Here is a 72089-nt window from a genome sequence, read left to right as displayed (position 1 = left end):
TTACAGCTTCCAGACATTAGATGGCGATGTTATTATTGTTATGTGCTGAATACATGTAATGATAAACTATGGAGACTTGTCTATATCTCAAATAGCTGCATCTTTCTATGGTAGTCTTTTCCAGTGTATTCCTTGTATATTGCTGTATATAGACATGCTGATGTATGTTACCTCATGTTCTGACAAGTAAACTGAAGATTAACCCATATAATCTACTCTGAAGCTTTCTTCTGCGACTGCACTCTGCAACAATTTATGACACTGGTGTACCCAGGATAATATGATATCTGGGTAGAAACTGCTATTTGAGTACAGCTGGGCACATAAGGGAGGAAGTGCCATTTGTTTTTTGGAGCACAGATTTAGACGGTTTGGTTTTTGGATACCATGACATTTTTGCAGAGCTCCTGAAATGCCAGTAAAGTGGATTCCCTTAAGACATGACCCCATTTTAGAAACTACACCACTGAAGGAATTTATCCTGGGGTACAAAGAGCAAATGTATTTTTAAACTGTAATTTTTATAATACAATATAAAATATCAAACAAACGAGAGATAAACAAAAGGAGAAATTCAAGAACATGAATAGCAAACTAGATAATGGCTCTGCAAATGCGACATGGCACCTGAAAACTATTCCAGCAAAATCTTTTCTCCAAAAGCCAAATAGCGCTCTTTCCGTTCCGAGCCTCACCATGTACCCATACAGCAGATTACAACTAAATATGGGGAATTCCCATGTCCAGGAGAAATTGTGTAACTAACTTTAAGGAACTTTTTCTCTTTCATACTTTTGTGAAAATGAAAAACTTGGGGCTAAATTGGCAGTTACTTGGGAAAAAATTTTTAAATGTTAAAATGTTAATAAAACCTGTAAAACAGCTGTGGGGTCATAATGCCGTACTAGTACATGCAAAATCTGCCATCCAAAAGCCAAATAGCACTCTTTCTATTCGAGCCCCTCCATGTACCCATACAGCTGATTAAAACCATGTATGGGGTATTCCCATGTTCAGGAGCAATTGTTTAACAAACTGTGTGATTCTTTTTTCCTTTAAACTCTTGTGAAAATTAAAACTTTGAGGGTAAATGATGTTTTAATAATTTTTCATTTTCACATCACAATATTAATAAAATCTGTATAACAGCCCTGGGGTCAAAATGCTCACTATACCCATTGATAAATTTCAAAAATGGGGTCACTTTTGGAGGGTTTCCATTGTATTGGTACTCTAAGGACTTTACAAATGAGAGATGGCACCTGAAAACTATCCCAGCTTTTCAAACACCCAGTATCACTCTTTCCCTTCCTCATGCTGCTGTGTGCCCAAATATCAGTTTAAACGCACAAACCTGTGCCTGAGAGAAATTGTTTTACAACTGTGAGATGTATTTTCTCTTTTAGCCCCTTGTGAATATGTTAACTTTAGGGCTAAATGAATTATATATTCTGAAAAATACTGAAAAAAATTGTCTACATTTCACCTCCATATTTTTTAATCCCAGTGAAATGCTTAAAGCGGCAACAAACTTCCCAAATACTGTTTTCAATTATTTTTGAGGGGTAAAAATGGGGTGATTTACGGGAAGTTTCTATTATATAGGCCCTTTTAAATCCCGTTCAGAGCTCAAGTGGTCTCTAAAAAATTAGTTTGGGAAATTTTCTTGTAAATCTGGAAAATCACTGATACACTTGTAAGCCTTGTAACGTCCAAAATAAATTAATGGATGATTACAAGATGATGCCGATATATAGCAGAGAAATGGGAGATAATATTTATTAATGTGTTTGGGTGTTATGATTATCTGTCTGAAAACAGATCATTTCACATTTTAAAAATTGCAAATTTCCTATTTTATTTTTTTTTTAATATATAAATACAAAAATATTGATCAATGTTTACCACTAACATGGAGTGCAATATGTAATGAAAAAACTACCGGTATCTCAAAATCACTCATGTAAATTATAGCGTCTCAAAGTTATTGCCATATAAAGTGACACATGTCAGTTTTGAAAAATGATGCTCGATCCTTAACCCCTTAGCGACCCTTGACGTAACTGTACGTCATGGGTCGCATGGGGATGTATGGAGCGAGCTCACACGCTGAGCTCGCTCCATACACGGCAGATGCCGGCTGTATAATACAGCCAGGACCTGCCACTAACAGCAGCGGTCGGTGCCCGAGCCGATCGCTGCTGTTAACCCTTTACACACTGCGGTCAAACGCGACCGCAGCGTGTAAACAGCGCAGGCGGCATGGGCGCCGCCATGTTTCGCCGATCGCCGCCCTCCTGAACGTCACAAGAGGGCGGTGATCGGTTGCTATGACAGCCGGAAGCCTATTGAAGGCTTCCAGGCTTGTCTCTGCACTAGATCTATTAGACGATGCCAGAGGCATCGTCTAATAGAAGTGCTGCGATTTTCCTATTCACTGCAATACTGTAGTATTGCAGTGAATAGTATGAGCGATCAGACTCCCTAGGTTTCAAGGTACCTAAGGGGTCTGATCATAAATGTAACAGAAGAAAAAAAAAAGTTTTTAAAAGTATTAAAAAAATAAAAAAAATATAAAAGTTCAAATCACCCCCCTTTCCCTAGATTAGCCATAAAAGTAATTAAAGAACATTAAACATAAACATATTAGGTATCCCTGCACTCCAAAATGCCTGAACTATTAGAATATTAAAACATTTATCCCGTACTGCGAACGGCGTAGCGGCAAAAAAAATAAAAACAGCCAAAAAGCGTTTTTTTCAACACTTTGCCTCCTATAAAAAATTGAATAAAAAGTGATCAAACCATCGGATCTTTCCCCAAATGGTATCAATAGAAACGTCATCTTGTCCCGCATAAAAAGACACCACAACCAGCTCCATACATGGAAATATGAAAAAGTTACAGGTGTTAGAACATGATGACACAAATTTTTTTCTCTATTTTGCAAAGTTTATCATTTTTTTAAAAGTATCAAAAAATTTCAAATACTATATAAATTTGGTATCACCGCGTTTGTACTGACACGTAGAACACAGGTAACATGTCATTTGTACCAAACAGTGAATGCTGTAAAAATTAAACCCATAAGAAAATGGCGCAAATGCATTTTTTCTCCAATTGCGCCTCATTCTGAATTTTTTTCCAGCTTCCCAGTACATTGCACAGCATATTGAATGGTGCCATTACAAAGTACAATTTGTCCCGCAAACAATAAGCTATCATGTGACTCTGTGAACTGAAAAATGAAAAAGTTATGGCTCTTGAAATGTGAGGAGGGAAAAACGAAAATGCGAAACCAAAAAATGGCCTGGTCCTTAAGGGGTTAAAGGGGCTGTCCCATCACAAGGATCCTATCTATACTGCTTGTTAATGTGGATGTAAGACTTTTCCTAAATACATTGCTTCAGCAAAACTGCTTTGTTTGTCAAGTATCTTACTTTATTCAATTTTTTGTGGCCACAGCCCTGACCTAGCTGCTCCTGAGTCAAATGATGTATCTGCTGCTCTCAGGGGGGGAGGGAGGAGGGGCTAAGTGCAGGGAGCGAGCCTGTGTTTCTAGCTATTCCTGTGTCTACACCATGTGACCTAGGTCCTGCACTCAGATAGAGGAGAGGAGCTGCTTTCATTTCTTCTGTTCTCCCAGTTATCAGTCTAGCTAATTCAATTGTGTTCATTATGGCAGAGACAGGCAGTCTCTGTATGTAACACAGAATGGAGTTGCTGCTGCCTGTACTTCATAGTCCAATATGGGTGGGCGGAGCTACACGAGAATTTGGGGGCGGAGCTAAACGGCAGGTTGCCTGTGAAACCCCGCCCACCAAATGATGCAAGAAACCAGGAAGAAAGAAGATTTTATAAGAGTGAAGACTGCTGAGTATGTGAGGTGGGAATACCCCTTTAAAGGGGCTGGCCACTTTCAGACCAATATTGACAAAGAAATGTACAATAAAAAGATATACAATTTTCCAATATACTTTCTGTATCAATTCCTTACGGTTTTCTAGATCTCGGCTTGTCATTCATTCTGTTACTTCTAGGAGATAAGTCTGACATTGGTCATGTGATTTACGGTCCATGGTCATGTGATGTGCACACAGGTGCTGCTCGTTACAGTAACAGCACAATAATCAGAGATCTGCCTGGTAATCAGCTCTACACCTGTGAGCTCATCACATGACCATGGTCAGACATTATCCAATACAAGTAACAGAAGAATTGATACAGAAAGTATATTGGAAAATTGTATTTCTTTTTATTGTACATTTGTTTGTCAATATTGGTCTGAAAGTGGCCAACCCCTTTAAGGTACTTTTGGGCTGTGTTCCCAAAGGGTTAATGTATATTTACTATTGAAATTTGCTAGTCACAATTTTTTTTATTGTAACTACTAAAATGAAAATATGCCATGGTTTGCAGCTAGTATAAAACATAGTAAAGACATTTCAAGATTGTAAGCTCTTGTGTGCAGGGCTCTCACTTCTAATGCTTTGAAGTGCTGCAGAACAGATTTTGTGCTGAATAAGTAACATTTTTAGTGGTATAGGTGTTGTTTTGGCAATAGTTTTATCCACATTGTACTTTCTTGAACAGCCATATGGTGGCACTATACCATCTCTCACAAAACCACTACTAAAATAAAATTGCCTTCCTTAACAGATTCTTTTAATCATAGTGAAGATATTATGTAAGGTTTTTTTAAAACATGCTTATGCAGACAATGGTAAGATAGATAGATAGATAGATAGATAGATAGATAGATAGATAGATAGATAGATAGATAGATAGATAGATAGATAGATAATTTTAATATAGAGGATTATATAGCGAAATATGTTGTAACAAAATCCTCTGTACCATTAATGAATACATTTTTCTTCTTTAATATGGGATTATTTCCATGCATATTTCAGCATAGCAAAGCCTATAGAATGAGTACAGATATAGCCGGTGGGTGGGAGTAATATTAGAAATAATGAGTGTTATTAGCAGTGATCATAGACTCAAATATATTCTCCATCTCACCTCCCGGGCTGGTGCAGAACTGATGCTGCCTTTAGGGTAAAGTCTTCAGCCTCTTTGACACAGGTGGAAGCAAGGACAGACTAGCCCACCATGGACAGGGGTAAACCAAGGCTTTCTGCCGCCTGAAGCGGACGTCAGAAAGCCGCCCCCCCCCCAGGAGGGGGCGGAGCGGGCGGGGCGGAGCGGAAGGGGGCTGGGCTGAGCGGAAGGGGGTGGGGCCGAGCGGAGGGGGCGGGGTCATGCGGAGGGGGCGGGGACGAGCGGAGCTTTAGCAGGCAGAGAGCAGGCAGGGAGATGACCTGCTCTCTGCCTGAGCGTGAGGGTCGGCCGCTGGAGCAGCGCTGCTCCAGTGGCCTCCCCAATCCACCGCTCAGTGACGGTGACCCTAAGCCAGTCCAAGACAGCTTGTCCTGGACTGGATTAGGTCAGCAAAAATGCCGCCCTCCCCTTGGCCCTGGCATAGCGCCGCCTGAAGCGGTCGCTTCAGGTCGCTCATGGGAGGTGCGGCACTGACCGTGGAACATGGTGAATCCACTGATGGGCCCCGTGCCTTTAGTGGACACTACTAGACGTCCACTGATTTTTTTTAATAGGAAGAGGAGTAAGTGCAAGTAGGACTTTTCTCTCCGCATTTTTCTGTTGGAAATCGTGCAGAAACCCGGCAGACCCATTATAGTCAATAGCGGGTAACCGCCTTTCTAAGCAGATTAAGTATCCATTCATGGGGTCTGTTTGGGGAAAACCTGAACGCAGCTGTGAACCTAGCACCAGATTAACTAGAGCTGTAAGCCATGGGGGAGTTAAAGAGGACCTTTCACCATATCTGGGCACAGGCAGTGTTATATACTGCCAGAAAGCTGACAGTGCGCTGAATTCAGCGCACTGTCGGCTTTCCTGATCCGTGCCCGGTGTAAAGCGCTATCGGTCCCGGTACCGTAGCGCTTTACAGTCAGAAGGGCGTTTCTGACCATTAGCCAGGAACGTCCTTCTGCCTCGCGGCGCCAATCGCGCTGTACTGTGGAGCCGGGAGGAACTCCCCCTCCCTCTCCTGATAATACTTGTCTACGGACAAGCTGTGTGAGCAGAGGGAGGGGGCGTTCCTCCCCGCTCCACAGTACAGCGCGATTGGCGCCGCGAGGCAGAAGGACGTTCCTGGCTAATGGTCAGAAACGCCCTTCTGACCATAGAAGAGCTACGGTACCGGGCCGTAAGCTCTTCACACCGGGCACAGATCGGGAAAGCCGACAGTGCGCTGAATTCAGCGCACTGTCAGCTTTCCGGCAGTATATAGAACTGCCTGTGCCCAAAAGTGGTGAAAGGTCCTCTTTAATTTAAGACATTTATACTTGTTCCCTATGAGTATACATTTTGCTATATACTTGCTCAATGTACGTTTAAATGTCTCTCACTTAACCTCTGTGTCACTGACAATAGCTGCTCCCAGTCTTTATCCTGAAGTGCAGCATTTAAACTGAGAAAATTGGCCTTTTTAAAGTTAAAGGGGTATTCCCATCTACATAATTATTTTTTAATTTGTAGATGATTAAAAGTTAAATATTTTTGCAAATGTAAGTAATTTAAAATTCTGCAGAGTTTTAAAGATTTTCTCTAACTTTCTTAGTGGTCACAGTCTGTTATCTTGATCGGTTGACATGGATACGACCACCAATGCAGAAACTTTCTAAGACCAGAAAATCAGCCATGACTTCTTTATTGTGGTCGGGATATCTTCTGATACATGTAGTGTCCCTGCCTGATAACCCGGCTACAATAAGAGAATCATAGCTGGGTTCCTGACAAGTCCCAGACCATAGAAAGTTTCTGCATTAGTGGTCGTATCCATGGCAACCGATCAAGATAAAAGACTGTCACCGCTAAGAAAGTTAGAGAAAATCTTTAAAATGCAGAAGTTTTAATTACTTATATTTGCAAAAATGTTTAACTTTTAATTATCTACAAATATACAGTAGATATAATTATGTTCATGGGAATACCCCTTTAAGAGATTTTGCCCTCCCAATCTTTGTTCGTTTTTTTACAATTTAAGTGGAATCTGATTAGATTATGGTCACTCAATTTCCTTATACAAATGACCCTCTAACTCCTTGGTTATGTTGGGGGGAGTCTATTGATCATATCAAAAAGTATTTTATCAGTGGTCACATCCTTATGCAATTCTACCCACAAGGATTTCACCTAATCACAATCTTTATCCACATTTGTCTCTTTCACACTCACTTTCATGCCACTTCTGACATACACACATACTCCATCTCCCTTCCTTTTAGCCCTGTCTTTGTGATACAGTATAAAACCTGGAATGTTAACAGCCCAATTATATGAGGACACTAGCCACGTCTCAGCCACACCAACTATATCAATGTTTTCCTCCTGGACCAAGGCCTTAAGTTCCTCCAGTTTACTTGCTAGGTTTCTAGCATTTGTGAAAACAAACTTTAAATTGCCATCCAAGTTTATACATTCATTACCAGAAATGTGGATTCTTGAAGTTTTATGACCAGATTTGTCTGTACGGTTCGGTTATAATAAATGGATATCCCTATCAGTCATTTTAATCGCCCCACCACAATCCACTTCTCCACCCATCATGGTAGTCTGTCCCCATACTAACCTATCCTAATCTGCCTGGCCCTCCCCCCGCATTCCAAGTTTAAATGCTCCCCTACACCCACTAGAATTCTCTCCCATAGCACAGCAGACCCCCTTCCACTCAGGAGGAAGTTATCTGTGGAAAACACTTTACCCCAATGAAAAATCACCCCAGTGCACTAGGAACCCAAAAATGCATTTTCCTCCCAAAACTCCCACTGCCTTTCCTGCGCAGGCAATAAGTATTGGAGAATAGAACCTTGGAGGTCCTTCACTTCAGCTTAGAGCCTAATTCTCTAAAATTATTCTTAAGGAATCTCCACCTAGTATTTATTCTGTCATTGGAACCCACATGGACCACAACAGCTGGATCCTGCCCAGACCCTCCCAGCAATTTGTCCACCTATTCCACCACATGCCGAACCCTGGCAGGGAAAAAGCAAACCATTTGGTTGAGGCAGTCCTGGCGACAAATTATTCTATCCGTCTTCCTGATTATAGAATCCCCTATAACCACTAACTGCCATGCCCTACCTACACTACGGTCCCCCCTCACACACACTACTTGCTGAACTGTCCTCCTGGGTGTTAGGGAGAGCAGTATATGCTAGGGGTGCCATTTATGACACTGATATCCTTACATCATCACTCAATTTGGGAATTTTGCTTAAATTAATTTATCCCTTTCCCGCCGATGGCATTTTTTGATTTTCGTTTTTGACTCCCCTCCTTCTAAACCCCATAACTTTTTTATTTCTCCGCTCCCAGAGCCATATGAGGTCTTAATTTTTGCGGGACAAATTTTTCTTCATGATGCCACCATTATTTATTCTATATAATGTATTGGGAAGCAGGGAAAAAATTCAGAATGGGGTGGATTTGAAGAAAAAATGCATTTCTGCGACTTTCTTACGGGCTTTAGTTTTACGGCGTTCACTGTGCAGTCAAAATGACATGTCACCTATATTCTGTGTTTCGGTACGGTTCCAGGGATATCAAATTTATATGGTTTTATTTACATTTTGACCCCTTAAAAAAATCCAAAACTGTGTTAAAAAAAATTTTTTCTAAAAGTTGCCATATTCCGACGGCCGTAACTTTTTTATACGTAAGTGTACGGGGATGCATAGGGCGTCTTTTTTTGCGGGGCCGGGTGTACTTTTTAGTTCTACCATTTTCGGGAAATGTTATTGCCTTGATCACTTTTTATTCAAATTTTTATCAGAATCAAAACAGTGAAAAAACAGCGGTTCGGCGTTTACCGAAAAACAGGAAAAATATTTTAATAGAGTGGGCGATTTCGGACGCGGGGATACCTAATATGTATATGTTTCACAGTTTTTAACTACTTTTATATGTGTTCTAGGGAAGGGGGGCGATTTGAACTTTTAATACTTTTTAGTTTTTTTTATATTTTTTTTTACTTTTTTTTTTTTTTAATTTTTTTGCATTTATTAGACCCCCTAGGGGTGTTGAACCCCAGGGGGTCTGATCACTAATGCAATGCATTACAATGCTAATGCATTGCAAAAAATCATACTTTCTTTTGCAGGCTGCATAGACCAGCCTGCAAAAGAGAGAATTTACAGACAAGCCTGGGAGCCTTGTAAAGGCTCCCAGTTGTCATGCCAACGTGACGTCGGCCCTGAAGCATGCTCCAGGAGCCGGCGATCACCGGCAAAATGGCAGCGCCCATGCGCCGCCGGGAAAATGGCACCTCCAGCGCCTTTGACCGTGGCGCCGGAGGGGTTAATGCCTCCGATCGGTCCGGGGACCGATCGGAGGCATCAGAGCCGGTTGTCTACTGCTTAAAGCAGTAGACACCCGGTGGCTATGGCGGCCACCCGGCTCCCAGGCGGTCGCCATAGTTACAGACTTGATGTGCGCCGTACTATTACGGCGCATGTCAGGAAGGGGTTAAAGAGGAGTGACCAGTCGTGTGTATGGGGCTTTACAGAGGTTTCAATGATACAAGCAACTTTGTACTGAAAGGCAAAGGTATTTGGCATTTGCAGAGGTATTTAGTACTTTTGAACAATTAATATTTACTATTTACATCACACAGGATCAGTTTTATAGTGACCGTGCAATGTTATTACAGCCTGGACTAATATCACATCTGCTATAAAACAGATACTATGTGATATAACTAGTGAGGGGACCCAAGACAGTATTATATGCTCCACAGTGGCTCCCAGACTGTGTTATATGCTCCACTTTAGGCCCCCAGACAGTATTATATGCTCCACAGTAGCCTCCCCCCCACAGTATTATACGATCCACAGTAGGCTCCCACACACAGTATTATACACTCCGCAGTACACCCCCGCCACAAAGTATTATACACTCCTCAGTACATCCCCTCACACTGTATTATATGCGCCTCAGTATGCCCCCCTCCACACAGTATTGTATGCTCCTCATTATGCCCATCTACACAGTATTATATGCTCCTCAATATGCTCCTCCCCCCATACAAGCACAGTATTATACTTACCCATGAAGAGCGGCGGGGTGTCCTCTTTCTTCTGAATACAAGCGCTGATGACTTACGTCATCACACCTATGTCAGGTCAGAAGTCACACTCTGCAGGCAGTGTAGGCTGTGGTATAGCCAAATCCTTGGAACACATGGAGATGTTTTCTAATTCTTTATTAAACAACACATCATCCAAGCAATTCTGTCTGGCTTGCAACCTTTCTCCAGCTGGGTTACCTTTTACAACATGTTTTGGGTGACATGATTTATTATATAGTTTCATATTGCCAGCACTGGACTTGCAATACGTACATGTGTGAATCACTCTCAGAGTTAGGTTTCCCCTTCACGATTAATCTAAAAATTCACATGCAGGTTATTAAGCAAAAGAAAGAACTTAACTCCCATCGCTGCTCCTGTACGTTGCATGTAGAAATTAACATTAACCATATACTAATTAGACCTCAACAACAATTCCATAACCATTGGAATGAACTTTTTCAGATTTGTAGACTATTGTGAGCATGTATCAAGATGGTACAGAACAGCCACCTTTGCTAGGTAATGTGGATTCGAGCTACTAAAAATTTCTGATATGTCCCATGCTATGATGTTTCCTGCACGGTTAAAATTGATTATGGAGGATTTGTCTTATTTTTCAGATTCTCCTCAAGAGATTTCAGCATGGTTGGGCAGAAAAAGCACTCTCTAGAGAAGAGATGGGATTTTAGTGTGATAAGTTACAGGGTTTGCCAAATGGGTGTGTGAGGGAGAGGTGGTTCATACATGTATATGTGGCAATTGGTGGTTATGCAGAAGGTTATAGGTGCTAATATTATAGTTATGTAGGTGGGGGCAGGGTTGAGTGTTTTTTTATTGTTTGTTTGATTACTTCTTTCCCTGCCTCCTGATCCCTTATCTACTCTTATAGCATACTAAATTTAATATCCTGCAAACTGTACTTTCCTGAAATGTATACATGAGTCCCCCCGCGAACTTCCGGTTGACGCATGCGCAATGGAAGGGCGGCAAGAGAACTTCCGGTCCTGATGTTAGACGGACGTGTAAGCTTGACTTGCAAGCATTATGCCGTCTGGTTGTTGTGCTTTTGGTTGTTCCATGAGAAGTGGAACGAATTTAATGTCCTCCATCAAATTTTACAAGTTTCCATGGAATCCAGATCGACGAAAAGCCTGGGAAATCGCTGTAAAAAGAGAAGGTTGGACACCTAACAACAGCTCTCGACTATGCAGTCTTCATTCCATATCAGGTAAGTTTAAGTTTTCACATATGGTGTTCTGTTTTGGTCACTGTAAGCATAACTATAAACAAACAAATCGACAATTTGCAAACTAAGAATAGAAATGTTATTTCCTGGTTTCAGGGGGCCCTTCCAAAGATCCTCTGCATCCTGACTGGATACCCAGTGTGTTTCCTCATTGTGAAGCAAGTGGAGACAAAGGCAAAAATGCATTGAGACGATACAACAGGAGCAATCAACGTGCAACTTCGCTGCAAGCTAAGACAGCTTTTACAGATATGAGCACAATGGCAAATGAAATGGAAAATGAAGTGGCAGGTGAAGAAAGTTGTGCAGACATTTCTACACAAACAGAGAAACTTGTACATTGTACAGTAGGAACACAGACTGAACTAACATTACATGATATTAATAAATTGGTAGCTGAGAATGAAGCCATGCGCAAACAGATTGCAAGTTTGGAGCAGATAGTTGACTATGAGAAAGATGATGAAAAAATAAAATTGTACACAGGATTGCCAAACTGTAAAGTTTTTCAGATGCTCCTTCAGTATGTATTACTCTATTGGAGACCAGATATTACAACCACCCTTAGCTATGCTGATCAACTGTTATTAGTGTTGATGAAAATGCGCCTGAATCTGACCAACAAAGATTTAGGTTTCAGATTTAGAATTAGATGTAAAAAAGTTTCCACTATTTTTCATTGCTGGCTAAATATTTTGGCTGTAGAACTTAAAAGTCTAATTGTCTGGCCAGCCCGTGATGTAATTCAGAAGCGGACGTCGAAACAATTAGTAAAGGGTAGGTTTCAAAACCTTCGCTGCATAATTGATTGTTCTGAAATTTTCATTGAACGACCTGTTAATTTTAAGGCCAGATCACAAACATTCTCAAATTACAAGAATCACAACACTATTAAATTTCTAATTGCCATTAGTCATACAGGTGGAATTTCGTTTGTGTCATCTTGTTGGGGTGGTAGGGTTAGCGATTTGGAGCTCACCAAAAGATCTGGAATATTGAGTCTCCTAGAATTTGGGGACTTAGTCATGGCAGACAGAGGTTTTGAAATTCAGAACATACTGTCTGCAAGAGGTGTTTCTCTTGCTATTCCCTCCTTCACAAGAGGTAAATTTCAACTATCAAGAAAGGATGTAGAACTGTCAAGGCAGATTTCTCGTGTACGAATACATGTGGAACGAATAATCGGTCAACTGAAGAAGTATAGCATACTACAGGGAATCATACCTATTACTCTGTTAAAACGCCCTTCTGACACAGAGCTGTCTACTATTGATAAAATGATAATCGTATGTTCAGCTCTAGTAAACATGCAAGGACAGATTTTTTAAATAGGTATACATGGTGTTGCAAAATTACATAAGGGTTAGTCAATGTAAAAGAAAGCAATAAAAAACAAATGTTTACCCAGAAATATCATTGTTTATTGTTATAAATGTTTTGATTTCACAATTTATTCAAAATACAATAGACATTTCAACTTCAGTAACTTTATCTACAGTTTCTCTTACGTTAAATCTTCTGATGTTGGATATACACCCAAGTTTGTTGTATGATTCTGTTGTGTTCACACATCAGTATGCCATCAGTCTGTTTGAATTCAGTTTGACACTTCAAAACAGACTGATGCACATACTGATTGTATACTGACACCTTTTTCTGCTGATAGCAGAGGACAGATAAGGGGATTAAAAGTAGCAATTGGAAACAGAGTAGAGATAAGGACATTTATTATATCTCCTTATCTCTACTCTGTTTCCAATTGCTACTTTTAATCCCCTTATCTGTCCTCTAGGGAACAGAGAACGTTTGCTATCAGCAGAAAAAGGTGTCAGTATACAATCAGTATGTGCATCAGTCTGTTTTGAAGTGTCAAACTGAATTCAAACTGAATTCAAACAGGTAAAGGAGAGAACTTTTTATATGTACGTCCTCTAGTTGGCTTGCAGAAATTAATGTCAATTACTCTCATACTTTGCACCACTTTCTTGCCTGTAGTCTTCCACGTACAAGGGTTACAAGTCACAGATGTACTTGTGGCTCCATCAGTCACAGCTGTTTCTATAGCGAAGAGAACTGCAGCTATATGGCTACAAACTTCTCCAATTCTGTTAGTAAAATAAGAAAATATAATTGTTGAGTGCACATTCTACAGTTATCTATCATAAAACATTTTATTAAATGGACCATTACTTACCTAGCTATACATTGGCAGTGGGCTGAAAAAACTTCACCATTTTCGTGGCAAACAATCCAACATTCGTATGGGTTTCCATTTCGTTGTCCTGGTGCAACTGTAGCTAAAACAATACGATATAGTATAGAGCTTTCAGGTTTATGTATTAGAACCTTATATATTTTGCCACTTTGGAAATAATTAAAAGCTTCCAAAGACTTGAAAGCCTTCAAACTCTCTCCGGTATAAGGTCCTGGAGACTTCACCAAATAATCATATAGATGGGGCCATTGCACAGTCGGCCATAATGTACAATCATTGACAAACTTGTCCTTGTTTCGATTATCGTAAGGATCCGGACCTTCTTTTCCTTCTATTGTCAATTTTTCCTTGTATCGGGCTTGATCACCGATATCCAAACTTTTAAAATAAGCACTTGTCATTACGAGAAATCATCACTTCATCACTAACACTGTCTAAACCGGAAAGCGCTGTTCGCCCGGAAGTAGGAAGGGCGGGACATAATGCTTTATTATTGTTGTCAAAAGGGGACTCATGTATAGGGTTTACAGTGGTGAATTTGGTTAAAAAAACATTTACCATTCATAAACTGCTTGCAAGAAAAATACATGACACTGGACAACATGCATTATTTGCTAAGATCAGGGGTATAAGAAAATAGAATGTAAAATTTTGAGGAAGAGCATAGATCAACATGGCTGGTTTATTTTGGAGCGCTCCAACCCTCCTCTTCCTGTGATTAGGGGCTTTAGTCAAATGGGTATGTGAGATATACACAGAGAATGATCCACCCCACAAAAATCTGATATTACCTAGTGTCAGGATAGCAGTATACAGGTCCTGTAATATGACTCTAGAGTGGGACCATCTATCTCTGAGGTGTGTTTCTGGTGGGACACTTATTGGAGCGCACCTCAGATAGCAAGAAGAAGGGAGGTCCTACTCTCCATTTTGATGCATGTCCCTTATGATTACAGGTACAGTGATTATTACTGCAGTCATGTTCTATTCTCATATTGTATTGCTAAGTATATGTTGATGCAGTCACTGTTGTTAGGAATGACTGAGGACTTGATGCTAATGTATAACTACTAGATAGTATGTAAGGACACTTATTGTAGTGCACCCCAGATAGCAAAAAGAAGGGAGGTCCTAATCTCCATGTTTGATGCATGTCCCTTATGATTACAGATAAAAGTGAATAAAGAATATAAATCCCCCAACCACACCAGTGCAACTCATTAGGTGTGCAACAGGTAGACAACTCAGATAGGAAAAGAATGGGAGTTAATAATGGAAATATAGTTTGTATAAATTTACATTTTGGCAAAACTGTTCCCAGAATGGGGTTGGATTGACGTTTAAAGATTACAGAATCCTGGGCTCCAGAGAGTTTCTTGCCTAGCTCGGAACAGACAAAATATTATTAACACTGAAAACCATATTGATTCTTAGGCTAAGATCCCACATTCCTATTGCAGCTTTTGCTGCAGTTTTTTGAGACAAAACCAGGACTGAGCAAAAGGGAGAATTATAAGGGTGAGTTCACACGGAGTAAAGTGCCGCGTGATGTGACACGTATACGCCACGTGAAATTTTGCGGGCCGTATACGCTCCCATTGAAATCAATGGGACCGTATACGGCCCACAAAATCTCATGCGGCGTATACGTGCCACATCACGCGGCACTTTACTCCATGTGAACTCACCCTAAATGCTTCCTAGATATTTCCCATTCCTTCTATTGCAGCTACTAGGTTTGGCTAAAAAAAAGAAAAAAAGCAGCAAAATCTGCAACAAAAAAAAGCTGAATCTCCACAACGTGGGGCTTCAGCCTTTGACTAAGGCCATACATAGTAGGCCACAGCAAAAAAAAAAAAAAAAAAGTGCTTTTTCACAATTTTTCCTGAAGCGCTTTTCACAGAAAGTGGACTTTATTTTCCATTTTATCTATTGGGAAACCACCGGAATGGTTTTGGAAATCGCAGCATTTCCACTGCGTGTAATTTTCTGCATTGTGTAGATGTGATTAATTTTTTTCCACACCCTTTACGCCATGTGGATCCCCGACCTTATGTGTAACTTGGAGATTGAGTTTTTACTGCTGGTCAAAGACAGTTTTATTGAAACTAAGTCAATAGGCCAGATTTGGAATTCTGCAAATTGTTTAGTTATCTAGTAAAGCTGTTTTGAGAGATAATTTATTTAACAAAAAACAACCTCTGGGTAAAACAATCCAATATTACATACATCAACTAAGCTTTATGAACAGGACTATAGTTATAAGCCTAGTCCTAAAACGTTGGAGAATTTGGTAAGGGACCTGTTTTTGAAGTTAAAAGGAATTATTGGGGAAATCAGGAAAGTGGCTGGCATCAGTTATAAAATAGCAAAATCCTAAACTATATATAAGGTTAAGGACAAAAAATTGGCAACTTAAAAAAAAATTGAAAAAAGTCACCGAGGTATTCCTTGAGTATTCTAAAAAATATCTATTATTCTAAGATAGATTGTACTACTGATGAACTTAGTGCTTATTTAAGCTCATTGAATCTACCACAATGGGGAAGCAAGAGAGGGAGTTTTTGGAGTCTTGCATTGCGGCGCCAATAAGCCACCTATACTGCGCAGGCATGGGAGTAGCATAAGAGACCTGCACAGTAGAGGATCATCGGCTAGAGAGTGGCACTGGGTCTATAGCAGTCAGAAAAGAAGGTTGGGTGTCCTGCAGGAGGAAGACTGTAAAGAAGAGGGGTAAGTATATAATGGGGTCGGGGTTGAACTATATGTGTATGGAAGGGCTAGTAGTTGTGAGTGGGATAGGTAGAGAGACAGTCAGGTGGTGTATGGGAGAAAGTGAGAGAGGAGGGAGGGAGAAATGAAGGGGGGAGTAAGGCGAGAGGTAGCTAGTGTGGAAGTTACATAGCAGGAAGCTGAACCAGGTAAACAAATGGAGATACCAGGAGCTCCCAGAGACACCAGGAAGTCACTCAATACACTGCTAAAGTTATATGGGTGCATTTATTAACCCATTAATAGCACTAACAGACCTTTTTTTAGAAAAAAAAAACAACAAAAAACATTTTTTGTTCGGAAAATCCCTTTAAACCCTTCCTGACATCCACCGTACTAGTACAGCAAAGGCTGGGCGCTTAAAGGTGGCCATCCAGCTGTTTTATATAGCAGACACCTGGCGCTAATGTCCGCAATCAGTGCGGGCAGTGATTTCGACCATTAACCCCTCTGGGACCTCAGTCAAAGCTGATCAAGGCACTATTTTACAGGCGGTGTGTGGGTGTCGTCATTTTGACTGGGATCGCTGGCACCTGGAGCAAGCTCCGGGGTCGATGTCCCATTTCCTAGACAACCGGGAGCCTTGTGAAGGCTTCCAGGCCTGTCTGTAATTTATTTCTATTGCAGGCGTTCACCATAGGGGATAAATAGTGCAATTTTTGGACAGTAGGGACTAATACACACATGGCGATACATAACATGTTTGCTTATTTTTTGTTTACATTATGTTTTTTTAAATGTAAATGTGGGGTTTTTAACTTTATATTATTTGTTTATTTTTTAATGTTCATTTTGTTTTTAACTTTTGCCCTATCCTACAAGGGAACTTGAACCTGGGATCTGATCCCCAGTGCAATGTAGTACAATCATACATAGGCTCCCTTAAATGTGCGCGGGCTGTTAGGAGGCTGTTTCTCAGCCTCCTGTCTGCCATAGCAACCACTTAAACTTCACAATCATAGTTATCTTGCCCTAGGACCCCGTGGATGCCATGATCACTATTGATTACGGCATCCAGGGGGTTAATCCATCAGAGTCAGAGGGCCAGAAGTAATGCTGTGGGCACAGTACCTGTGCAGGCTGCATTACAGTGCTTCAATATTACTGCGTTGAGCAGTAACTACATGTTCAGCGCAAAGTAATAGTACGGTACAGAGCGGGAAGGGGTTAATTAGTTGTGACACACAAAGTACAAGGAGTAAAAAATAAATATGAGGCATAAATAAGTGCATGAAAAGATCAATAGTCAAAAGATAGGAGGATTGGAAAACAGTAATAATACTGACTGCAGGCATGGGCCCCAATCAGTGGCGTGACTACGAATGGCGGGGCCCCATGGCGAACTTTTGACATGGCCCCCCCTCCCCGACCAACACCGATGCCGTAGACCTCGACCGACCCCTCCTCCGCATTCCTGCGCACTCTATTATGTCCCTTAGTGGCCCCTGCACACAGTATTATCCCCCTTAGTGGCCCCTACACACAGTATTATGTCCCTTAGTGGCCCCTGCACACAGTATTATGCCCCATACTGGCCCCTGCACACACTATTATGTCCCTTAGTGACCCCTGCACACAGTATTATGTCCCTCAGTGGCCGCTGCACACAGTATTATGTCCCTCAGTGGCCCCTGCACACAGTATTATGTCCCTTAGTGGCCCCTGTACACAATATTATGTCCCTCAGTGGCCCCTGCACACAGTATTATGTCCCACTGTGGACACCCATAAGCAATTATTATACTCTGGGGTCTTTTCAGACCCCAGAGTATAATAATCGGAGACCTGGGGGAATAAAAACATAAAAAAACCACTGTTGCTTATCTGTTCCCCGGCTCCGACGCTGTCGGCCTTTTTCAATGATGGGTCGCAGGCCAGGTTCATGTGACGTCAGACCACTAGGCCTGAGGCCTACCTGGATCGTGGAGAGGTAAGTAACAGTGTTTTTTATGTTTCTTATCTCTGCCGGGCCTCTGATCATTATACTTAGGGGTCTGAAAAGACCTCCGAGTATAATAATAGTCTTTGTGGGGCCCGCGGTGTCACTTACCGATCCTGGCCCAGCCAGGATCGGTAAGTAAATAGGGCCCATTACCGGCTGGAGCAACTTCAGCCGGTAACGCCCTATTAAAAAAATAATAAAACCCCGCAGCGATAGCGGGTGTCACTGGGCCCCCTAATGTCCCGGGCCCTGTGGCAGCTGCCTCTGCTGCTATGGCGGTAGTTACGCCCCTGGCCCCAATGTATGTTTCGCCACCAAACTTCATCTGGGAGTCCCTAAGACTGAATATTTATATGGCAACAACATCCCTCAAGGTTCTGGCTCAATTGGGAAAGGAGGAGCGGGATTGAGACACGCACAAACCAAATAATCCTCACGGTTAACCCTCCTGCATCAGATAGAGTTTGGCTACAAGCTGGCTACAATTGCACTTGAGAAAGGGCCCAGGACCCGAAACACGTTGTGCCTAGAATTCAATAAAGGTGTTGGAAATTCCATGAGGATTATTTGGTTTGTGCGCGCCTGAATACCGTTCTTCTTTTCCCAATTGGGCCAGAACCTTGAGGGATCTTGTTGCTGTTCATATATGCGCTACTTTGGGTAGCGTAAGGAGAGAAGCTGCTGTCACCACCCTTCAAAGTCTTTTTCGCATATATGGTGTTGTGATTCATCACAACGCCAGGAGGTAAGAGGCTAATCAGCTTTACTCAGCCTACAGTTTGGCTGTTATTACTACACTATACAGGCGATTTTATATTTTTGAATATTTATATGGTCTGTGACCAATAATCTACAAACTACAATCTGTGAGTAATCACTATATACTTTATATATTAATAAGTCACCAGCAGCAACATGAAGAAAGCATTAAAGCATGGCCGGTATTACAAAAGATGAGGAGTAAAGAAAGAGGGGATGCCACATCCCCAGGACTAACATCTGCTCCAGATTTGCTGCTAATGTTACTGTGCACACAGGGCTGAAATCTTGCTCAGGTCACATGATAGGCTTTAGATATGGCAATAGCGGGAAATTCTAAAAGGCAAGTGTAATAACAACTTATACAATAAGATTTTCTAGTACCCTATTAAAATTTTGGATTTTGGCCCTAAAATCCCTTTAAACAGACTGTGCTCAAAGCACTTTTCACTTTGCAGGTTTACTTTTAGTCCCAAAACAAAATGAAGGCACATTCACATACAGCAAGCAGTATTCACACGTTGGCCACAGACAAAGGCAGGAGTAACGTGCTCTTCTCTTTCTCCTCTACCCTTTCCACTGTGGTGATCTGCGGCAAGTCCTGGGATCTAGTCCTCTCTTTCCAACCACTACGGAGAAATGCAAGTCATCTTTCGGTTATGAACACCAATGTGTTTTCACTGGTACAGCAGTTACAAGGCCTGTTGAAAGCCAAGGTGGCAAGTGAAATGAAGCTTCCTGTTGTAGCCCTAGTCACCACTGACTAACTGCGAATGCTGAAGGTGCTTTCCCACAAACATATCACTAATATCAGAGAGTATATAATTCCTCCTGGTGCTCCAGGTAGTCATACTGGAGTCACTTTTCCTTACTCCAGTATCATAGTTACATAGCAGATGAGGTTGGATGAAGACATCATTCCATCAAGTCTAACCTATAACCCTACAGTCCCCTACAGTGTTGATCCAGAGGAAGGCAAAAAAAACCATGAGGCTTATGCCAATTGCCCCATTTCAGGGAAAAAATTCCTTCCTGACTCCAATCTGGTTGTCAGTATAAAAACCCAGGATTAACATGTCTGGATCCATCTTTAAGACGTTGATGCTGTGGTATTGTTACAGTGATGATGCTATAAAGTGGGAAACAAGATGAGTCTGAAGCACAAAGGGTGGTCACACAGGTGGAAACTCCTCCCCATGGTTTGCTTACCTTGATTGGAGCTCTTTGCAACTCTAAAGATGGTGGCGCCCAGCAGTTTCCTGCTTCCCATCTCAGATTTACAATCCTCTATTTCTATACAGCTTCCATTTGGTACTCTTAGGGTGAAGTTTCATTCAAGCTGCTGTAACTTTGGTTCCAGCTGTGGCGCACTAACCTTTTTTGTTGTCAATGAATTCTGGCTGTTATAGCTTGGGACAGTTTACTTAGCAGGGTTTCTTCCAGTCACAAAGCAGCATGGAGACTCAATCACATACAGTAAGCACTGTCCACATGTTGAGCACTTTACAAACACAGACCATAGTAATGTCTGCTCTCCACTCCCTTCTGTAGTGCCACGAAGACAAGCTAGCGAGAGCCCTCAACAGTGCAAAACAAAATAAAACTGTTTACCACTTAGCTTTGGCCTTTCTGGTGCGCACTGCAGAAGATAGATTTTTAAGTATGCATAATAAGGTGTTAATAAATAGTAGATTTGTTAAAGGATTGATATCCTAGAAGTTGAAAGTTACAGGTGACACCCTGATCACCCCATGTATGTGTGCCAGGGACATAGCTAGCAAAGAGTAGGCCCCATGACTGCCCCCCCCACACACACACACACACAACACCACCACATGGTATAGTGCCTCCTTTCCTGACTCCCACATGGTATAACACTTCTTTTCCTGGTCCCGCATGGTATAACGCCCCTTTACCAGCACCCACATGGTATAATGCCCCATTTATTGGCTTTACATGGTATATCACTCCCTTTACTGGCCCCCACATTATTTAACATCCTCTTTTCTAGCCCCACATAGTATTAAGCCCCCCTTATTCTTCTTATTGGCCCCATACAGTTTTCTGCCTCCTTTACTGGCCTCTACACAGTAAATGTCCCCTTTTCTTCCCTACCCACTGTATACTGCCCCTTTATTGGTCCCCATGCAGTAAGCTCCCCATTTATAGTCCCCTATATAGTAAGCGCTAGTGACTTTAGGCTGCCACCGACCCTAGGTCCCTCTGAAGTTTACCTAATTCCATGACAACCCCTTTAAGTTTAACATCCCATAGTGCACGTTATAATGTTCTTTTGTGGACCCTCCACACAGTATAATGTCTGAAATGAGCGCTTCACATAGCATAATGTCCCACAGTAGCCCCTCCATTCAGGATAATGTGCTATAGCGGCCCCTTCACTCAATATAATGTCCCATATTGGCCCCTTATAGTAGCTCCTTCACCCATTTTAATTTCTCATACAGTATAATCTCCCATAGTGGCCTCTATACAGTATAATGTCCCATAGTGGCCCCAACGAATTTTAGGGGTGCGCCACCCACTATTATTATACTCTTTGGTCTGAAGAGATATAGTTAGCAATGTTTCAGACGAGGTGCTTATACATAAATAACAACAGTTTTACTCACCTCTCCTGGGTTCCAATGCAGGTTCTTCAGGACTCCTGAATGAATCATGTGGGTTCCACCAGCATTAGTATACATTATCACACCATTGTGACCCATGTGACCACTAAGGCCCATTCAGAGGCTTCAGTGGACTTTATTCAGGAGGCCCAAAGATCCGAACTGGAGCCCAAGAGAGGTCAGTAAAACTGCTTGTTATTTTTACTCACTTCCCATGGGCCTCCGCTTAATATACTTTGGGGTTTGAAAAGGCCCCATAGTATATGAATCAATTGAGTATCAGACCTAATAGGCCTGAATGAAAACCAGTGGGTAAACCTCATGAGACTAAACTTGGGAGGGTTGCCCAACAAATACTATCAGTGCTCTGCTTACTGATCCCTTATCATGCCCATGGTCTTCTCTGCCTCTCTCTTCAGCTTTGAGGTCTTGTGCTCCACGCTGAATAGATTCAGTGCTGTCCTGATGCTGTTCAGGATCAGCAATGTGATGCAGGGGCATGGGGTCCCCCTTGAGGGCAGTGGGCAGCCATGGTTAAGATCAAGGATTGGTAAATAAATAGCATCTGTTAACTGCTAGTGTAATTCAGCAGGAAGAGCCTACTTAAAAAAAAAAAAAAAAAAAAAGCAGCTGGGGGCCGAGTGGGCCCTCAAAGTTGCGAGCCCCTTGCAACTGCTATGATGGTAGTTCCACCAACGATGTGTGTTATACATAACAGTTGTTCAGCACCTTATTCCCACCACTGGAAATCTTCAGCAATACAGAATTATAATAATTCCTGATTTTTTTTTCCATTTTATTAGGGGTGGATGATGAGATTGAAATTTTTAACGGATTCAAAACATTTAGCAGATTGGATGATGAGCATTAGCAGCCAATACACTTTACATTTGTTCCTCTTCATGCACTATGTGAAAATGTGTAGTCCTTTCATGTTAATGCCGGTGTTAAGTGTCACTGTAACATGCAGCTTCATGGCATTGACTGACTGTGTGTATCAGGTTTGTCTAATAATCTACAGCTTGGATGTGCTTGAGCAAATCTACATGACTGTGTGCAGGGACCATTGCAGAGATGTCTCTGCTCCTTGTTAAAGGACTAATATGCTTTTGTGAAATTACTACAAATAGAAATGTGTTCTTCTTTTACAGCTACACTCAGTCTAATGAAATAGTTGTACTCAATCTGAGGTCAAAGATGCCTGCTGCTGGAAATACGATTTTTGATGGAACCACTTTTGGTAGAATATTGACTGAATGTGAACGATGCAGCAACGAAATGCAGCTTGTCTCCTGTCTTTCCCAGATGCCTCAGGAGTCTGTAAAGAACTTTCCTCACACTAAACGGGTGGGAAACTACTTGGTTGGAAGAATGATCAATAAAGGTTCATTTGCAAAAGTGATGGAAGGCTTACATGTTCCCACAGGGCAAAAGGTACAGTTTGTCTATGTATTATTACTAATGATGATGAAATTATTGTCAGTATTGTGTACTGTAGTGTCGGGATCAAGCATATGGCTTTATACTGATCAGATGTCCCAACTAGCTGTTTACCACTATGATTTACTTAGAAGTAGGAGCATTCCTAGAAGTTATCATCTATTTACAGGTTAAGTAATAAATGTCTATTTCATGTTAGTCTGAACAATGAGAACCCTGCAATAATGAGAATAAGAGTCCTCTGTCCCCTGCTTGAATACAACGCCAATTGTTACTTCAATCAAAGTCTATGGGACTGACAGAGTTTAGGTACAGAGATTGACAACCTCCATCAGTCCCATAGACTACATTCAAACGGAGACATTGGACACACATTCTTGTGATCAATGGGGGTACCAGCTCTTAGGCCCATGGTAACCAGATACTTATCACCTATCCTGTGGCTTTAATGAGGGTCTACAATAAACATAAACATGTATGAAATAATAATCATTGCTGGCATAGTATACTTTAGTAATGACATCCGATATAATTGGATTGATGGTACAAAGGGATATGCATTGTTTATTTGTAGCATAGGAGCCTTTTTCTGTTTAGTTTCTTGTATATTTTAGGTGAATTACATGGCTGATATTTTCCTGTACACAATATAAAGAGTAACTTTAAAAACATCTAGCAGCTTTATCTCAAATAACATAATAAGGCAATGCACAGTGGTCCTACAGTAAGTGTGCATACAGTTCAGTACTTGGCTATTGCATTATAATGTTGACACCACCCTATGTGCAGCCTCTTTGTAAATACAACTTTATTCATTATTGTCATTTAACTTTAATGAATATATGAAAGAAGATTTAAGCACATAACAAACAAAAACAGTGACAGGAAAGAGGAATGTGAATCTGATGTCAACCGTATTACCCGGTAAACATGCATTAAATAAAAAGTTGCTTAGGAAGTCTGCTAACAGTGCCACAGAGACAGGTCATGCCCTTAAGACAGAGGATGGAAGTCTCAGAGAGGTGTGAAGGTGCACTACTGGAAGGGTCATCGGCTCATGTAACCGTGGCATCAATATTTAAGTATGGTCAAATGGGTAGTTATGTTGCTTGAGTGGGTAGACCCAGTATCTGGTATACTGTTGCCTGTTTATCATAGCGTAGATTGATAGGTTTCTGAAATGTATTAATAACAGATTCATTCGTTTCTTAATTGTTGCCAATGTTTATGGAACACATTTATTTATAATGATGGCTCTGTGTGCCAAGCTAAAATCTCCAACTGCGACCTAATACATTTATTTACTTTAGTAATTGTCATACATTAGTATGTGTGATTTGTTTTTAAAATGAATATGAAATCCGGCCACAGTTTTAGTTCTATATATATTATAGTATATTCAAATACACATTGTATGGGCTAAAACTTACCAATACATTTTGCAGATTAAAAACCCTCACAGCCTGGATCCTCTTTTCCTGTGTACCAGCCAGCTATACGCCAATTATCTATCTATCTATCTATCTATCTATCTATCTATCTATCTATTAATCTATTATCTATCTATCTATCATATATCTATCTTATCTATCTATCTATTATCTATCTATCTATCTATCTATCATATATCTATCTTATTTATCTATCTATTAATCTATTATCTATCTATCTATCTATCATATATCTATCTTATCTATCTATCTATCTATCTATCTATCATCTATCTATCATCTATCTATCAATCAATCTATTATCTATCTATCTATCTATCTATCTTATTGTAACTATTGTTTTTGTTCTTTGTATGAATAATTGTTTTCCTAAAATACTGATTCCAGCAATTATTTGGCTTTGCATTATATTTTCACACTATTTTATGTAATTATAAATGTCTTTTATATTCCTATTTGCACAAAATACAAAAATCTAAAACCTTACAGGTTGAGTCTCTTAGCAACTTACTTTGTATTGGAAGGTTTCGCATCTGAGATCACGGGTTTGTGGTTAACTGCATATTAAGTAGGCAATGAATATGGGTCAATGATTTTTATGCTGAGATACACCATCAGTGATCAATAAAGCATGTTAGAGAATTTGTTCTTAGTGTGCAACAAGAAGTAAGCAATAAATGCAAGGACAGATGAGAACTTGTTTGCTACTGTGCTAGTGTACCTACAGTATCTTGTTTGCATGCATATGGATGTACTCTATGTTTGGAGTTTGTAATAAATAAGTCACAGAAACTTATGAAGGCTTTTATACATGTTCTCAAGGCTAGCCCATTTTTTGCAATAGTCCACTCTTGGAACAACTTACTCTTTAAAACAACATGTGGCAAAAAAAAAAAGTAGGATGCTGATTTATTGCATCTCTAGAATATGCAAAAATGTTAACCTTGCCGTGTACTATTCCCCTGTTATTCCTCTTAGATATTTCTGAATAAATTGATAACTGGGAGCTACTGTTCCCATTGTTAGAGGGATGTCTCCTTGCACAGTCTGATACTGGCACATTGGACAGTGCAATACTCTGTAGTGGAATGGGTGAGAAAGCTGTCCAGCCGTGAGCGGCGGTGAGCGTTTTATGCTCTCCACCGCGAAACCAGGTTTTTTAATCCGACACAGAGTCTGACATACAGTACTCTGTGTCCGGATTTTAAAAAACGGTTTCGCGGCGGAAAGCATAAAACGCTCACCGCCGCTCACGGTCGGACCCGGTCTGTGGTTTCCGTCTTCTTGCATGCAGAAGACAGAAACCACAGAACGGAGACCAGAACGCAGGTGTGAACCTAGCGTAACCCTCCTGCTTCCTGCTGAGAGTGATGCGCAAACAGTGGCCATCTTAGCTCCATTAGTGAAGTTGGTGTTAGGGTTAGGTAGTGAAGCCAAAGCTCCCACCTGCAATAAATTTATTGCTGACTTGCACTCAAACAGCTGCGAACACTAGAACTGTGTCCCACAGTTGTCCTGTCATTGGCAGACGGTTGGACCAAGGTCCATTCCAGTGACTATAGGGGGATAGGAGAGTCATTTCAGGTGTGTTTGCTCCTTACACTCTGGCCATTATCTTAAAGCAGCTACCAGAATCTCACCCTGCTGCCAGTGTACCCATCACAGTTACGGCTTAGCAATACTGGGGGGAGAGAACACACCATCAGAGACAGTTAACTCTGCCAAGACCTGACTGGTCTTGAAATGTAGGAAATACCAACCTTCAATTGAAGATTTAGCAAATGAAATTCAGCAACAAAAAAGTCACTAAGCAGTAAAGTATTAATTGTATTTTTTTTTTATTAATAAATACAGTACATATATTAACATTTTTGTTATTAGAGCTACAAATATCATAAAATTACGGATTTTTGTAGAAGTGACACACCACCAATGAATTTTGACACACAAGCTCAAAAGATTGACCTAAAAGATTCAATAATTGTGTCATTGTACAACATAAAGGCAGTAGCAAGACCAGGCAAGGCCACAGCTATAGGGGGTGCAGCGGTAGCTGTTGCTACTGCTCCTGGACCCTAAGAGGGCCCCAGATGCCTCCGTATCTCTACGCCATAAAATATAGCACTGTTCTAAATAGCATAAGGTAGGTACAGAGTCTGCACTGGGACCAAGGAGCTTCAAGTAATCCCACTGAGGCAAGGAAACCTGAAATACTGGTGATGATTTACAGCAAAACAACATTCCCACTTCTCTTTTCCAGTTCATATATGACATTTATATATGCATCTTTACCTGAATGATAGATTACAATTGGGAAATTAGTTCAGAAATTATTTGAATACTTTACACTTCCATGGAATGAATGTTTTGTTTTTTTTAATTAAGACAAATGTGTATTTCCAGAACCGACAGATCTCATTTTCATGTTTCTGGATCTTCTGGAAATATGAGAAATTAAAAATAAAAACTCATCATTGATTCCCAAGATTTGCAAGTCTAAAAATATTAATGAGCTCCATCAAGATTTCAGGCCATTGCTGCATTATCTATTCTTTCAAGGCTAGCTAAAATGAGCAATTACTAATACTTTCCCGCATTCGATGACTTATTTATTCTGTATTAAAGGTTGCCATGAAAGTCATTGATAAAAAGAAAGCTAAGCAGGATTCATACGTTTTAAAGAACATGAAGAGAGAGCCACGTATTCATCAAATGATAAAACATCCAAATATTGTACAACTTTATGAAACTCTGGAGACCGAGAACTCATACTATATGGTCATGGAACTGTGTCCAGGTGGAGATCTCATGGACAAAATTTGTGACAGAAAGAAACTGGAAGAATATGATGTAAGGAAATATACAAGACAGATCATATCTGCCGTTGAACACCTACACCGACATGGAATAGTTCATAGGTATAATTTTTTGTAATGCTTACAGTGTTTCCCTAACGTTCAAACAAGAATTCCAACAAAAGTTATAAGGGTATAAGGGGTAATGCCTCTCATTGGGGGGGCTGGTATTGCGACTTTATTAGACCATACATGGCCTCCATGCTCTTAGTATTCTTTGAAAACCAGTTAATAATTTATGATGGGCTACCTTCCAATAAGTGGCGCTAGGAGCAAATTCCTCTTTTTCACCAATGAGGTCTTATTTGTATTTTTTACCCAGAATTCTTAGGAAGGTATGCATGGTCTAATAAGTTCCTTTACCAGTCTTCCTCTAAGTCCCCTGAGACATTACCTATTTAGACCCACATCTAGAACTCTCACACACCAAGTACTTTACCCTACATTCATGAATTGCAGAAACCTCAAAACAGCTGTCTGCAGATGAGAACCTCTTCCTTCTAGATGAGATAAGTAATAGGTAGTCTGATGTCAAATTAGAAAATGTGGCTATTGTTGAAGCATATATATATATAGGAAGATAGATGGGCTATTGAAAAAGAGGTAGTATAAGTGATCACTATGCATGACAGAAGGCTTACAAGTAGATATTTAAAAAAGCTAATGTTTTAAACCCACTTACCTCTAAGGCTAGGATCCCATTCAGAGCCTATATGGCAGATTTGATCACAAATGCCACCAAAAGTTACCGAGTCTACATAGCAAAACCATAGAAACTCTGTGGAAGGACCTTATTGTTATTATTAAGTTGGGTCAGTTGAATGCGTTGGTGTCCATCATTTGACATATCTGTGATTTTGGGTTTTCTGTTACTTTGACAGAACAGAATAACAGAACTGCAAATTAAGATGCAAAATTAGCCAAAGAAAGGGTCATGGTGCTTTTGTCAGAGCTATAAGAAAACTAATATGACATGCCTTAAGGCATGACTTATTACTGAGATATTCCTTCTATAATCATTAAAGTCGTAGAGTGCGGCCTGTGCATAACCATAAAGGGCAGTGTGAATGATACCTTACAATGTGATTACATGAATTTTAGACAAATCAATATCATGTAAAGGGTGACATAATCGGATTGAAATCTAACTCATACTGTACAATACATCAGAAAATATATCACAATTTTGCTCTGAAAATTACTATAATCCCTTACCATGTCATAAAATGTGGATATTGGTCTGACTGCCCAAACATTTGTGTGTAATAAATATATTGATCAGCTGTCAGAATCTAATGGGTAATATGTATGCCAGGTTACTATAATGTGTGTTATTCTATTGTGGTGTAGTAGAATTCATGATGTGTTATTTAAGATTTCTTTTCTCATACATAGGGATCTTAAAATTGAAAATTTCCTTCTGGATGAAAATAGCAACATTAAAATTGTAGGTAGGTAAAGAATCACTGAATTGTTGTTTGTAATGTTTTTTAGGACATCTCCTAGATTGCTTACATTAATAATTATATACACTGGTATCATACCTTATATTTACAGCATTGATCTACATTAATTAAATATATCAGACTCATACAATTTTTTTTCTAAGTAGCATGTGATTTCAAAGTAGTTGTCGTATATCATTACTAATCTGCTCGTGTATCTGCATTTTCTTTTGTATGTCACATACTCTACCTGTTCAGCTATTACATTAAAACCACTTACAGACAAAGTGAATAACATTGGGTATCTCATTACACTGGCAACTGTCATGGGGTGGAATACATTAGGAAGTGAACAGTCTATGTTTGCTGTGTTGGAAACAGGAAAAATGGACGAGCATAAGGATCAGGACCAAAAGGTCTACAGTTAACATCAAGGTGCCAGTGTTGTACAGTCCATTTCTTGATGAGAGATAAACATACACAATATTAGGCCATTGGCTGTAATGTTATGGCTGATATCGTAGAACTAAGGTACTCAACTACTTTTAGTAAAGTTCTGTTAACCAGGTTCTTCCTTCGAGTAAAGGTCCGAGCTGAACACATCCAATATTTACGGTATTTTTTGGACAAAAAGATTGATAGGTTTCTGAGATGTATTAATATAACAAATTCATTCATTTCTTAATTGTTGCCAATGTTCAAAGAACACTTTAATTTATAATGATGTTCCATGAACCAAGCTAAAATCTTCAACTGCGATCTACTATATTTATTTACTTTAGTAATTGTCATACACTTGTATGGGTGATTTTTTTTTTTTATGCAAATTAAATACAGTCACAGTTTTAGTGCTATATATATTATAGTATATTCTGTATGGGATAAAAATTACCAATACATTTTGCAGATTAAAAGCCCTCACAGCCTGGATCCTCTTTCCCTATGTATCAGCCAGCCAAACACTGGAACTATTGTGTTTGTTCTTTGTCTGAATAATTGTTTTCCGAAAATACTGATTCCAGCAATAGTTTGGCTAAAATCCACATCAGACGCATGAATTATATTTTCACACTAATTTACATAATTATAAATGTCTTTTATATTCCTATTTGCACATCAACACAAAAATCTACTCAAACCTTACAGGTTGAGTCTCTTGGCAACTTACTTTGTGTTGGAACGTTTCGCATCTGAGATCACAGGTTTGTGGTTAACTGCATATTAAGTAGGCAATGAATACGGGTCAATGATTTTTATACTGAGTTAACATCTAGGTGCCAGTTAACACAAGACACCTTCAGAGGTTTTGTGGAGTCCATTCCTTGATAGCAGGAAAACATGAGGGAATTAGGTCATTGATTGTAATGTTGTGGCTGATAGAACATAGATACTCATCTACTTTTAGGAAAAGAGGCATCTGACTATAAGATGTACCCCACATTTAGGCAAGGAATTAGAAAAAATATTTCCTAATTTAGCATTATACTGTGGGTGGGGGCCCTAAAGAGCATTGTAATGTGGGTAATAGTATTAAGGAGCATAATACTGTGGATGGGGCAACTAAAGTATTATACTGTGAGTGGGGACGTTAAGGAGCATTATATGGTGGGTAGGGGCATTAGGAGCATTACACTGTGGGTGGATGCACTAAGAAACATTATACGGTGGATGAGGGCACTGATAGGACATAAGTGCCCCCATACAATATAATACCCTGTTGGTGTAAAATGTAGTGAGACTGATGCCTGCATTCTCCACCAAACTGGGGTGGAAACTTTTATACAAAATCCTCTCTCAGGTGGATAAAACAGATGGAAGTGTATTTAGAAGTGAGGCTACAGCAAAAATAGTATTATAGATAGAGATTAAAAAAAAATATCATAAATGGAACAAAGAAACATAGCTATGAAGACTTCTGATGGGCAGAAAAGTCTGGCATTGGTCCCAAAACAGCTATTCTTAAGCCAAATTTCTGGCAACCAGACATCAAAACATCCACTTACAATCAACATCATTCTCATAAGAGAAATAGAAAATTTTTTCATTTGACTTCTGGTTAATTTAAGATTAACGCTAAAAAACATTACATGGCCTAAATTTAGTGCTGTCTCTCCTCAAGGCAACTATCAGCTATTTTGACCCATCTACCTAAAACAAATTTTTCTGGACTTGCTAGGATCCAATTAACTAGATCATAGGTGAACCTCACAAGGCCACATGTGAAAATGTCAGCAATAAAGGCATAAGCAGTATAAATATATACCATGGGATTACAATTTAAAAGCAATTAGTTATTAGTAAAGACCAGAATGATTATTTTTCTTCATCAAATAATAGAGCTGTGAGGCAGGAGTTTGTATGCAGACCGTGGTCTGCCAGTTGAGTACCTCCAGTGTAGTGCACAGTATGGTATATACAACACAATAAGCTATGAGTCCAGGCTATGACTAAGGGACGTGTATGTTTCCTGAAACGCATAAGCGCCATCATGATCGTGTGTCCTGAATGGGTGATGTAATATCCCTTTTTACCTTTTTTGATATGAAGTAAAGGTTACATTTTAATTGTGGCATGCTGGAAAAATTTTTCTATATTTTTCATGTTTGTTGGCTCCTCCACAGTCTGGAGCAGTTCCTCAAGTAGCCACACGCCGTCTCTGTCATAATTTGTCATACCAGGTGTAGTGGTTTCCTTTGTTTTTCTATACAATACTTTACTTTCCGAACCAACTATCCACTGTACTTATTTAGGCACTCGCTGAATATTCAAAAATGATTGTCACTGGTGTAAGTGAAAGTTTATCACACATGTACATAAGACTCAGATGATATTCCAAAATTATTAATCTTCTTTATTCTTTCATATTTAATTACATGGATTACAGGATTATGTGATTAGATTTTAATTTTGCTTTGTTAATACAGATTTCGGGTTAAGCAACACAATCCAGTATAACGGTCTTTCCCATGAGCTGCTAAGTACACAATGTGGAAGTCCTGCTTATGCTGCCCCAGAACTATTAGCCAATAAAAAGTATGGTCCGAAGGTTGATGTCTGGTCAATGTGAGTAGACATGCCAAGTCATATCTCGTTGTCATTATGTAACTACAGAAACTCTATGTATATATTTCAATGACAAATAACAATGAAGTAGAAATTGTTCATGATATTAATAAGATTAAAATCAATGTCCATCTCTTGTGGTGTTTGGGTAGAACATTCTCTGATAATTGTCTAATATATTTTTATAGTGGTTGGAGCTCTGCTTTTGAGATACAGACCTCTAAAACCTTAGTATGACATTAATGATAAATGACAGAATTCTGGTTGTTAAATTCAGTCAGCCCTAATAACAATAATACTAATAATAATACATTTTATTTATATAGCACCAACATATTCTGTAGCACTTTACAATTTGTAGGGTTCAAGTATAGAGAAAAAGATACATTATAGAGCAGTAAGTCAATATTTACACAATGGGACTGAGGACCATGCTCATAAGAACTTACAATCTATGAGGTATTGGGGATGACAAAAAAGGTAGCAAGAGGCTGCATTGCTTACATAGTTGTTCAGCCATTTTGGTGATAAAGGTTATTTTCATCATACATATAAATTACACTACATGAGTTGTCACCAGTCAGTGTCCTTTAATGTGCAGATGGTGCCTGGACATATAAAATTGCAGTCAAATATGGCATTACATCCTGTGGGATAATACGGGAGCGTAAACAATGGTGGGTTACTTTTAGGAAATCTAAATGTCGAAGGATTTAGATTTGTAATTGTGATAGGCCTGTGTGAAAAGATGTGTCTTCAAGATTCATTTGAAGCTGTAGATATTGGGAGTTAATCTGATTGTCTGGGTTAGCGCATTCCAGAGAAGTGGTGCAACTCATAAGAAGTTTTGGGTACACTACACACATACAATAAGGACGTCTTAGTGTATGTTCACAGGGCATAAAATGCAGATCAGGAAATTCATGCATTTCTTCTACCGAACAGGTGGCAGACACCCAAAGCTTTCTCATTAATTCTGTAATGTAAATATTCTTACCTGCATAATTGCCATTTATTTCATGGCTACTGTATATTATTGTATTGTTTGTTTTGTTTTAGAGGAGTTTGTGTCTTTGCTATGTTAACTGGGACCCTTCCCTTTGCCGTGGAACCATTTAATATTAAACAACTTCTTCAAAAAATGAAAAATGGAGATATTACCCCAATTCCACCTGACATTTCTAAAGGTATTGTAACTTGGTATACAAATATAAGGGAAAGGATTAGCTAAGCTACTCTGCAACAACTATCTTACTTTCATGTGTTTCTGCCATGGAAGATGCAAATTTTTACTAGCGTTTTATAGATTTTCTCTTACCATCTTAGTAGATTCTTTTGTCTTGATAAGTTGACAATGAATAGGACTATGAATGCTGGAACTTTCTGGCACTTTCTGGTTTGGCACTTGTCAGAAACCCTTCCATGATTTCTTTATTATGGCTGGGTTACCTTCTCATTCCTTCTCGATCCCGGCCAGCTTTTGTGAAATAAAATTGGAAACTTGTTAGGTTTCTCAGTGTGTATTCTTCTCACTTTAACACTACATGCTGCTGTTTCTTTAAGGTTGTCATGCCAATATGTGAAGCTTTCACTGACTCTGCCACTAATCAGAGTTCTGAGATGCTGTACCAATCAGCAGCTGAGGAGGGATATTTAAAGCATTTTAAGAACTCCCTGTTTGGCTGCTCTTAGTAAATTGTGAATAGTTAGGCTCCCGCGCTCTGATCAAATCTGTTGGTTTGCTGTATTCTTGACCTTGGCTTGTTTACTGGATATCAGCTTGCTTACTGATTTTGGCTTTGACTGTTAACTCTCGGATTGTCCTTGGTGTGCACAGGTCTATTTCTTTGATTATGTTTTGGTTTGATCCTCTCTTGTGAGTTTTTCTGTGGATCCTGATTCAATTTCACTTTTAAATACATCTATTTCTTACATTAAGCTTCTGGGGAAATAACCTGAGTCCAAATCCAGCATAAACTTAACTGGCTTCATTGCAGCCTCTGGCAAAGATGTTTGTGTAGCCTTAGTCTCTATCTCCCAGCACAGTGTGAGATTTGTTATCAGCCAGTTCCTACAGTTTTGCCTTATAGATTTTATTGCATTATGACTAGTTAATTTTAAACAATCTAATCAGGGATACATAAGAGTTTGTGACCGGCCAGCGGGGGAGTTTTCCTCTTTTCAAGGCGATGATAACACCATCCATTTTCTCTTTTTTTTTTAATAAATTCTTTATTTATAAACAGATAGGAAGCAGGTCAAACAAAACAGAAATACAGCAAGGCTGAGGTGTAGCCCACAACAACAAAGTATACAAATTAACCCATCCGAACGGACGGAACAAACACCTGGCACACACGAGAAAACTCACAGGGGCAGACATTGCGGACAAAGACAGGGAGAAGCACAAAACCAGTGGAAAGGGAAAAAAAGGGGGAGAGGGACGCAGGAACAGTTCCGTGCACCGGCCAGGCACAACAACAAACCAGGTTTCTATATCCAAGGGTACAGTGAAAGAGAATCCATGGGGTCCATGCCTACACACAGGCCTCTCATGCAGTGGTATATCAATACTAGGGGTACGTGGGATGGAGACGAGGAAGTGCGATAGTAACAAAGAGGAACCTACATGAAGCCTCCATGAAAGCCGCAGTAAACTACCAGGTGATGAAGCGAGTAATCGGTACACCGGCCCCCCGGACTTAGAGTCAGGGCAACAACTATGATACGAATCAGGAGATCCAGGAGACGATAGAACCGGGGCCGAACCTTCCCTAAAATGCGGTTCTTGGATAAAGGCTACATGGATTCTCGCACCCCGTAGTAGTCGAGGCAAGGAGGGACGCTCACCATCCATTTTCTCAAGCTGTGGACAGGGGAAGAAGGGGGGAACTCTGACTGGAGGCATAAGCTATACACAAGCCAGTAGTTTGGCCTTACAAAAGACTGTGAATACCTTGGAACTTTTGTCACATCTTGGAGCCAGCAAGCAAACTGGGTGTGACCCTTCCATTGAATGAGATCCTCCAAGCTCCATGGAACCAAAAGGACTCTAGGTTATTAGGCCTTTTCTGTTTTTCTCCTTTTATTTTAAAACTTTTTTCTTGTGTGTTACTTTGTTTCATATTTCTAATATATAGCACTGAACCTTTTAGATATTAAATCTTTAAATTTAATGGTACTTTGTGTTTGCTCTATAAACACATTACCTTTTTGAAGTGTGTTTTCATCGGATTGCTGGGAGAAGTAGTGTGTGTGTCTCACATTCCAATTGATTGTGAATGCAACAGGTGGTTGTGCTGTACATTTGGGGTGCATGGACTGTGTTGGAGTGCATTTACACTTAATTTGCAGTCTGAGTGAAGGGCCAGCACAAGATTGAGTGAAGTGATTTTTCTTCATACAGAGGCACCCATGTCCCACCCAGGTTTTGGGTGGTCAGTACATCAGAGTAACACTTTGCTCCATAATACTGACCATAATATTGTACCACGTTTGATGGAGTATGCCAATATTGTGGTATGAAGACTCTGCATGAAAATATTGCAATGAAAAACATGGTTATGTGCCAGCAACTGCACATACTATAAATGCATTTGTTTAAATGAAGCATGCAAACTAGCTAACCACCAAAAGGAAAGGAAATGTCTAGTGTTTACTCTGTATGTCATTGTCCAGTGCTGCAGAAATTTTTATGACTATCGCATCAATTTGAATGGGGCTTTCAGATTTCCCAAGTGCATATTGCCAAAAAAACTCCATTCATATGTATGCAATTGTTATTCAGTTGTAAAAGATTCCATAACCAATACTCTGTATGTGAATATACTTATTAAGGGCCATGAAATATTACAGAACCTCCTCATTAGTAGTTGTGTCTAAAAATGTTGTGTCTGGAATCACTGGGGATTTACTCTTGTTAGTTGACACACTTGTTACTTTGCACACACTTCACTTTCAGTCTGTAAGAACACTCATGTCTATTTGTCTGGGCCTTCTGGCTCAATTAAATTTTAGGAATTTTTAGTCCTGGCTAGATGTCTGGACTGTTATGACATACGTCCTTATTTATTTAACTTTTGTTTACCCCACATTTTTATCATTTGAATCTTTAGGGATGGATACTCTTGTAAGTGTTCCTCTTAGCGAACTAGATAAGGGGTATGAGGGCAAAAGGTTTGTTATTTCTCTGCAACCTGGGATTCCTTCTGAGAAAGCCAAACCTCAATACTCTTGGGCTCCATGACCTCCACGACGTGTATTAGTGGCACACTATGCAAATGCCAGGTCACTGATCTCTAAGCACTTTTTTGTGGTATTTTAGTGAGGAAAGCAGGATATCAGGGTTTTAGAATAAAGTCTAAAACAGTTTGGTTTTGAAGACCTTTGGGTAGGACCAATTGTAGTAACTGTTCTTATCAATGGATTGATGGAAGGCACTGAGATGGATCAGGTATGTTATACAAAGGGATACAAAGGGAAGTTTTGACCATGATGTAAGCAGGTTGACCCAATAACAACCAGAGTGCTTTCTCATCAGTGCCATTAGGTTAGGTAGTTGAAAACATGAAACATGTAGTGCACCTGAAGTGGTGACTAAGTAGGCAATTGAAAAATCACTGCTATTCACAATGCTCACCTCTAGTCTTTTTTTTTTTTTTTTTTTTTTTTACAAGAACTTTATTTATTGCTTAATCGGAAGAATTCTCCCTAAACTTTAATGAAGGGACGTATTTGGTACCCTAATACCTATCTACTGGTCTTTTGGCTTTGAACGCTGGGAAACATGTATGGCCTGTGACAGGCAGGGTCATTTTAATTTATTGGGGGGCCCTGTGAAAACTTAATTTCCCCTGCCCCCATCAACCAATAATGTTACATAAAAAAAAAAAAAAAAGTATCGAACCGTGTTCCCATGGACCTGCAGGTTACGGCTGTAATGTTTGCGGCTCGGTGCTCATTGTGCTTCGCTGCCACAGAAACTATTAGGCTATTAGCTCTGTGCTCCACTATAGTATTCAACCTAAGGACACAGAAAGAGGTGAAATCACTGCCTCCCACCCAGAATAGCGGGATATCATCTTAAATGTGGAACTGTCCCGCTCGATCCGGAGTGGATGGGGGGCCCCCGCATCCATAGGGCCCAGTGCAGCTGTACTATTGCACCCATGATTAAAGCGACCCTGGTGACAGGAGTGAGACCTTTTTGGTGGCAATTTGCTTGAAGAAAGCACACACAAATATCTTTTCTAAAACATGGAGGCACATGGAAGCAAAACATATTGAAATGGATATTTATTATATAAAGCATATAAATCACTATTAACCACTTCAGTATCGGGCCAATTTGTGATCCAGGACCAGACACAATTTAGGTTTATTTTGTATGTGCAGTTTTGAGGGCTGTAACATTTTTCTCATATGTCTCATTCAACTAATTTTTGCGTCTTTTTTCGGAGGACACATAGGGCTTTATTTTTATGTTGTTTTTATTTTTGAATGTGTGTTAAAAAAAATTATATGTGGGAAAATATAAGAAAAATAGGAGGGATATTGTGTCTGGTTTTCACTTTCCTTTTTTTTTTATTTAATAACACAAAGTGCTACTGAAAAACTTTATAAAATAGTTTTTCCTCTCTGTTATGGTAATTTTTATTTTATATGGTGTTGTCGGGGGTGGGGATATAACCTTTAATAACGGCGTTTTATTGGCGTATTATTTTACTTATTTTTAAAATTATTTCATTTAAATTTTTTAAAGTTTTTTATTAATTTTTTTAATATATTTTTTTCGTATGGTGTCCCAATAAAGTCATAAGAGACCTTTGGTGACATCTGATCACTTTTTTTTGCATTGGAGGTTGATTTCCCCTGCAACTGGGGCTAGTACATTTACCCCCAGTTGCAGGAGGAATACAGCCTCCTGCACATTGTATACACAGTATACAGAGCTGATCTGGGTCCTGTAGGACCCAGCAGCTCTTGCGATACACTGATCCCGGCGGATCACATGACATCAGAGGGCATCATGGTGGTGCCCACAGCGCTCATTGAGCGATTGAGAAGGCAGGGAAGGGAATAAACCTCCCGTCTTCTCTCTGGGAACTCTGGCTGAAGTTACAGCGAGCTCCTAGTTTCAGCAAATGCACGATCTCGCGTAATAGCTTTGTTCTGACAGAACAAGGAAACCACTGTCTGGACGTATATAGTCTATGGGCAGTCTAGAAGTGGTTAAGAAGCTATTACCATAATTTTAGGACCTTTAGTATGACACGGTGATCTGATTGGTTGGCATAAGCTCTTTTACAATTTTCAATGTATTAGTTTGCATAAAGTGTGATTTTCCTTTCTTTTTTTCTTTCTGCCCAGGTGCTGTTCATTTAATAAACACTCTTCTCCAGCCAGATCCACAAAAACGTCCTACTATTAAGGAAGCCATGAAGGATAGATGGCTCAATGATTCATTGAAACCACTGAGTTCAATTTCATATAAAAATAGGTAATTTAATTATATGCATTTGTGAATTTTGTTCATGGTAAAGTTCTAGCTATTACCATGGAAGCCCTAGATAATCAAAACATGAGCAATGGAGCAAGCCAAGGTTTACATAGTACATAGTTATATAGTAGATGAGGTTGGATAAAGACATCAGTCCATCAAGTCCAACCTATAACCCTACAATCCCTACAGTGTTGATCCAGGGAAGACAAAAAAAAAACCCCATAAGGCTCATGCCAATTGCCTCATTTCAGGGGTAAAAATTCTTTCCCGACTCCAAATCTAACAGTCAATATAAAAACCCTGGATCAACATGTCCTTAAAATCTAGAATCCATAACCTGTTATATTGTTCTCTTCAAGAAAGGCATCCAGGCCCTTTGAACTTGTTTAATGAATCCACCATCACCATTTCCTGGGGCAGAGAGTTCCAGAGCCTCGCTGTTCTTACTGTGAAGAATCCCCTTCTATAATTCTGGCGAAAGCAAAACTTTCTCTCCTCTAGACGTAGAAGACGTCCTCTTGTCACTGTCACTGGCCTAGAAGTAAAAAGATCCTTAGAAAGTTCTTTGTATTGTCCCTTCATGTATTTGTACATTGTTATTAGATCTCCCCGTAGATGTCATTTCTCTAAACTGAATAACCCCAAGTTTGTTAATCTATTGTTGTACTCCAATCCACCCATTCCCCTAATAATTTTGGTTGCCTGTCTTTCCACTTTTTCAAGTTCACTTATGTCTTTCTTGTACATCGGGGCCCAAAATCGCGCAAAGGTTTAGTTTTGAGCTTAGCATTTTTTGGATGAGTAACTCTTATCCAGTTCTCTCCACTGCACCACCTTTTTAAAGGGGTTGTCTCATCTCAATGATCCTATCTATACTGGTATCTTATGTAAATTGAAGCCTTTTCCTAAATATATTGCTCTAGAAATTCTGCTTTATTTGCCTGCTATGTGAATTGTGAATTTATTCCCCTCATTGTTTACACTGTGTTACTATAACCACGGACCTATAAGACAAGTGACATCACTCACTCACTGCTCTTGCTGGCAGGGCAATCTGTTCAGATCATTGATTTATCTGATAAATCCAAGTCAGTTATCTCTCCATGTAAACACACAGATAATACTTTGTTTGTTCGGTACAAGAATCTACATATTATCTTTGACATGCAAAAGCTTGTGTCCATTCAGCAAGAGGGAGGAGGGGGAAGATATGAGAAGTACAGGAAGTGATATGCAGACACTGCACGCAGCCTGGCTGAAAGGCTGACATGGGAACACCCCTTTAAGTCCTAATTGCCTAGTCAAGTGGCATTATGACTGAAGAAGACATCTTAAATTGATTTCAGTGTGGGGGACTTGTTATCTCTTCCCCTCTCACTACCTGAAGCAAGTACAGACACAGCAGGAGATTGTGAGAGAGGCGAGTCCTTCAATTTGTTGGCATTAAACCTTTGAGATATTGCAGTGAATATTGACTGCAGTATATGATGTTTTAGAGGAATGGGGTTATCTCTATTAGACATTGGCACCCCAGTATGAGCTGATACACTGCCTGTAATCTTATCTACCTAGACAATACATGTCAGGTAACTTAAGATGCATAGTGAACAACGCAAAAATTATAATACAAAATGAGAATGATGGAATTTCTTTTTTTTTCTGTTTCCTACCAGAAAGAGGTAATAAAGCTTAGTCAATTAAAAATATTGAAAAACCAAGCCCTCTTACAGTTACAATGACAGGAAAATAAAAAAGTTAGAGCTCCTCATATGCAATTGCATAAAAAAGAAAAAATGGCTTGGCCATTAGGGACCAAAACAGACTGGACAGAAAAGGGTTATGTTTAGACTACATATGTGATAATATAAAAAGGCCTACCTCTACACATTCATATGTAGTATTATATAACCCATATCATAATGTAGGCATCTGTATGGATTTATTAAAATAGATTTTATCCATTTTTACATCATGTAGTCAATTATAGGAATGGGTTTCTAAGACTTTTTAAAGAAAATGTCTAAAAACAAACCAAAAAAGATGTGTTATTTTTTAGGCATATTTATTTTGTCCATATAAAATAGGCCCGTTACCGGGACTAGACAAATATTTCCTGAAGAAATGGGTCATTTTAACCTGACCATTTGCAACATAACAGCAAAGTAGTAAATTACAGGTTCAGTCACTTTTATTTATTTACAATGCTCTGCACGGCCTACCAATAAATTCCCACTTTTAGTAGCCTTAGAGAACCTCAACAAACCAGCCTTGAGCCATCAAAATATTTACAGGTTGTTAGAGACTTAGCTAAATTGTGTGTCCTTCATTCACTGAATAACTCATTATCTGGAAACTTAAGGAGATAAAAAAATATCTCCAGTGCATTTTAATGTGACATTTTCCTACACATAATTTATATGGAATAATAAAACATGCCCAGGTGAGTGTTTTTATCCTGTATTTGAGAGTTGTAAATGTGGGCACAGGAAATGTTAGCAACCTGATTGTGGTCTGCTGCTGTTTATCATCATGTACAGTGCTAAATGATGGAGAACAGATTCCCTACCAGCTTTTTTAGGCCTTTGGAAAGTATTATTTTGTGAGCACGGCACTATTTCTTGTATTTGCACATTTACACTTTGGAAGTCATGAGTTCAACAGCAGGTGTTATGAGATGATAATAACCATAGAAAAGAGTCATGTTGCTTAAATGTTTGGATTTAAATGCAGGAAATCGTAAAAACCATGTTGTTTTCATAACACCTTGTTACTCGCAAAGCGTGATATAATAAAAGACACAAAGTAAAACTGAATGACCGTGCTTTAGAGGATTGCTTGAGGTGGCAAGGGCAACGTTAGTCAAAAAGAAAGAAAATAAAACAACTCCAGGGATAAGGAGAAAGCACAGGGAACAATAATAAATTGATTGTTATCATTACCACCTAGCAATCCCAATTATTTTCTAACCTTTGCAGAAAACATAGTAAAAAAGAGGATTATATTTAGCAGAAATAAATATAATTTAATTACTCCAAACTAAACCTTCCATTCCTCATTGCAGCAATTCATTCCTTTCAATAGGATTAAGAAAAAAGATTTATGAACCGCTGAATTCATCATTTCATTCTTCTTATTCTAACAGATAAAGTCTAATGATGGACATATTATATTTTATACGTTACACCCTTCTATATTGCTTAGAATGATTACACAGAACAGTAAAATGAACCTAAAATAGCATAATTATATATATATATATATATATATATATATATATATATATATAATTATTATTATTATTATTAATAATGATAATACCCAACACCAGTGGTTGAATATTGTTTGCCCCCCTACTATAGGTAGGTATACTAGAATTAGTTTGGATATTTGCATTAGACTTGCACCTGATATAATACCATTAATCAGACTTTGACTCCTGGTAAAACTCTGTAAATTAGACTTCATATTGTACTGGAATATGAACATTAGACTCGGCACCAGACATGGTTTTAATATTATTCTTCACACCTGATTTGGCTCGGTAAACTATACTGACTTCTGAGTATGGTTTGAATTTTATTTTTGGCATCAGATCAGGTTCTGCTATACTAGATAGCACTCTGCATATTACAGTGATGCCTAAACCAGTATGTGTGACTAAATATAACTTATCATACTTTACATGGAAAGAACACAAAAAATGAAATATCCGAAAAATGTAAAAAAAAAATCCTGGCACTTATTTTCTTCCCCTTCTTTGATCCTACTTAGTCTCTCACATATTTTCTATGTGTCCACCCAGTTCAGTTATGCATTTCCCCACCTCCTGTTCGTATTACAAGAGGACAACTTGGTCTACTGCCCTGTCTGCGGTAGCTCAGCAGAAGATTAACAGGATTTCTACAAGATTGTTTCTTTTGAGAACAGGAAGAAAATCCTACAAACTGATAGAAACTATGCAAATGTATCTCCTGTATTCTTGTATCATTCAGTTTTACATTGTGTCTTCTGTTAATAAAGGGTCTACACATAGTTATCATCACTGGCTATTTTACAGTTTTGCTGGTATAGCAGCACCTATGGCTAACGTTTATGTTCTTGCCACTACCTATGATTTTGCAAGAACTTTTCTGAATTGTAATTTTTTTTCTTATGTAATATTTTATTTTAGCCCTCACTTTGTTTTCTTTACAAAAATGGGTTGCAGCATTTTAACAAATTTTAATATGTAACTTCCATAACTATGTGTTTATGTATCCCAGACTTCGTCCTGATGAGTTGAATTCCATTGTGTTGAAATATATGGGTACCACCATGAATGTCAAAATTTCTGAAATGACCAATATTCTTGTAAATAACAAACCATCACCAACATTGGCATCCTATTGTTTACTGCTGAAAAAAATTAACAAGCAGCAAATGGAATTTGAATTCTTACAGGTAAAATATTTGTTATTAAATGATTAATATGAATCACAAATACATGTCATTGAGGTTAACATTTATTTACATTGTTGCAAATGATCTTACAAGTAAATTACATTTCTTTGAAAAACCAAGACTTTCCAATTCCAGAACCTGTATGTGATTAGATATATCTGTTTTTTAGTTAAACATTTCTGCAACATAATTTCTGAGATGAGAAATGGAATCCATCATTTAAGACCGCTGTTATTTACTCACATATTTTTGTGGCATCCATGAACAATAATTTTCTATGTCCCCTCCACAGTTTTCCACAATGTCTCTTTTCTTTCTTGCTCTATGCAGCCTGTATAACAAGTGTTGTCATTTTGCAATGCACTACATTAGACCACTTGGGGTCCAAAACCCCTAGGCAGTCTAATAATTACAGAAAAAAAAAAAAACACTGGCATAGATTTTGGTAATTATTTTTGCTAGAAAACTAGTATAAATGATAATAAACTGGAGAAGACTGATGGTCCTGCCACAGCACTTTTTCTGGGAAGTATTGAGGTTGCCATACAAAATGTCATTTTGCATCCTTTTTGCACCAAAAAAGCAGCATAGGGCCATAAAAGATGTGCCCTATGTTTTCCTATATACTGTAAAGAGTATACCTTGAAATGGAAACTACTGTAACAGTTGCTCTCTTTTTGCTAGGTAATACAGCCCGATGAGAGAGTTTCTCCTCCTATGGCGCCAAATTCAGACTCTACGGACAAGCACCTTTTGGTGGTACAGTTTATAGGAATTATATGAATTTGTTTATGTATACTATAACCATTCTCAGTAGATTATCGGACTTTAAGAAATCTTGATACTCCACACAATACTATGACTGGATCACCCTGGGTCTTAAATGAAACGATAAATACCTTTTAGGCTGAGGCCCCATGTTGGAGAAACACAACGTTTTTTGTTGGAGATTTTGCTGCATAATTTTCAGCCAGTTAGAATTTGTTTTAACAGAAGGTAGAAGTATAAGAGCTTCCTATATTTTTCCCATTCCTTCTGTAGACATTCTTGGCTTGGTCTCAAAAATCGGCAGCAAAATCAGTAACAAAAAAAGCTGCATTTCCGCAACACAGGGCCTCAGCTTCAGTATGATTATTTACACTATATATATATATATATATATATATATATATATATATATATATACATTAAATATACATCTTGCAGTTATTTTGTATGCCTTTTGGAAGTCTGTCCTATTACTTGGAAATTTTACAAGTGTTTTAAAGCCTTTTTAGATGTGTGATAATTGACGTTGATGACGACGAATGATTCAGATTCATTAACAGCTTGGATTAATGGAAAAAGTAATTATTTAAAGATTTTTTTTTTTTTTCAGGGCTCATTCACATCTGCGCCTGGCACTCCGTTCTGCAGGTTTCCGTTTCCTTCACAAAACAGGGCAGGAGACGGAAACCTGCAGGCATCTTTCAAACCCATTCATTTGAATGGGTTTAAAAAGTGTCCGGCTGTGAGCGCCGGTGAGCGTTTTATGCTCTCCGCGGCAAAACCATTTTTTTAAAACCGGACACAGAGTCGGACATGCAGTAATCTGTGTCCAGTTTTAAAAAAACTGTTTCGCCACGGAGAGCATAAAACGCTCACCGGCACTCATGGCCGGACTTGGCATGACAGGTTTCCAAAAACCTGAGAACGGAGTGCCGAACGCTGGTGTGAACCCAGTGTCAAGAGTTTTAAGATAACATTTATCCTGTAAGATCATAGATTGTAGCTTTTCATTCACAGAATGGCATTCCAAATAAAAAATATGGGGGAGAATATTGTAACTGTGTTGAAGAACAAGATAATATAAAATTTTCTGAAGATGCACTGAATGACGTAAGCAAATCAGTCAAGAAAAGTCCAGTCTTGTGTCAACCAATCCAAGAAGATGAAATTGCAATAACTTTAGATAATCAAGAAAATCTTCAAAAAGGTACATCCTATAAAATGTACTCTATAATTTCTTATATTTTATCTAACCACTTAGAGATTTGTCATTTTATACAGTATTTCTTCATGATATATTACTTAAAGGGGTGTCCAACAGATACACTTCAGGCTGGGTTCACAAAAGCGTGACGTTTCCATCCCCAAACCTGCTTCAAAAATACGGAAAGAAAAGTGCTGTAAGCGCAGGTGGAAACCTGGTTGCCTCACTTATAGTTCACGGGGTCCGTGGGTGTCCTTGGGTAACCACGTTTTTAAGCGGATTAAGTTTCGGTTCGGGAGGTCACCAAGCGGACCCCCGTAATGGAAACCCCAACACAGGTGTGAACCTAGCATTAGAATATCATATATAAGTAGTTTAATAATGCATACTCACCTCAGCAATCCCCTGCCTTTCTTGTTGTGATGCAGAGCAGCATCCCTAAAGACTCAGTTTCTAGCTACATAGATGTGACATGTGACAAAAGTGATCTTCTATAGCCAGTGACTGACTCAAATGATCACATGTGTTGGGATGTCATTGCTGCAGCAGGAAGTACAAACTAATAGGTATTCTGGCAGTATCAATGCGAGAGTGGCAAGGGATCCATTAGGTGAGTATACATTCATTATTTTTATATGATATTCTGAGAGGTTTAAAAACAATTTCATTTCACTGGACAAAGTCTTCCACAATAATTTATTAGAGATGAGTGAGCTGTTAATGAACCAGACTTTTAAAATAACATCATAGTTCTCAGTCAAAGCATTTAATCCAATCTGTTCTGTTTCCAGAGCAAGAACAGAAAATTTAGGCATGACACTCTTACTGTATATATATGGCTTAATTAGGCTTTATTCCCTTTCCCTTTTGGCAAGTAGTATGTGTAGTCCCCATTTGACTAGTGCCTGCAGTAGGCAATATCATAAAATTATGGTGAAAGCATATAAAATTCTGAAGTACATTGCTCACTTATCCCAGTCATAGTAGGATGATGATGAAAGTGACACTGTGTCTTTAAGTCAGTGTTCAGAAACTTTAGCAAATTTTTCCTCCTGTTGCCCCACTGTAATAAAAAAAATTCATTGCTTCTTCTATTTCCAAAATACAAACCTTTTGCTATTCTACAACAAGGGATAATTTTTGGAGACCTTGTAAAAGTCAGTACTTCTTCCGATAGAACCATGTTTGTGCAAACACCCATGAGCATCTGCCTTCAAAGATTAATATTTTGGATTGCTTTTTAATTTAAAAAAAGCATGTAAATCCAACAGTGCAGAGTGCTGTTTGTTAATCCTCCGCTGCTATCCAATTTGCCAATATATACTAGATATGTTGCTGTAACTTTGACTTTACTAAATCTATGATTGCAATAAAGAGCTACAAAGGTGTTACATACAGACTTCTAGAAGCCCTTAGAGTGTCGTACATGATTTTTTATCAAGAAGATGTGCCAGGCTTGCTGAACAGTGTTGAAGTGTCCCAACCCATCTTATAAGGAATAAAGTGGACTTCACACTTCTGTAGTGCAATCAAACAATGCTTTTATTGATCATCAGATCAAGTAGTACAAGCAGTGAAATAGAGGTTAAACTGTAAAGTGAAAACATTTTTTCGGTCAATATAGACCTTCTTAAGACTCTACAAAGTGATGATACAAACAAAATACAGTTGATAAACACAACTAATGATAACAAAATGAAATAATGAACAAATAAAGTATATACATCCAAAATGTCAACCCTGTAATACGATGGTAAAAGGAAAGGTCTTCTTACTACATTCAGATTTCCAACAATAAAGAGATATAGGTTTACTGACAAATAGTTAAGGTAAAACAATGCCAAATATGACCCCAAAATGTATTACCAAAATGTATATACATATAATAATAAATGGAAATTAAAAAATAAAGATAGAAATTAAAGTATTATACTTTCCTCTCTATCTGTCACGTTCGTGTCAGAGTCCAGACACAGATTCCAGGCTGCAGATTGCACCGCTAAGGAGACAGGGGAAGGAGACTATCCCTGGCACTACGGTGGCTAGCTAGGCCCTGCCTACGGGTGGTGGTCAGCTGTCTCCAAGCTAACCTTGGCCCCGACGACTCCTGGCTCTCTAGCACGAAGACCTGACAGACAGACAGGGCAAGAGCTGCAAGAAGCTAGGGACTGGGGATTCTAGGGTGGTGACCCCTGCAGAAATAAAGGTGCAGCTGCGGACAAAACAAACAGGACGGGAGGTGCTGGACAACTGACACGCGGCACAACAAAGTACAAAACAAGAGGAATGAGGAGAGGGACAGTGGAGAGGTGAGGAAAGGGTAAACACGAGACTGGGGTAAAATAAACTGGAACCCACCTCAAACAACCAGACAGTGCCAAACAAACAGACGTGAAGGGCAGGGCAGAGTAGAAGTGTGGAGGGAAAAACCAACTCACACACAAACAACACTCAAACTCCTTTCTAGTCTGTAAGCACAAGCAGAACACTCCTCCTCCTCCTCCTCCTCCTCCTCCTCCTCCTCCTCCTAAGGCCAAGAATTCTAAGTTGGGACCATGAAAACCGGCAAGTGGTGGAGACAGCCCTCTGCCTAATAAAGGCCCCAGCCTCCTGCCATAGGATAATGGCAATACATAACACCTGAGGTTACACTTATAACCCCAAGTGTGTTCAGAAGACCAGAACACCATGTACACACTGATGGCTCAATGGTAGGGAACCCACCAGCAGATCACAGAAGCCCAGATCGAATCCCCGACAGAAACATACACCAACACACGCACGCAATCAGGTCATGACACTATCTTTATTATCTATTTTAAGTTTCTGATTTTCCATTTATTAATTTTTCCCTTTTGTACTTTCACTCTTTACTCTCACTTTTCATTCATATATTTTCTTTATTTATACCATTGCACATCTTGTTATATTGTTTTATTCATTCTACTGTCCATCATTTGTTTTCTTGTGTTGTCATGCTTCCCTTTTATGTATCTTATTTTTTGGCCCCTTTTGTCTTTTTTCTGTATCACTGTTCCACTTGTTTTTTCTCCTCTACCATTTCTTTTCAACACATACATAGCGTATTTTTGCACTGTCTACTCTCCCCTGTCATGTGGTCCACTCATTCGTTATTTACTTAGTGTGTCTACTATCTCCACCTTGTCCTTTTGTCTCCATCCTCTTACGTGTTCATTCAGCCATGCCTCTAGCGTGCTTTGCATCTTCCCGCCTCCTATCTGCTAATATCCCTCTTGTCTATCTTCAGTGTATCATATGACACACTTTCGGTTTGGCGATTCCATCGCTGATCAATGGCGCTTGAGATACTGATACTGTCAGTATCTCCCAGCCCCACTTCCGGCACTCATTGAGCTAGCGCTAGTGTCATGCTTGTGGGTTTTTTGCTTTCAATCTGGGCCATCATTGAGGTGCTGAGGTAAAGGCCACCATGTTATGTGATACCACTGTATCCACCAATGCATCCATATACGTTTCTTCCACTGTGACTCCATCACCATGATCCCACATGAATATGTGCGCTTACTACTGTTTGATTCATATTGTTATATATCCTGCTCCGGTATTATCTTCTCTGACTAGCACTTGTGAACATATTTTTTCATCTTAGTATGTCATGAATATGCAATTTGGCTATAATTCATATTACTTTCTAGCATGTTCTGCACGTTTGCTATTATTTATATTATTTATGTTATGCCTATTCATGCATTACTTATACTACATAATCTGCTGCACCTCTGGATATATTTCATCTTTATGATAATATAGACTATGTGTTATAAATGTGTTATAGATTACAGCTGGCAGACGTATATGTATATTTTGGTAATACATTTTGGGGTCATGTTTGGGATTATTTTGCCTTAACTATTTGTTAGTAAACCTATATCTCTTTATTGTTGGAAATCTGGATGTAATGTGAAGACCTTTCCTCCTACCATCATATTACAGGGTTGACATTTTGGATGTATATACTTTATTTGCTCATTATTTCATTTTGTTATCATTAGTTGTGTTTCTCAATTGTATTTTTTGCATTATAACTTATAGTCTGAAGAAGGTCTATATCAACAAAAAAAAGGTTTTCACTCTACAGTTTATCCTTTATTTTACTACTTGTACTACTTGATCTGATGAACAAAAAAACATTGTTTGATTGCACTACAGAAGTGTGAAGTCCACTTTATTTTATACATGATTTTTTAAGACAATTTAACCATTTACTTCATAACAAACTATTTTGGACCAAACTCAATATTTTGGGTAAAACTAGCAATGCTGAAACAGGACATGTTCTGACAAATTTGCTCATCTCTAATATTTGCAAATATGAATATTTAAAGGGGTTCTCCCTTCTACCTGTCTCAGCAGCTTTGCCTGCTGTCTCTTCTTCGCACTTTTTGTGTTTTTCAGCATGCTGGTGGGAGGCGTCTTTGACTTTTTGATGAACAGGATACTATGAAGTATCTCAATAGATGTAGACTTTGTCTTTCCTTTGAGAGATTATTATGATTACTAGAAATCTAACATAAATAAGATCAACAATATGCACAGTAAATATATATTACGTTACACAGGTTTGTATAGAACACTTATCATGCTTCCACAAAGACCAGACTCAATGTACCCATTATTCAAAGCTTTAAACATATTGAGGATACATAAGAAAGTAGAAATGTTGCTTCATAAGATAAAACAGTATTGGTACAAAGGGGTAGGATCAGATGTTTTAGTGTAGTATTTATAGAGTTTCTATATTTAGTGTGTAAAGCTAATCAGATTATTTCTCTGTATGATTGTGAAGAAATAGATCTTAGAAGTTGTTTTTGCTTTTGTCATTAAACATGTAAATGTATTTTTTACTGTTACATTTAATGATCAATAACCTCAGACTGTATTTTATTATTATTATTTTTTATTCCAGTTGTAGCTTCTAAGTTTGCTGATAGGGAGATTGTTTATTTAGAGCCCCCGGATTACTCAAAGCAACAAAAAATAGATACAAGCACAAGATTAACTCCTTTAAGCAATAAAGACTTGAACCAGCAAGAGATCCATCAAGAAAACATCACAGACTTGGAAGAAAGCCAAAATACAGAACTACATAAAATAAATCAGGCTGCCAAAGTCCAAAATCTCCAGGTGCATGATCCATCTACTTCTTATATTGTGAAGGCAAAGTCTATGCCTGTAAACAGACATGTTAATGATCCTTTCCCTTCCCAAAAGAAAGGAGTCAGACTCAAAGACCAGAAATCAGCTGTTGATAATATTCCATTTGTTTACCATCAACAACCAGACAGAGATCTATTATCTGAAGACTCACATCAGTCCACGCTACCTCAACTTAGACAACCTGGACTGAGAGACACTTTTACAAAAAAAGTTGCTTGGGTGACTTCATCACATAATGCAAAAACTGGTCCTCTCCCAAGTGGCATAAATTCCATAAGACCCCCTGTTTTCCCAATGTTGGACAACAGCAAGACTAAAAGGATCATGGTTCAGTTGGCTCCAGCTCATAAGAATACAAAACAAAACCTCCCTTTGTTATTGTCTTGTCAGAAAAGGTCAGATAAAAAGTAGGAAATGTCAAAGAGAACTTGTTAGGTTGATTTGTGACACTAAACCACCCAAAGGTACTTATAGACCTGGGGTTTAGTGTCCCAAATCGCCCCGTGCCACAATAAAAAAAACAAAAACCTTTATACTTACCTTGAAATGAGTCTTATGACTGTAATCGGACTTATCTATGGTGCTCCCGGCGTCTCTGCATGTCTTCAGTTAAGCCAAAGACGCATACCACGGCTTCGCTGTGCAAGTATCGGAAGGTATGGGGCATACGCACTGAAGCCAAGGTGTACTCCTCTGGCTTTAGTGAAAAACTGCACTGACATGGGGAATACAGTGGCAGGGTAAGCATAAAGCTTTTTTATTTTTATTGCAGGCTTTAGTACTGGGCGATATGGAACACTAAACAATATCGGCCTGTCGGTGGTTTAGAGATAGGTTAAAGAAATTTACTAAACATTTTTAAATACAATAATTACAAGTACTGTCATTTCCAATTTCCTCTCACTTGGTTAATATGGAGTTGTCAGAGTAGAAAACCAATTAAGGCCGGGGCCCCACGTATTGTAAACGCCACATATTTGGATGAAGTGGAAATGCTGCGGCAAAAAACACAGCATTTCACATTAACTCCAAAAGTGAATGGGATTCTGGCTACTCCCATCTACACATTGCAGAAAATAATCTGCAGCGGAAATGTTGCTTGCACTTTTGCAAATTACAGCACATGAATTATACACACGAAAACAATGGTCGTTTCCTTTTTAACTATGGCGGAAGCAAAAAGTCCGCAGAGAAAAACTCTGTGGACCTTCTGTGAAAATCGCTTTGGGTAATCTGTGATGTGTTTTCACTGCTGTTTTTCCCGCAGTGCTTTTTGGCTACGACTCGCTACATGGGGCCTTAGCCTAAATAATTATACAAGGGTCAGGTAACAAGTGCTTTTTGGAAATGTCAGACTGGCTACCTAGAACTGACCAGTAGAATTGACTCTGGGATCTTCATTTTTAGGCCTCATGAATATTATGCCAAACTGTATTGTGAACTGGACTTTAGGTTTTATACATCACACTGAGTTTTTCCTTAATGCGGTTTTCTAAGACACAAATATTGATGGAATATCCTAAGTGTAGGCAATTAATGTTTAACTGTTGGGGGTCCACCGAATACCCTCCATTGTGTACACAGGCAAAGAAACTTGTACCTCGTCCTGCAGCTTAGTCCTAGTTCTTTTATATCTCGCCAGAAATGTAACCCTTTTGTTAAATAAAATTGCAGTTTCTTCTAAAAAGGCCTTATTCTTTTTAGCCCATAAGTTTATTTTATATTTGGAAATTATAATTATATTTGAAATTGGTTGTATTGGAAACTATTGTTATAATGAAGATTTTCTTTTGTTATTTAACCCCTTCACGCTGCAGCCATTTTATATTTTCAATTTTTGTTTTTGACTCTCCTATTTCCAAATGCCATAATTTTTTTTATTTTTCAGTTCACAGAGCTGTACAATGGCTAAACTTTTGCATGATAGATTGTACTTCATTATGGTACCATTCAGTATTCCATAAAGTGTTGTGGGAAGCTAGAAAAAAAATCAGAATGGGGTGAAATTGGAGAAAAACTGCATATATATATATATATATATATATATATATATATATATATATATGATTCTCTTATGGGCTTTCTTTTTAAGGCCTTCACTGTGCAGCCAAATTAACATGTTGAAAAGTGAAAGGATTCAGCACTCCAATAGTGCAGCAAAAAAAAAAAATCCTTTGTTTCAACGTAGAAAAAGAATCCTTAATAGAAATCACAAGTGGGTTAAATTTGGGGTGTACCCCCATACTCATGGCACAGTAAATAACACATTGAGAATCTTAAAAGCAGCTATCTCTGAAATGTTTCCGCTGTTCCTGTAACTGCCATTTCTTAACGACATTTCGAACTGTGGAAACGTGAAAACATTTTGCTATCTTACAGCCTTCTCTGCCACCATTTTCAATTTCACACTGCTAGGCAGTTGCTTAGAAGAACCTATGGCTGTTGTTTTTTTTACAAAAGGTTAGAGGAGGCTGGGGATTTATAAAGCTGTAAAGGGTGCATTCACACAGGGGAAAATGGCGCTGAATTTGGTGTGGAATTTCAGCACTGATATAAAAGACTACCATTGACTTCAATGGGTTCCTTTTTCTGCTAGTAGAAAAAGGAACCCATTGATGTCAGTGGGAGGGGATTCGGATTCCACACTAAATTCCTCACCATTTTCCTCCGTGTAAATGGACCCTTATATTTGCATCACTTGGCCTTTCTGGAGGATAATGGTGAACAAGCCATAACCCTAATCCGCTAATGATCTGAGACCTTGGTCAAAGTTATCTGAGCGCACAAACCTACAAGAGTTCCCAAACTTTTGTAAGGTACTTATTTTCCATTTTCTCTTTAAATTTGTACTCCAACATAATACAGTGAGATTGCTTAAAATTATAGACAAGGCTGTTTAATCTTTAACTCTATGCCTTTTAAAGATCATTTTTTTCTCTCCAAGTTGTTTAACTGTTCACAATACCAGTCATTTTGACAAGGGGTGTCCAAACTTTTGCATTCCCATGTATAAATGCACAGTAATACTGTGGACACAAGCAAAATGCACTAGAGCTGTTTAAGGTGCTGTTTCTTTTATTCTAACAAACTTTTTTATGCTACAACAGTGCACTCTAGTGTTAAACAGAAATTAATATTATTTAATTGCAATGATAATTGTTAGAGATGAGCGAACACTAAAATGTTCGAGGTTCGAAATTCGATTCGAACAGCCGCTCACTGTTCGAGTGTTCGAATGGGTTTCGAACCTCATTATAGTCTATGGGGAACATAAACTCGTTAAGGGGGAAACCCAAATTCGTGTCTGGAGGGTCACCAAGTCCACTATGACACCCCAGGAAATGATACCAACACCCTGGAATGACACTGGGACAGCAGGGGAAGCATGTCTGGGGGCATAAAAGTCACTTTATTTCATGGAAATCCCTGTCAGTTTGCGATTTTCGCAAGCTAACTTTTCCCCATAGAAATGCATTGGCCAGTGCTGATTGGCCAGAGTACGGAACTCGACCAATCAGCGCTGGCTCTGCTGGAGGAGGCGGAGTCTAAGATCGCTCCACACCAGTCTCCATTCAGGTCCGACCTTAGACTCCGCCTCCTCCGGCAGAGCCAGCGCTGATTGGCCGAAGGCTGGCCAATGCATTCCTATGCGAATGCAGAGACTTAGCAGTGCTGAGTCAGTTTTGCTCAACTACACATCTGATGCACACTCGGCACTGCTACATCAGATGTAGCAATCTGATGTAGCAGAGCCGAGGGTGCACTAGAACCCCTGTGCAAACTCAGTTCACGCTAATAGAATGCATTGGCCAGCGCTGATTGGCCAATGCATTCTATTAGCCCGATGAAGTAGAGCTGAATGTGTGTGCTAAGCACACTCATTCAGCACTGCTTCATCACGCCAATACAATGCATTAGCCAGTGCTGATTGGCCAGAGTACGGAATTCGACCAATCAGCGCTGGCTCTGCTGGAGGAGGCGGAGTCTAAGGTCGGACCTGAATGGAGACTGGTGTGGAGCGATCTTAGACTCCGCCTCCTCCAGCAGAGCCAGCGCTGATTGGCCGAATTCCGTACTCTGGCCAATCAGCGCTGGCCAATGCATTCTATTAGCTTGATGAAGCAGAGTGTGCACAAGGGTTCAAGCACACCCTCGGTTCTGATGTAGCAGAGCCGAGGGTGCACAAGGGTTCAAGTGCACCCTCGGCTCTCCTACATCAGAGCCGAGGGTGCGCTTGAACCCTTGTGCAGCCTCGGCTCTGCTACATCAGAGCCGAGGGTGCGCTTGAACCCTTGTGCACACTCTGCTTCATCAAGCTAATAGAATGCATTGGCCAGCACTGATTGGCCAGAGCACGGAATTCGGCCAATCAGCGCTGGCCAATGCATCCCTATGGGAAAAAGTTTATCTCACAAAAATCACAATTACACACCCGATAGAGCCCCAAAAAGTTATTTTTAATAACATTCCCCCCTAAATAAAGGTTATCCCTAGCTATCCCTGCCTGTACAGCTATCCCTGTCTCATAGTCACAAAGTTCACATTCTCATATGACCCGGATTTGAAATCCACTATTCGTCTAAAATGGAGGTCACCTGATTTCGGCAGCCAATGACTTTTTCCAATTTTTTTCAATGCCCCCGGTGTCGTAGTTCCTGTCCCACCTCCCCTGCGCTGTTATTGGTGCAAAAAAGGCGCCAGGGAAGGTGGGAGGGGAATCGAATTTTGGCGCACTTTACCACACGGTGTTCGATTCGATTCGAACATGGCGAACACCCTGATATCCGATCGAACATGTGTTCGATAGAACACTGTTCGCTCATCTCTAATAATTGTCTAAATTGTGGACAAAAAACAGGCAATGATTATATTAAAATAAGCTGTTCATATAACTATGAATTACCATACAATGGCAAAAATAATTCTGTCATAACAGATATTTCTGCAGATAAACATTGATGTTATGAAAACTACAGAATCTTTTTTTATTAAGCAAAACAAAAAAAAAAAAACATTTTTCTCACATAATGTATTATAATAAACTAACCCAGATCCCCTGCCCACTGTAGTACTATAGGAAAAAAATAATAAATCCAAAAAAGTTCTAGTAGTCATGAGACAACTGCTCAATCCAGGATTTCCATTTGTTACTCAATTTCTGATAGCAGGACCCTATACACTTGGTGGCTCTTTAGCAAACCACTTATTCAGTGTAACGTCTCTGCCTGTTCGGGTCTCTGCGATACCCTCTTTTTGCACGCTGTGGTGCAGGAGGCGAGTTAAGTTTCATTCTTTGCTTGATGTTTTTTGTTACACTGTGTGAACACTGCTCTATTGTCTGTCCTCTGTGGTTGAATTTCCACCAGACCCATATCCTGCGCTTTGTTTCCATCTGTTCATCAATGGTTAATTCTAGCCTTGCCTGTGTTATTGACAGCCTGTCTACCAATCAAGCCTAAGGCAGGTCTTTGGCTTTCTATATACAGGCCATTAACCCACACAGCCATGCTAGCTATTGAGTTTGTGTCCTTAGACCATGTCCCTGCTAAGCTCCTCTGTCTGCTACTATTGTATTACTGACCTCTGTATTACCTTTTGACTATTCTCTTGGATTTTGATTCTGTACTGCCTTGCTTCAACAATAATTCTGTCTCTAAAGCCTGAAATACATTATCTCACTGTAACAGTACATAGTCGCTTCCTCAATTATAACTCTATTAGTCAATGAATAATTTCAGACCATCAAATGATGTACCTGAGACGAAAAAAAAAAATACAAAAAACACTTTCACCTTCAGGGAAAAATCATTTACAATACATAATGTATACTTCTTTTACCCGGCCATTTGATTTCATGGTATTAAATAACTTACATAAAGTTACAAAGTTAGGTTACAAAACCATTTTAATAAACACAATTCTGGAGTGTTTAGGCAGGGTAAGAGACCTCAAACCTTTACTTTATATCTAAGATTATCCAAAAGGAGAACAACATTAATGGAATATATAATCATGAAGTTTATTACAAAAAGTAATCGCCAAGTAGCGAAGTTAATTCACCACTTGGAGGTCTCCTCTCCAATTTCCAACACTTTCCATTTGGGACAGGCTGGGAATAATTGACTGAGCAATTAATCTGAATACTAAAAAAAAGTAACAATCTACTGCTACATGAAGGTGACATGTTTCACAACCAAAACATCTCTAAGATGCAGCAGATGAAAACTACATAATCTTGAAAAGTAAGTGACCCAACAGCATTAATACGATGTCAATGTTCAATAGTGAGTAAATCTATGAAGCTTTAGATAATTATTGTAGAAATACAATTTACTGAAAGACCAGAGTGCTCATAAAGGTTATCAAGGATTTATTTTTCTTAAGTCTGCTTCTCAATTCAATTAGTGCTTTCTTTGTGCATACACTGTATCTGGATTGGCAGGAATGTCTTCATATCACATCACCATTTTTAGAACACATTGAATGCAATGTGATTATTGGTTTGTTGTGTATAATTACAAGAGAACACGGGTACTTGGAGTTTATATGTTCTCTCCATGTTAGCAATGGTTTCCACCAACATGCTAAAAAAGATTACAAAATGCCAGTCTTGTAATAAATCTGACCCATTGAATGTAATCTGGATTATCCAAGAATGTAAGCCATCTGAGACAGAGAAGGAATTGCAACAGAACATCTGAGCGGCATCTATTAAATTGAGGTGTCACTACTGTAAGCCAGTGGTCACCAACCTTTTTTGCACCAGGAACCGGCTTCAAGCAAAACCACTTATCCATTGCCTGGGGGCTTTGGTCATATGGGGGCAGGGTTATAGACAGGCTCCACCATGTGGACGGGAAGGCTCTCCCCCAGGATGCTATGTAGGGAAGGAGGGCGTGCCATGAGCATCTGAGTGGACATGGCAAGTCGCTAGACACCGAGGCTTGATACTTCATGCTAGGCCACATTGCTATGTTAACGTGTAAACTATCGGGTAGCACGATGTCCTTAGCAGCTACACTATAGCGAGGCAACAGGTTAGCCTCAGTCATAGCTGGATACTTTGTGCTAGGCCACATTGCTATGGTAATGTGTAAACTATTGGGTAGTGCATCATTCTGTAGCAGCTACCGCACCTCGAAACAGCAAAAAAAAAACAACGGCCTGGTCCTGATCCACAAACCAGTGGTTGTGGACCCCTGCTGTAAGCCACCAGCAAGGGATGGAGGAAGAGTATTTTTACTAAATGGGATGGATTGACAATAAAAAAATGTTGACTCTTTAGGTGAGGAATTGCTAGTAATATGCTTCTTGACTTTAAATTGTGGTAGAGCATAGTGTAATATGGTTGTATTGATATCTCCTTTATAAACCCACCAATTTAAACATGTAATAAAGTAGTTTGTCTACATTGATGAACTCTAGCTAAGTGATAACCAGTAATAGAAAAAAGTGCTAAGTCAGTCTGTTCAATACTGCTATGACCATACTGTTTAATAATTTACAAGGAACGTGACATTCAATAGCCTTTCCAATGTTCAGATTAGTTCTAGTATGAAGTAGTGTAGAGAGATTGAAATAAGTGAACTGTCACCATGAGGCTCCTATTACCTGGCGTCAACAAAACAAAAACTCTATCAAATTAGAAAATGACATGGAAACACAAAGCGAAACAAATGCAGCACAGCCATGTAGTACACATAACTAAATGATTCCCATATTCCTATAAGCATACATAAAGACTCTGAACCTAGAGCCATCAATGGTCATATTGTTATCTTGCTAAAACGACAAATTTTGTTTTTGATTCTTATCAAAGAGAGCATTAGAGGACAAAGCCATATTCTAAGATTTGTAGTTTAAAAATAGTAAAAACAAATAAAATTGCATTTTAATTTTTTTTTTTAAACTGTTTATTTTAATGATTTTATCAATAAGGAGTAGAGATGAGCGAACAGTGAAATATTCGAGATTCGATATTAGTTTCAAGTAACCCCTCAATATTCGACTACTCGATTGAATATCGAATCCCATTATAGTCTATGGGAAAAAATGCTCATTTCAGGGGAAACCGCTATTCAACTAAAGGAGAGTCACCAAGTCCACGAATAGCAGGGGGAGAGTGTTTAGGAGGAGCGCTGTGCAGTTAAAGCGTGCAGACCCCATTATAGTCTATGGGGTCCGTGCGCTTTAACTGCACAGCACTTGCAGTTGCACTGATAAAAAGTAAGCACCCTCGTAACAGCAAGCTGCTAGCTCTCCTGAGTAGCAAAGACGATCCTGCGGCAAATCAATGCTGGTTCTGCAGCAGGCTCATCCTTGCTAGTCGGGAGAGCTGGCAGCTTGCTGTTACGAGGGAGCTGACTTTTTTGTCATAGGAATGCATTGACCAGCGTTGATTGGCCAGTGTACAGCATTCGGCCAATCAACGTTGGTTCTGCCGGAGGCTCATCTGTGAGGAGGCGGAGTCTAAGATTGGACCACAATGGAGACTGACGTGGTCCAATTTTAGACTCCGCCTCCTCACAGATGAGCCTCCGGAAGAACCAGCGTTGATTGGCCAAATGCTGTACACTGGCCAATCAACACTGGTCAATTCATTCCTATGAGAAAAAGTAAGCTCGCTCATAACAGCAAGCTGCCAGCTCTCCTGACTAGCAAGGACGAGCCTGCTGCAGAACCAGCATTGATTGGCCGAATGCTATACACTGTATAGCATTTGGCCAATCAACGCTAGTTCTGAATCGAATATTTACTGCAAATAGCTAGTAGTATTCAATCGAGTACGAATATTTCGAATACTGTAGTATTGATCGAATACATTGTAGTATTGATGAGTATCACTCATCTCTAATAAGGAGCATTGGAATTTTTAGTATATTTTAATGAAAACCAACAAAGAGAGAAAGAAATAGAGAGAGAGCGAGAGTTTTAACTGTCTATAGGCTATAGTGAAGCCTATAGCATTAGAGAAGTCCAAAACGCTTTCATCTTTTCCTTTTCCTATTATAATAATAATAATAATAATAATATCTAGAAATTTTATTTATATACTGCCAACATATTCTGTAGCACTTTACAAATTGTAGGGTTCATGTACAGACAAAATGAGACATTACAGTGTAATCAATTCACACAATAGGAGTGAGGACCCTGCTCGCAAGAGCTTACAATTTATCAGGTAGACAGGGGTGCAACCTGTAATACGATAGGAGCCTTCCATAGATGGTCGGAGATCCACCCCAAAATAATGGCATCCATGTGCTGCCAGAAAAATGGGTCATACTACAGCTCCTGGACTGCCACCATATTTAAATACACGCCAATGTCATCATCCGCCTGGAAGCTTGAACTGCGGTGTCTGAAGTTGGAGGAGAGCCCTTCTGAGTGCAGGATAACGTCAGCGGGCATGCGTAGTACATTCAGTACTGCACTTGCCGAACCCCTTGAAAACCAAAGCCCTTTGTGTGTGTTTACTCTACAGCGCATAGAGAAGCCCACACTGTAGAGTAATGCCCCTGAAGCCCTAAAAATGGTTCAGTGGTTAGCAATTTTCTTTTGCAATGCGAGGTTCCTGGGTTTAAATATGTCCAAGTACAACATGTGCATGGAGTTAGTATGTTCTATCCATGCTTGCATGGGTTTTTCCATTGTTACTTAAGGTCCCAAAGGGAATTTAGTTTGTGAGACCTATTGTTACAGTAAAGCACTGCAGAATATACTTAGCTATATAAGGAAGAGAAATAATAATGTATACTGGCTAGTCTCCACTCATTAGCTCAGGGACAACTGAGAATAATAGATAAAGCCTGTACAGGGTAAAGCTAATAAAAAATAGTCATGTAATGTGTTACTCCTATTGTACACACATGGCAGTTTTCCAGAAAAATCATATTTTAAAGTTTATGGGCTTACAAAAGTTTGGTAAGATTTAGGACTGTATGCATGTGTGTTTGTGTGTGAAATCTTTGACCCTGGATGAAGACATGCCTAAAGTTGTACTTTGTTCAGCCAGAAGACAAGTATGTCTAGAGGTGTCAAACAGCTGCTTATCTCAATCTCCCTACAACTGAGTTCAGGCAGGAGAGCAGAGCTTAGATTCTTACTAATCAATATTAATTAATGCTGCACCATCATGTCCATAAATTAAAACTTTTTTATTGTTGCTTGTAATCTTATCAAATTCTCACAATTGGAATTGTTTGTAAAAGACCAATCTGGTTGGTAGACTTCCCTAAGTGTTGGCAGACCCTGGATAAATACCCATTTTGTCCTATAATCTAACTCTGGTAACAAATTAATAAGGCGTCACATGATTAAGGCATTAATTTGTTATTTATGTCTGACACTGCTGACGTACTGAATGAATCACTGACAATTTTATTTAATCATAGAATTCCTGGCAAAGAAAAAATGTCTTAGCAGGTAAGTATCTCCTTCATTATATGTTCCTAGGAGCCCTAACAGTGTTTCCTACTATGTTTTAATCCAATTTAAAGTATGGTTTGTATGTACATAGGACCCAAATCACCAAACCCGAACATGAAACAAATCTTGAGAGGCATCGCCTATCTCTAATCAGTAGCCTTCTTGTTTTAGTGTGAACCCCACTACACACCACTGTAATGGTGAAGAAGATGGCTAGAAGGACAAAGAGTTAACCGAGCCGTTGGAATCCTCCATTTTGGGCTCACTGGACGCCTTCATTCAGCCATACCTCCCTCCAAATGTCATATATGTAGAGTGGCCACTGCCATTGTGGTAGATGGCCTCCTGGGCCTATTTTGCATTCTGTTCTGACCAAGGGGATACCCTCATTCCCAAGGGAGGCATGTAACAGGGTCCTTCTCCAAATATCAGGGGTACTGGGCCTGCAGTATTCTCCCGGTCTCAGTTCCTGCTCTAGCTACCATCATAGGTCCCAGAGGACCAGCTATCATAGACCAAATCTCCTAGGTCAATCATGCCCCAGTCATCCTCAACCTTTACTCACACTGTAAATGAAATAGGGTATGCCGCTGGAGGTTCAATGAACATTTACTACTCCCTTAAAGCTTATCTAGATTCATACTTTACTGTGAATGTTGGGTCCACATCTACATGGTTTGAAAGTCGCATAAGGCTGCCCGGGAGATTTTTTTTTCTTTTTTCTTTGAACCAGCGTAGGAGAGCTGTCGCTCTCCGTGCGCTGGTTCAGACGTCTACGTATCAGCGAAGGCAGCGTCATGACACCACCTACGCTGATACGTAGACGTCTGCCGTCTGCCGAGTAAAGAGAATTGTGAAGGCAGCGGGAGCAACAGCAGCACGATCGGTTAGTATAATAAAAAAAAAATTCTTTTATAATAGGCCACTAGCTGCTGTAGTATCTGCAGCAGGTAGCGGCCTATTTACCAACCTCCCCTGACCTGATCACCACCGCCCCCGCTTCCCCTTGTACTATAGGCCGTGGAGGCCGGCAGTGAATAGGCCCGGGCCAGGCCGCGATCCCACTGCCACTATAATTAGACTCGGGGGTCATTTCAGACCCCCGAGTATAATAATCGGAGCCCCAGGGCCCCGCAAAGCCTGAATCCACCACTGGTATCTCCTTCTCTCACCTCAACCCCAACAAGCCGCTATGTTGTCCTCTCACCCTCTTTTCTTTAGAGTGCCGGATGTCTCTCCATCCTTCTGTAAGTACTCTCAAGCCTATCATAGAGACATGGGAAAGGCTGAAGGACCTTTCTATGACTAAGGTAGAAAAATGTATGGTATACACTAGGTAGGAATATTATGAGAGGGGCAACAACACTCTTTGCTAAAGGTCAAACTGAAAGAGAGATCCACTCAGTCTTCTTCTGTTGCCATTAAAGATACCCAGGGACATCTCCTCTATGATCCCCGTGTATAGCAAATGTGTTCTATAACTACTACTCCAAACAACTCCCTCCTCTCAGCTCCCAATAACCTAGATCAGAGCCATAGCGACTACCTGAACTCCTGCCCCCTCCCGACTCCTACCTTAGAGGATGTTCAAGTCCTTAACACTTCAATTAGTATAGAGGAACTCAAAAACACAAATAAAGACCACCAAAATGGCAAGTCTACAGGGCTTTCCCTATCTTTACAATTAAGGTCTTCTCAGACTCTCTCTCCAAACACATGCTATCTTTCTTTAATTCTTTTCTGGCTAGCACACCTGTCCCACACATAATGCTTCTCTCCTATACCACAGTCATCTTTCTGCTCAATGAAGATCTTCACTAAACTTCTGGACAACTGCCTGGGAATACTTCTCCCCAACCTGGTACATAAGGGGCAACTGGGATTTGTGGCTACCAAATGCAATAGACCTTGATGATGTCTTAATGCAAACTGACTTCCCTGGTCTTCTTTTAATCCTAGATGTGGAAAAAGCATTTGCCACTTTGAAGAAGTTCCTTCCTAACTGCTCTTTCCTCCCTCTACTCCTCACTGGCCACTGTTTTGAATATTATCCACGCATCCTCACCCCTAATCTATAACAATACATGCCATAGAGGCCCTACCAGTCAACCTCCCTCATCCAGGGTTAACAGTTATATGGCATAGCTTCCATTACTCCTGGAGATCAGACAGCCTTAAGTGCTTGGGAATACAAATAACTTTGTCCTATAAGACAATATATACACATAAGTCCCTTCCTTTTTCCGCAAGATCTCTATTCTTCTGTAAAGTGGTCTGGCCTCCCCCTTTCCTTCTTTGGCAGAAGAAGCCTCCCAATCTCAAGAGAGGAGCTCTGTCAGTTTCAATTAGCCCTACTATGCTTTATCTGGGTGAGGGATGACACGGGATCCCAAAAATCTGTGCCGTTATGGGGAGGTGGCAGTCCTGGATGTGTATTGTTATTTGGTGATCCTAATACAAATACAAATGTGCTTTATTAGCATTATCAAAGAATAAGACATTTGGTGTTGCCAAAGCAAAAAGGAGGTTGAAGGGGGTGGTGGAAGGGGGTGGGTACGGGGTCCTTGGGTTGGGGGTTTGAGTGTCCTTAGGGTCTCGTCGTTCTTGTTTGGGGCATGTGGGTATCAGTGAGTATGGTGTACACGGGTGATGGGGGGGCTTAGTGGTCTTTTGGGTGGTGGGTGGGGGGTTTAATAGTCCATGGGGGTGGGGGGTTTAATAGTTCATGGGGGGTGGGGGGTTTGATAGTTCATGTATCTCATCTTCCTTTTGTTTGGTGACAGCTGGACACGTATTGGGCAGTAATCTCCATAGTGGACTCCTCTTCTCCCAGAGTAGAGTTTCCTCTTCTCGTCTGCAGATGGGAAGTCTGGGATGTGGGCAGAGAGTCTTTGGTAGTAGATGGCCCTCACAGCTCAGTATTTGGTGCAGTATAGCAGGAAGTGGGTCTCATCTTCTAGGGCCCCTTGGTCGCAGTGTTTTGTTTGCACAGTCTGTTCTCCCGTGGTTTGTAGGACTGCCTGTGCCACCCTGTTTCGATCTCTAGGTTGTGGGCACACAGTCTGTACCAGCTCAGGGCTTGTCTGTGTTTGGGTTGGCGTATTCTCTCCAGGTAGGTGGCATGGTGTAGTCCCTTTGCAGTGACTGGTACACGGTGAGTTTCTTGGAGTTATTTATTTCGTTTCTCCATTCTTCGATATACTGCTCTTTGTTTGCCTCTGTGGTCGCCTTTATTTCGGCCTTGGTCATCATCTGTTGGTGTTTTTGGTTTGGTGGTTGGCTGTTGTTTGGTTGGGGAGTGTCGGGTTTGCTTAGGTCTCTGTGGCTTAGCCATGCTTGGTGGTGGTAGGAGTCGGGGTTGCTCCCCTGAATGAACACCTGGAAAGCTAGCGCCCTCTTCTGTATGGTGAGCCATAGGGGGAGCCTGCCTAGCTCTGCCCTGCAGGCCATGTTGGAGGTGTTGCGGTGGAAATGGAGCAGGTATTTGCAGAACTCCAGGTGGAAGGTCTCTGTTGGGCTAGAGTCCCATTTTGGCTGGTCTGGGTAGGTGGCTGGGCCCCAAACCTCACTGCCATAGAGAAGCTTTGGAGTGATGACTGCGTCAAATATCTTCAGCCAGACCCTCACCGGTGGTTTGAGGTGGTACAATTGTCTTCTGATGGCGTAGAAGGTTCTGCAGGCTTTTGCTTTCAGGGTTTCTATTGCTGTTTTGTAGCTTCCTGATTGGTTGAGCTCCAGCCCCAAGTAGGTGTAGCTGTTGGTTTTCTCTAGTGTGAAGCCGTTCAGTGTGAATTGTGGGGTGGGGGCTTTGTTGTCGCCCTTCTTCTGGAGTATTTTGGCTTTCTTGTGGTTGATGGGTAGAGCCCATGTAGTGCTGAATTTTTCCAGCACTGACAGGCTTTCTTGGAGGTCTTTCTCGTTTGGAGACAGGAGTAGGAGGTAGTTGGCGTATAGCAGGAACTTCACCTCCCGGTCGTTCAGGGTGAGGCCTGGTGTTGGTGATGCCTTTAGGGCTTTAGCCAGTTCATTGATGTAGATGTTGAAGAGCGTTGGGCTCAAGCTATAGCCTTGTCTGAACCCTCGGGCCTGTTGGAAGTATGCTGTCCTTTTCCCATTCATTTTCACACTGCATTGGTTTCCGGTGTAGGAGCTCTTGATGACATCATACGTTCTTTCTCCTATTCCACTCTCTAAGAGTTTTAGTAGCAGGCCCGGGTGCCATACTGAGTTGAATGCCTTCTTAAAGTCCACAAAGCAGGCAAATATCTTGCCTCTTCTGGTGTTGTGGACGTGGATCTTGATGAGGCTGTGCAGGGTGTAGAAATCCACTTTCGGGGGATTCCTCAATGGGCCTCTCTTAGAACTTACAACAAGTGGACTGAGACTGAGAAACTGTGGCTAACCCAAACCCACCTGATTGCTCTCATGTGGTCTAACATAGAGGGTTTATAAAGGTGTGGCCATGCGGCTTCTTCCCCAGGACTACTCTGTGGTTTTTGGCCTTAACTGGACTGCTCGATGGAGGTTCTGGATTTTTTGGATACTGTAATAACTAACTGTGTCATATAGTCTTTACCTAGCTCTTGATATCCTACTGTTCTTGATGTGCTGACAGTGTTCCTTGTTCCTTCTATTCTCTGTAGAGATAGGCAAATTGTTTTGCAACTAAATAGTTTAAGATCAAATATTCCAATTTGTTAGCTTTGTAACGAAACTGAACAATTTGGAATTAGTCTCGGACAAAATAAAGTGGCCACCACTGGTAAATTATTATACTCTATGACCTCTTCAGACCCCGGAGTATAATAGCTGGAGGCCCAGAAGAGGTGCTGAAAATAAAAAATATTTATATTCACCTTCCTTTACCTCTTCTAGGCCAGCACGTGATGTCTGGTGGTCTGCGTTTTTCTCCTCGCGGCTGGTGGAATGAACATTAGACCAGTGGAAATCTGTGCTTTGGTCTGATGAGTCCAAATTTGAGATCTTTGGTTCCAACCACCATGTCTTTGTGCGATGCAGAAAAGGTGAACAGATGCACTCTACAAGCCTGGTTCCTACCGTGAAGCATGGAGGAGGAGGTGTAATGGTGTGGGGGTGCTTTGCTGGTGACACTGTTGAGGATTTATTCAAAATCGAAGGCATACTGAACCAGCATGGCTACCACAGCATCTTGCAGCGGCATGCTATTCCATCCAGTTTGCGTTTAGTTGGACCATCGTTTATTTTTCAACAGGACAATGACCCCAAACACACCTCCAGGCTGTATAAGGGCTATTTGACCAAGAAGGAGAGTGATGGGGTGCTACGCCAGATGACCTGGCCTCCACAGTCACCAGACCTGAACCCAATCGAGATGGTTTGAGGTGAGCTGGACTGCAGAGTGAAGGCAAAAGGGCCAACAAGTGCTAAGTATCTCTGGGAACTCCTTCAAGACTGTTGGAAGACCATTTCCGGTGACTACCTCTTGAAACTCATCAAGAGAATGCCAAGAGTGTGCAAAGAAGGAATCAAAGCAAAAGGTGGCTACTTTGAAGAACCTAGAATATAAGACATATTTTCAGTTGTTTCACATTTTTTGTTAAGTATATAATTCCACATGTGTTAATGCATAGTTTTGATGCCTTCAGTGTGAATCTACAATTTTCATAGTCATGAAAATACAGAAAACTCTTTGAATGAGAAGGTGTGTCCAAACTCTTGATTTGTACTGTACATATATATATATATATATATAAGAAAGAAGTGCTGCACAAAAAACCTTCCACATCTTCTGAAATCAGTTGTGTGATATATCTTTATACACAAATCATTAACTATTCCAAATGAATGAAAAACACCTCACAAGTCTGAACATGACAATGGATAAAAGTGGATTTTTCCATAAGCGAGCTCTTACTGACTCACTTTGTGTGATCAGTGAAGGAAATAATGGTTGAAGCAAGTAAATGAATAACATATAGTACTTAAGACATAAGAATTTTAATTTGACATGTCTGAACAGCAGTCAAGAAACATGTTACTCTTAGGTGTTCTATGTAAAATGATACTATCTATCTATCTATCTATCTATCTATCTATCTATCTATCACTCTCATCTCTATTAGTTCATATATCAATCTATATAGTCTTTATTAGACTATGAAGCAGTTTATCTTTTATTTTAGTTAGCAGTCTATTGGCCCATCTCACCCTCTCTGTCACTCCACCACCACCTCCTCCTCCATACCTAGTATGGTTACCTACTGTGTCTCTCACAAGTCTACAAAACAAGTGTATCACACTGATTTTGCTAGCACATTAAAGCACTTGCGTGAAGCAAGGAAATGTAAATTCCCACAACTAACCCAGCATTCACACAATTCATCCATGAAACTGGGTCCATATGTTGCCAGGAGATGGACTCCTAACAGTACAGTTATCTATGCTGCCAGGAGTCCCTGCCTCCCAGGGTCTTGTACTATAATCGGATGCAGGGACTTCTTGCAGAATAAATAACCTTACTGCTCGGAGTCTCTCTCTTGTAATACTGTTCAGGCAGGTAAATCCATCCAGCACACAGATCAATTTTCATGGCTGAAACTCGATTATGTGAATGCGGCGTAAGTCTGTTAATGAGTAGGATTACTACTTCAAGTCTGTAAGATACTTATCTCTGTCCCTTTCCTTTTTCATAGACTAATTTAAACGTTTCAACAATTCCTGATTTTATTATGCAAAGGATATGGATTTTCAGTGATATACTTTTATAAACCTATTTTCTCATAAGATAAAAGATATTGGTAAAATCTAGTGCTATTGTATTTTAACTCCTTTCGATGGATTATACTTTTTAAAGAAGGAAGGCTGCTGTACTGCAGAGCGGCCATCATAACTGTTGGGTAATGTACAGTGGAGACCTGGAGCTAATGCCCATGATCAGAGTTCACAATAAAAAAAAAAAATCATGAGTGCCAAACTGCTGTTTTTCAATAAAATTTTAAATAAACGGTGATCAAAGCAATAGACATTCCCCAAAATGGTATAACTAAAAAGTAAATCTGGCTCTGCAAAAAAAGACGCCCTATGCATCCTTGTACACGGAAATATAAAAAAGTTGCAGGTGTCAGAATATAGCAACTTTAAGTTAAAAAAAAAGTGGGATTTTTGGTAAGGGGTGAAACACAGTGGTGACAGTATCATGGTTTTGGCCTGTTTTGTTGCATCTGGACCAGCACAGCTTGCCATCATTGATGGAACAATGAATACTAAATTATACCAGAAAATTCTAATGGAAAATGTAAGGCCATCTGTTTGTATGCTAAATCTCAATAGAATTGGAGTCATTTAGCAAAACCTTGACCTTAACGGGGTTGGCCACCATCAGACCAATATTGAGAGAACAATGTAATTGGTTGCATAATAAAAAGTTGAGAGACTATACCTGGTAATAATCCCAGCATCATTGTAAAACAAAGGCCTCTTTGAAGGTCGAGCATGATGATAAAGGGAGCAGCCTTTATTGGGCTATCTCACTGAGATTCTTTCTTCCTAATTACATCAGGGAAGACAGGCTTGCACATTCCAGTGAGCGCCCTCTATTGGTTTGCAACACTGAGGTACCTGACTTCCTAATTACATCATGGAAGACAGATTTGCATATTCTTCCCATAATAAAAAGTTGTACAATTTTCCACTATACTTTCTGGATCAATTCCTCATAGTTTTCTAGATCTTTGTTTGCTTGCTTTCAATCATCCTGCTTAAAATACAGCCCATGACTATACAGTCCATGGTCATGTGATGGATATACAGTACAGGTGCACAGCCTCTTATAGTCACAGCACAGTAATGAGAAATCTGCCTGATAATGAGCTGTGCACCAGTGTGTTCATCACATGACCATGGACTGATTTTGTCCACTGGAAGTAACAAAATGAATGACAGCAAGCCGAAATCTTGAAAACTGGGAGGAATTCATACAGAAAGTATAATGGAAAATTGTATAACTTTTTATTATACAAACAATAATCATGGTCTCCTAAAATTGGTCTGAAACTCGACAACCCTTTTAAGTCATTCTATAAAAGAATGGTTAAAGTTTTGAAATAGCCAAGTTAAAGTCATGACCTTAAACCAATAGTAATGTCGTGAAAGGACCAATCATAGGAGCTACTGGGGAAATAGTAGGGAATTGGGTTTTCTCTATGTACTCTGCACAGCTTACATATTCACTTTTCGCCATCTGCTGTGCGTGGGGTCACTCCCTAGAGGATTCCACTTTGCCTGTACCTTAGAGGCTCTGCAAACATGACATGGCATCCAGATAACAAACATCTACACTCCAAAAGCCACATAGCGCTCCTTCCCTTCTGCGCCCTTCAATGTGCCCAAACTGCAGTTTCTGACCACATATATGACCGTGTTGTACCCAGGATAACGTAATGTCATATGTGGGTATAAACTGTTGTTTGGGCGCACAGCTGGAAACAGATGGGAAGAAGTGTAATTTTGTTTTTTGGAGCACAGCTTTAGATGGTGTGGTTTTTGGCCGCTATTACATTTTTGAAGAGCCCTGAACTTTGGGGATCTTTTCACCTTTAACCTCTTGTAAAAATGAAAAATTTGGGGCTAAATTGACGATTTTTTTGAAAAAAAAACCTTTCATATTCACGTGTCAATGTTAATAAAAATCTGTGAAACAGCTCTAGGGTCAAAATGCTCATTATACCCCTTGATATGTTCTGAAGAGTCCCCGGAGTATAATATCATTCTTGATTGGGACTTATCCGGTCCGAATGAAACTGTCAGGCAATGCTCACTGCCCTCTTATATGGCCACTTCCATAGAGTAGATTCATATGAGATCCTGCACATGCAAAAAAAGAGAAACCTGAATCGCATTTCTTACTGATATGAACTGAAGGCTGATGCTGCTTATCAGGTTTCTAATGAATTACATGTATTATTAATGAGACCTCCTCGATAGCACAGAACAAATATACGCTCTGCACAATGTGAAGATTTGTTGAGTGATGGTTTGTGAACGACTATTATTGAATCTTCATTTCATAATTAAGGTACTAAGGATAAATATTAATATTTTGTAACCTAACAAAGAGCCAATTTCATTCTCATTTCTTCTGCCTCCTATTAAAAGGTTTTTATGGGACCACGTACTGAAAAAACTCACCGGCCACTTTATTAGGTACACCTGTCCAACTGCTCGTTAACACTTAATTTCTAATCAGCCAATCACATGGCGGCAACTCAGTGCATTTAGGCATGTAGACATGGTCAAGACAATCTCCTGCAGTTCAAACCGAGCATCAGTATGGGGAAGAAAGGTGATTTGAGTGCCTTTGAACGTGGCATGGTTGTTGGTGCCAGAAGGGCTGGTCTGAGTATTTCAGAAACTGCTGATCTACTGGGATTTTCACACACAACCATCTCTAGGGTTTACAGAGAATGGTCCGAAAAAGAAAAAACATCCAGTGAGCGGCAGTTCTGTGGGCGGAAATGCGTTGTTGATGCCAGAGGTCAGAGGAGAATGGCCAGACTGGTTCGAGCTGATAGAAAGGCAACAGTGACTCAAATAGCCACCCGTTACAACCAAGGTAGCCAGAAGAGCATCTCTGAACGCACAGTACGTCGAACTTTGAGGCAGATGGGCTACAGCAGCAGAAGACCACACCGGGTGCCACTCCTTTCAGCTAAGAACAGGAAACCGAGGCTACAATTTGCACAAGCTCATCGAAATTGGACAATTGAAGATTGGAAAAACGTTGTCTGGTCTGATGAGTCTCGATTTCTGCTGCGACATTCGGATGGTAGGGTCAGAATTTGGCATCAACAACATGAAAGCATGGATCCATCCTGCCTTGTATCAACGGTTCAGGCTGGTGGTGGTGGTGTCATGGTGTGGGGAATATTTTCTTGGCACTCTTTGGGCCCCTTGGTACCAATTGAGCATCGTTGCAATGCCAAAGCCTACCTGAGTATTGTTGCTGACCATGTCCATCCCTTTATGACCACAATGTACCCAACATCTGATGGCTACTTTCAGCAGGATAATGCGCCATGTCACAAAGCTGGAATCATCTCAGACTGGTTTCTTGAACATGACAATGAGTTCACTGTACTCCAATGGCCTCCACAGTCACCAGATCTCAATCCAATAGAGCATCTTTGGGATGTGGTGGAACGGGAGATTCGCATCATGGATGTGCAGCCGACAAATCTGCGGCAACTGTGTGATGCCATCATGTCAATATAGACCAAAATCTCTGAGGAATGCTTCCAGCACCTTGTTGAATCTATGCCACGAAGAATTGAGGCAGTTCTGAAGGCAAAAGGGGGTCCAACCCGTTACTAGCATGGTGTACCTAATAAAGTGGCCAGTGAGTGTACACGAGTCACTGTCTCACCATGAAACTACTACAGAAGTAGAAATAAAAATGTATGCAAGATGCATTAGCATTGTCAGCAGGAATTCTATTAAAAACTAAGCAGAGTGCCTAATAGGACAGTATGTCAGGAAATAGTAGCTGATCAGCATATATGTAAAAAATATGCTCAACATTTGGGGGTGGTATACAAGTCACAGTCAATTACGCAGGTATTGTAGCGAGGGAACAACTGCATTGCTACACTCAGCAATTGATAGCTTTCCCAAAAAAATAGCGTAAGTAGAGAAAAGCAAAACCTGGAATGACCTCTTCCAAGTACCATACCATTAGTCCTTGTACAGTAAATTAATTATATGAAATATCTGATTTACTTCTCTTACAACCTGGGACAGCACTGCTCCTAGACCTGCATTTGAGGCATCTGTCTGCACCAGGAACTCCTTCCTAAAGTCAGGGGCTATCAGCACTGGCTGCTGGCATAGAGCTAACTTTAGCTTCTGGAACGCCTCCTCTACCTCTGGTGTCCAGTGGATCATCACTGACTTTCATCAGGTCAGTGAGAGGAGCTGCAATAGAGGCAAAGTTTGGCACAAACCTCCAATAGTAGCCTGCAATGCCAAGAAATGCCCTGACTTGCTTCTTGGTTAGCGGTCTTGGCCAGTTCTGCATTGCCTCCACTTTATTGATTTGGGGCTTTAGTACCCCTTTGCCAATGACATAGCCCAGGTACTTGGCTTCCTCCAGCCCTAAAGCACATTTCTCAGTTTTAATAGTAAGGCCTGCCTCACTTATGGAGTCCAGTACTGCCTGTACCTTACAGAGGTGACTTCCCCAGTCTGGGCTATGAATGACCACATCGTCCAAGTAAGCTGCTGCATAGTCACGATGTGGCCGCAAGATCTGGTCCATCAACCTCTGAAAGGTAGCAGGAGCTCCATGCAAACCAAATGGCATAACCCTGTACTTGAACAGACCTTCTGGAACAACAAAGGCAGTTTTCTCCTTGGCTTCTTTAGACAAAGGTATTTGCCAGTAACCTTTTGTCAGGTCCATTGTGGTTATGTATCTGGCATTACCCAACATCTCAATCAGCTCATCAACCCTGGGCATGGGATAAGCGTCAAACTTGGAAATCTCATTCAATTTTCGAAAATCATTGCAGAACCGCAAAGTACCATTGGGCTTTGGTATCA

The 72089-nt window shown here is 39.9% G+C and overlaps 1 protein-coding gene across 1 annotated transcript; it reads left to right on the top strand.

The window, feature by feature from the left end:
• Positions 1-22247: 22247 nt before the first annotated feature.
• On the top strand, positions 22248-50495 carry LOC142196896 (hormonally up-regulated neu tumor-associated kinase homolog A-like). Its single transcript, XM_075266879.1, has 10 exons — positions 22248-22267; positions 22869-23151; positions 27234-27526; positions 28859-28914; positions 31833-31971; positions 33031-33158; positions 38341-38470; positions 42736-42913; positions 44699-44888; positions 49834-50495. The coding sequence occupies exons 1-10, from the start codon at positions 22248-22250 to the stop codon at positions 50493-50495; spliced, it is 2079 nt and encodes a 692-aa protein (XP_075122980.1).
• The last annotated feature ends 21594 nt before the right edge of the window (positions 50496-72089 follow it).

Source organism: Leptodactylus fuscus, chromosome 3 (assembly GCF_031893055.1).
Source record: "Leptodactylus fuscus isolate aLepFus1 chromosome 3, aLepFus1.hap2, whole genome shotgun sequence".
NCBI classification, from domain to species: Eukaryota; Metazoa; Chordata; class Amphibia; order Anura; family Leptodactylidae; genus Leptodactylus; species Leptodactylus fuscus.
This window is presented reverse-complemented; position numbering and strand designations above follow the sequence as displayed.

What these genes read in the sequence shown, in the direction of transcription:
- LOC142196896 (XM_075266879.1), top strand. Translation starts at nt 22,248, where the DNA reads ATGGTTAAGATCAAGGATTG. An exon ending in CGACATGGAATAGTTCATAG is followed by an intron (nt 27,527 to 28,858) that starts GTATAATTTTTT and finishes TCTCATACATAG; the next exon opens with GGATCTTAAAATTGAAAATT. An exon ending in AAGGTTGATGTCTGGTCAAT is followed by an intron (nt 31,972 to 33,030) that starts GTGAGTAGACAT and finishes GTTTTGTTTTAG; the next exon opens with AGGAGTTTGTGTCTTTGCTA.